Source organism: Saimiri boliviensis, chromosome 1 (assembly GCF_048565385.1).
Source record: "Saimiri boliviensis isolate mSaiBol1 chromosome 1, mSaiBol1.pri, whole genome shotgun sequence".
Taxonomy (NCBI): domain Eukaryota; kingdom Metazoa; phylum Chordata; class Mammalia; order Primates; family Cebidae; genus Saimiri; species Saimiri boliviensis.
In genome coordinates, this window is record NC_133449.1 from 262,049,097 (window position 1) to 262,121,185 (window position 72,089).

General features: G+C 38.3%; 1 protein-coding gene across 1 annotated transcript; it reads left to right on the top strand.

Moving 5' to 3' along the window:
- Positions 1-52,996: 52,996 nt before the first annotated feature.
- LOC101044255 (gamma-taxilin) lies at positions 52,997-54,727 on the top strand. The gene has a single exon (XM_039469332.2). The coding sequence runs from the start codon at positions 53,123-53,125 to the stop codon at positions 54,641-54,643; it is 1,521 nt and encodes a 506-aa protein (XP_039325266.2). The 5' UTR covers positions 52,997-53,122; the 3' UTR covers positions 54,644-54,727.
- Positions 54,728-72,089: the final 17,362 nt, after the last annotated feature.

The following is a 72,089-nucleotide window of genomic DNA, read 5'->3' on the forward strand; positions in this document are numbered from 1 at the left end:
CTGGCTGTTTTGTTGGTTAGTTGATGCTGATTCTTGATTGTGTTGATGCTCTTTTACCATTTGGTGTGTTTTTGGAGTGGCTGGTACTGGTTGTTCCTTTATATGTGTAGAGCCTCTTTCAGGAGTTCTTGTAGGGCAGGTTTGGTGGTGATGAAATCTCTGAGTGCTTGCTTGTTCACAAAGGATTTTATTTTTCCTTCACTTATGAAGCTTAGTTTGGCTGGATAGGAGATTCTGGGTTGAAAGTTCTTTTCTTTAAGGATGTTGAATATTGGCCCCCAATCTCTTCTGGCTTGTAGGGTTTCTGCTGAGAGATCTTCTGTGAGTCTAATGGGCTTCCCTTTGTGGGTAACCCGACCTTTCTTTCTGACTGCCCTTAGCATTTTCTCTTTCATTTCAACCCTGGTGAATCTGATGATTATGTGCCTTGGGGTTGCTCTTCTTGAGTAATATCTTTGTGGTGTTCTCTGTATTTCCTGGATTTGAATATTGGTCTGCCTTGCTAGGTTGGGGAAGTTTTCCTGGATAATATCCTGAAGAGTATTTTCCAGCTTGGATTCATTCTCTTCATCACATTCAGGTACACCTATCAGACGTAGATTAGGTCTTTTCACAGAGTCCCACATTTCTTGAAGATTTTGTTCATTCCTTTTTGCGCTTTTTTCTCTGTTCTTGCCTTCTCTTTTTATTTCATTGAGTTGATCTTTGACCTCTGATATCCTTTCTTCTGCTTGGTCAATTCGGCTGTTGAAGCTTGTGCATGCTTCACGAAGTTCTCGTGTTGCGTTTTTCAGCTCCATCAATTCACTTATACTCCTCTCTATGCTGTCCATTCTCGTCAGCAGTTCGTCCAATCTTTTTTCAAGATTCCTCTTTTCTTTGCGTTCGGTTAGAACATGTTCTTTTAGCTCACTGTAGTTTCTTACTACCCACCTTCTGAAGTCTGATTCTGTCATTTCATCATCCTCCTTCTCCATCCAGTCTGGTTCCCTTGCTGGTGAGGAATTGTGATCCCTTTTAGGAGGAGAGGTGTTCTGGTTTCGGGAGTTTTCATCCTTTTTGCGCTGGTTTCTTCCCATTTTTGTGGGTTTATCCACCTGTTGTCTGTCTCTGTCCCAGGGAGTTGGAGCTTTATGAGTTTCCGTTGCACTACTGCCTTTTTTGATTTTTCTTTCAGGTCGGACCCGCCCAGCTAGCAGCAGGCCTAGCCACTGCCTGCCCGCAGGGGCTTTGCTGAGCTGCTGTGGGCTCCGCCCAGCTGCCCTGAGCTCTTCCCTGTAGTCCTTTTTATATGGGCGTAGTTAGAACTGTCTCAGCAACTATGGCCCTGCCTCTGTTATGGCGGACTCTCTCTGTTGTGGCACGTTGCCTCGGCAATGGCGGGTTGCCTCGGCAACGGTGGCCTGCCTCCGTAGCGGTGGAGAGTCTCAGTAATGGCGGAAGCCCCTCCCCCACGGAGCAGGACCCTCCCGGTTCAGCTGTGCTTGGTTTGAAGGGCTCAACCCAGAGGGTTTCCAATTACTGTTTTTGTTTTCGTTGTTGTTGGGGGTGGAGGGGTGGGACCAACCGAGCCTGATCACCTGGCTCCCTGACTCAGAGTCTTTTCTTTTAAGTTGAAGGACCCCGCGTTCCTGTCGCTTGTTGAAAAGGCGCCGGGATCTCCCGTGCTGCGACTCACGGAGTTGGCTCGAACTGCGGCGCCAGCTCCTGGCGGATTTTTTGCCTAGGAATCTCCTGGCCTGACTCGCTATTTCAGATGAATGGGCAACTCTGCCATCTCAGGTCACCAGCTCACCAGCTAAGAGGGCTCCCAGACCAGTGGCTTTTGTAGGGAGAACCGCAGCAACAGGGCGTGGTCACAGCAGCCGCGCAGGCGGAATCAGCCCCGCGGGGGCCAAAACAGCCGCACCGGCTGGGACTGCGACGCTGGCGACCCCTCTGCCTGGGTATCTCCTGGTCTGTGGGCAATAAGAGGTCGTCTGGAAATGCGGCGTCCACTCACCCTCTGCACTTTCACTGGGAGCTGAAGTCCTGCACTGTTCTTAGGCGGCCATCTTCCCAGCATTCCTTTCTCACTGGTTTTAAAGAACATCTGTATTTCTGCCTTCATTTCTTTGTTTATGCAGTCAACATTCAAGAGCCAGTTGTTCAGTTTCCATGAAGTTGTGTGGTTCTGCATTAGTTTCTTAATCCTGAGTTCTAATTTGATTGCACTGTGGTCTCAGAGACTGTGTGCTATGATGTCTGTTCTTTTTCATTTGCTGATGAGTGATTTACTTCCAATTATGTGGTCAATTTTAAAGTAGATGTGATGTGGTGCTGAGAAGAATGTATATTCTTTGTATTTGGTATGGAGAGTTCTGTAACTGTCTAGTAGGTTTGCTTGGTCCAGGTCTGAGTTCAAGTCCTAGATATCCTTGTTAATTTTCTGTCTCATCAATCTGTCTAATATTGACAATGGGGTGGTAAAGTCTCCCAGTATTATTGTGTGGGAATCTCAGTGTCTTTGTAAGTCATTAAGAATTTGTCTTATGTATCTGGGTGCTCCTGTATTGGGTGCGTATATATTTAGGATCATTAGCTCTTCTTGTTGCATTGATCCCTTTACCATTATGTAATGTCCTTCTTTGTTTTGATCTTTGTTCGTTTAAAGTCTATTTTATGAACGATGAGAATTGCAACTCCTGCTTTTTTTTTGCTCTCCATTTGCTTCGTAACTCTTCCTCTATCCCTTTATTTTGAGCCTTTTTGTATCCTTTTATGCTAGATGGGTTTCCTGGATACAGCACACTGATGGGTTTTGGCTTTTTATCCAATTTGCCAGTCTGTGTCTTTTGATTGGGGCATTTAGCCCATTTCCATTTAGGGTTAATATTGTTATGTGTGAATTCGATCCTGCCATTTTGATGCTAGCTGGCTGTTTCACCCAGTAGTTGATGCAGTTTCTTCATTGTGTCAATGTTCTTTACCATTCAGTATGTTTTTGGAATGGTTGGTACTGGTTGTTTCTTTCAATGTTTACTGTTTCTTTCAAGAGCTCTTGTAAGGCAGGCCTGGTGGTGATGAAATTCTGGGTTGAAAGTTCTTTTCTTTAAGGATGTGGAATATTGGCCCCCACTCTCTTCTGGCTTGTAGGGTTTCTGCTGAGAGATCTGCTGTGAGTCTGATGTGCTTCCCTTTGTGGGTAACTCGACCTTTCTCTCTGACTGCCCTTAGCATTTTCTCCTTCCTTTCAACCCTGGTGAATCTGACAATTATGTGCCTTGGGATTGCTCTTCTTGAGGAATATCTTTGTGGTGTTCTCTGTATTTCCTGGACTTGAATATTGTCCTGCCTTGCTAGTTTGGGGAAGTTTTCCTGGATAATAACATGAAGAGTATTTTCCAGCCTAGATTCATTCTCTTTGTCACAGTCACATACACCTATTAAACGTAGATTAGGTGTTTTCACATAGTCCCGTATTTCTTGGAGACTTTGTTCATTCCTTTTTACCTTTTTTTCTGTAATCTAGCCTTCTTGTTTTATTTCATTGAGTTCATCTTCGACCTCTGATATCCTTTATTCTGCTTGATCAGTTCAGCTGTTGAAACTTGTGTGTGCTTTGCAAAATTCTCATATTGTGTTTTTCAGCTCTGTCAATTCACGTATATGCCTCTCTAAGCTGTTTATTCTCATTAGCATTTTGTCAAGTGCTTTTTCAAGGTTCTTAGTTTCTTTGCATTGTGTTAGAACATGTTCTTTTAGCTCAGAGAAGTTTCTTATTACCCACCTTCTGAACCCTTTTCTGTCAATTCATCACACTCATTCTCCATCCAGCTTTGTTCACTTGTTGCTGAGGAGTTGTGATCCCTTGTAGGAGGAGAGGCATTCTGGTTTCAAGTGTTTTCATACTTTTTGCACTGGTTTCTTCCCGTATTTGTGAATTTATCCACCTGTCATCTTTGTAGTTGTTGACTTTCAGATTGGGTCTCTGAGTGGACATCCAATTTGTTGATGATGAATTTATTTCTTTCTCTTTCTTAGTTTTCCTTCTAACAGTCAGACCACTCTGCTGTAGAACTGCTGAAGTTCTCTCTAGGCCCTGCTTGGCTGGGGATCACCTGCAGTGGCTACAGAACTGTAGGGGATGTTGCCAGTCTCTTCTTCTGCTATCTTTGTCCCAGAAGGATACCCACCAGATATCAGTCTGAGCTCTCCTTTATGAGGTAAATCTTTGGTTATACAGGGGTCAGAGAGCTGCTTGAAGAGACTGTCTGTCCTTTATAGGAGCTCAAGTGTTGAGCTGTAAGCTCCATTGTTCATTCAGAGCTGCTGGACACGTACGTTTAAGTCTGATGCAGCAGAACTCATAAACACCTTTTTTTTTTTTTTTTTTTTTTTTTCCTAGGTGCTCTGTCCCAGGGAATTAGGGCTTTATTTATAAGTTTCTGTCATGCTGCTACTTTTTCAGGGATTCTCTGCCTAGCGAGGAGGCAGCCTAGTCACTGTCTTCCTGCAGAGGCTTTGCTGAGCTGCTTTGGGCTCTGCCCAGCTGTCATGTGAACTTCCCTGCAGTCCTGTTTATACAGGTATAGTTAGACCTGCCTCGGCAATGGCAGCCTGCCTCTGTAATGGCAGACTCTCGCTGTAATGGCAGATTGCCTCAGCAATGGCGGGCTGCCTCAGCAATAGCAGACTACCTCCATAGTGGTGGAGTGCCTCGGTAATGGCAGATGCTCCTCCCCCACAGAGCTGGACCATCCTGGGTTCAGCTGTGCTTGCTGTGAAACTCTCAATCCAGAGCATTTCAGATTGCTGTTTTTTTGTGGGGGTGGGACCTGCCAAGCCTGATCACCTGGCTCCCTGACTCAGATCCCCCTTTCTTTTTTTCAGTTGAATGGGTGACTCTGTTTCCCAGTCATTCCAGTCACCTGTGGAAAAGGTGCTGGGATCTGTGTGATTTCCCCTGCGGCGACTCACTGTGCCAGCTGAAACAGCCATGAGGAGATTTGTGGTGCTTTTTTGCCCAAGAATCTCCTGGTCTGGCTCCTTGTTTCAGTCTCCTTTTTATTAGTTGAATGGTGACTCTGTCTCCCAGGAGCTCCAATCACCAGCTAAAACAGTGCCTGAACCTGTGTGTTTTGTGCAGAGACCCGCAGCTGCACTGGCAACCCATGGGGCTCCTCTGTCTGGGAATCTCTTGGTCTGTGGGCAATAAAAATCTTTCTGGAAATGCTGTGTCCACTCACCCTCTGTGCCTTTGCTGGGAGCTGCAATACTGAGCTGCTCCTAATCAGCCATCTTGGATCCATCATTCATAGATTGATTCTTGAAGGCCCCTTTGGGTCAAGTGAAGATGTCTGAATCTGGTTCTGCAAACTGGAGAGTTTTGCAGTCTGCAGAGTCTGGAGTCAAATCCTGAATTTGACACTTACTAGCTTCGGGACACTAGACTAGTAAACTCTGCCAGTCTCGTTGCCTTGTCTGTAAAATTGATGTGATAATATCTAACTTTTGAGATAGTCATTGGGATCAGAGATGAGGCACCTCTCTGGCCCATAGTAAGCCCTCAGCACATGGTAGTTATTCATCCTGACCTTGATCAGGCTGAAGCCTAATAAAAGTGGGCTTTTCTCAGTTGGCAGAAACAGATCAGATTAGTCATATAATTTTTTTCAACTTTATCTTTTTCTTCCAACAATTTCCTTTCAATATTTTAACACATGACCCATTTATCCATAAAATGAATGCTGAGAAATCAGGATGGATGAGGAAGGACTTACACATTTTATCAGATGTTCCTTCCAGGAGCACTCAGTCCAGAGTAGGGGGAATGCACATATAACATAATTTGCCATGAGGCCTCTTCCTTGGGTGATGGCACTATTTTGATATTCTAGTGACTTTCCTCTTGCAATCTGCCCTTGAGGCGGACTTATAACTCTCTCCTCATCTACTAATCAGTGGCAGCAGAGAGGAAAAATTAGTGTGTGGTATCAGTAATATTAGCTTCTGTGCCAAGGTGCTTGTTAACCTCAAACCTCTCATGATCTCTGAGTAGTGCCTGGATGGCAAAACTGAGTCATTCATAGAATCACTGATAACAGTCATGACATCTGTTTGGCAGCTTATCGTCTGGCCTTGTTGTTGCCCAACCACTGCAGATTTTTCACATTATTTCTTTATGATTATCATCATGCCCACAGAAGTTCAAAGGAAGGGGGAGCTCAGGGAAATTTCCTAGGGGTTTGGATCCCCATTTACATGATCAGCCTTCCTCTCAATATGCTGAATTGTACTGGCAGGTAAAGCCAGTAATACCAGACTGTGAGTGGGAGCTTCTGGTCTAAAAGATTATTATGTTTGCTACATGTTCACAGTGCCGGACTACTGACATATATGATCTAATGAAAGTCTCATATTGATGGCTTGTCTAATCACTAGAGTCATAACCCATGTAGTAAATGGCACAGGTAGAATTTTTAAGCAAGTCCTCCTACTTCACTTGTAGTTATCTTTCCACTTCAACACAAGCCGGTTGGGCTTTTCCCTCTGATTTTTGGTGATGCTGTGGTTTCTGGAGAAGATAGTTGTGAATATTGACTTCACAGGTACTGTAGTGTGGACACAACCATTGATTTGAATCACTTTCTGTTCCACTTAGTGTCACCGGGCATATCTCCTTTCAAATGCTGCTGCCCCAGTTTCTTCAGTTCTCCAGTGGTTACTTTATCAATCTATGTTCATTTTAATGGGGTTTTATTAAGTCCATCAGGTTGACAAGTTCATTTTGATTCTGTAGAAAAGAGTCTGGAAACCTGGGGCTTTAGAAACCACAGCTAGGTACTTATTGTCCCTGGAATCTAGAAAAATGTCTTTATCTTTGGGTATTAGTTTTCTCATCTACATGAAAAAAGGGGCCTTGCTCAATGATTTCCAGCATCTCATTTTTTAATCACAAGATTTTTTTTTTTTCCTCAAATGAAATCTGACATGTATCACACAGGTAAAATCAATTTTCTTTGGTTGAAACAGGGATGAAGCTCAGGGTCTTGCCTTTTGGCTTCCCTGTTTCCCTTCCCCTGGCTCCTGAGACTCATCTAGATGATGTAGATTGTTGTTAAGCATCTTAGACCTTTCTGTTGCTATAACAGAATGCCTGAGACTAGACAATTTATAAGGCACAGAGATTTATTTCTTAGAGTTCTGGAGGCTGGGAAGTCTAAAGTCAAGGGGTCTGCATCTGGTGAAGGCCTTTTTGCTGCATCACCTCATGGCAGAAGAGTTGGGTGAGAGAGCATTCAAAGGGTGGCAGAGTGGGTGGAACACATCCTTTTTCTCAAGAACCCACTCCAGCAATAACTAACCCATTCTTGTGATAGTGGCATTAATCTATTCAAGAGGGCAGAATCCTCATGACTTACCTCTTAAAGTTCTGCTTCTCAACACTGTTGCAGTGGATATTACATTTCCAACACATCAACGTAGGGGGACACATTCAAACTCTAACATTAAGGTACTGTTATGAGTTATTAGAGGACTTTTCTTGTTGTCCACCAAGCACCTGATGCTGAGGGATTCTGAGCTGTTCAGCATCTGCAGGAAGGATGAAGCTTGGTAGGGCAGAGCAGTTGAGAGGCGAAGCTTTAAAGCTGGAGTGCCTTGGCTTGAGTATCAATTCTACCTTTTTAATGGCCAAGTCATCTTGGGAAAATCACTTAATCTCTGTGCATCTGTTTCTGTGTCTTATAATAGGGATAATAATAGTATCTGGTTCAGAAGGTTGTTGTGAAGATTAAAATAGTTCACATATGCAAAGCCTTTAAAATAGTGTCTAGTACCATATAAATGTTTGCCATTATTCCTATCATCTTTAGGATCTAGCAGGGCTTTGTAGGAAGTAGAAGCTTAATTGTGACCATGAATTAACTCAGTTCTGCAGAACTGCAGACTGGGAAGAGCTTTCTGATGTCACGTGGTCAGTGTTTCCTAAACTCGCTTATACGAAGACTTTCCTAGGTCACTTGTTAAAATGTAAACTCCTGGATGCCACTGCTAAACTTACGGAACCAGCATCTCAAGGGAGCACTCTGAAAATCTGTATTTATAACAAACTTCTTACAATATGTTGATGAACAGGCAAGTTCAAGTTGGAAACTGTAGTATCTAACTATTAGCTTTCACAGAGAAAGCTGAGCACCTGGAAAAAGTGACTCACTCAATGTTAAAGTTGGTGGAACTGGGACCAGAACCCCGGTCCCTATATTTGATCCTGTGCTATTGTCATTGCATTTCTTTTCTCTGTGATGGCTCTGCTACTTCTGTCAAAGTGCCCGAGGTTGGCCAGATAAAAGAAATAGTTTCAGGATGACTTTACCAATGTATTATTTGGCTGTGGGCAGAAATTACCTGCCAGAGGAGTATAAGAGTTCTCTTCTTTAGATGGATTTTGAGCTCCCATATTTATTCTTTAATTTGTGCTTCTAGGATAATGATCTCTGGAAACCTGCATGTCCTGAGTGATCTCAAAGTCTAGTAACTGTTCTTTCTCTCCAGTTCGCACAGGAACAGCAATTCATTTCAAAGTACAGGCCAGTGCCAACAAGGGAGAGTGGGCAGAGAAATCAAATGAAAATGCCAAAACGCTGAGTACACAGCCAGTTTGCATCATGTGAACCACTTTGGAGCCTGAGGACAGAAACCAAAAATATGCTTCTGTTCAGAGGCAGCTAACAGCATCAATTACTAGTGTTATTACTGTTATCATCATCATTACCAACAACATTCTTCTCATAAATTTAAAGGTGGGTAGTTGGACTGTGTATTTTCCTAGGAGTTCTGCATGAAGTTAAGAGCTATGATGAATTTTAAACAAATAATTGTGGAGGCATGTGTGGCCCCATAACCCCTCAATTGGAACCACAGTTCTTAGCTGTCCTGCCTTCATTGTGCAGTTCAGCCTTGTTATCACTATGAGAACAGTTTCCCACACCCAGGGCTTGTTCTAACAGTAAAGAATCCAAGAAAAAAATGTGTAAAGTAAACTGATGTTTAAGAATTCTGTGGGAGGCCAAGGTGGGTGGGTGGATCACGAGGTCAAGGGATTGAGACCATCCTGGCCAACATGGTGAAACCTCGTCTCTACTAAGAAATAAAAAAATTAGCTGGGAGTGGTGGTGCGCACCTGTAGTCCCAGCTACTCAGGAGGCTGAGACAGGAGAATTGCTTGAACCCAGGAGGCAGAGGTTGCAGTGAGCCGAGATCGAGCCACTGCACTCCAGCCTGGCAACAGAGTGAGACTCCTTTTTTTTTTGTTTGTTTAAAAAAAAAGAAAAAGAAAAAGAAAAAGAAAAAGAATTCTGGAGGGAATTTTTCGGTGCAAAAGAGAGGATGGGAAGGCTGAAGCAAGGACAACATGAGGGGGAGGGAGGTGACCGGGAAGTACAGCCCTTTATTCCTGGAGAGGAGATGAAGTCCTTGAACTTGAAACAATTTAGAGATCAAAAGATAAGATGTAATTGGAGTCCAGGTCCTCAGGGGAAGTGCCAATTTAAACTCTGTGGGTGGGATTGGACCATACAGGTGGAAGAAGAAATTCAACTGAGTGTCTTAAAAACAAAAAAACACCACTTGTTTATATGTCCATTTCTTTATTCAATCAGCCTGGTTCTGCTGCTTTAGATAACAAACCCAGCTCCTCTTTTACAGGAGGAGGTGGTGAGCCACAGGTGGAAATTCATAATTTTCTTTTGAAGGCAAAGTCTTTGTTTCTAATCTGGGTCTTACAGAGCCAGAAGCTCCTTTTCCAAGGCAGAACTAAAAACATGGGAGTGACTCCCAAAAACGTAACAAAGAAGAGATTTCACCTGTTCTAGCTAGTCTTTTGTTCCTATCCAGCCAAAAATTTGTTTTAAGCTTCTTTAACAATTTACTTACATTCAACATGGCCCAAGTTATAAGGGAAATCAAATATAGGATATACAATTACATGTTTTTGGCTAAGCAGTCCTGTGCTAAGCAACATTTTCTCACATTTGCAATGCAGTTATTACTGATGTTCATGTTGGTGACCTTTAGGCACTAAAAGGTTCCAAAATGTTTTCTTATTTTTTAAGCAAACTCTAATGTTTTTGTGGATTAGTACATATTCAGAAATAAAATGCAAATCGCAGCTTCCATGATAGTCCCCTTTTAATTCAGATAAAGAATTGGAAATGTAGAGTAGTTAAATGACTTGCCCAAAGTCACACTATCTCGTGAGTAGCAGAGCAGGGATGTGATTTATCTATATATTCCAGTTGCTGAATTTGACCAGTTCATAGAGGTGTTTCTTCTCTAGCAGCTTGAATTTGTGATCTCTATGCTCAGCACTAACCTATATTCTAAGCTTGTGTGTGTGCAAGAGCAGAACAAATATAAAAAATGGTACCAGTTCTCCAAATACTCTCAAGCCCAGTCAAGGATATGGGATTTACACAGGTGAAACAATAGAGAATGGTATAATCCAGTGGTGCTTCCCATGCTTTCATGGGCATGAAAATCAGCTGGTTGTCTTGTTAAAACACACATTCTGGTTTAGGGGCTGAAGATTCTGTGTTTCTTGCAAAGTCTCAGTTGGAGCCTATGCAGTTAGGAGAGACATACTTTGAATTAATAAGGCAAGGCAGGAGATAATTAAGGGGTAAATTATGTAGTATAATTATAAAACATGAAGGAGTTCAGAGGAATAAAGTATAATCAGGGCAAGTTTCATGGAATACATGGAATTTGAGCTCATCTTGAATAATGGTCTGACTCCGGACTGGTAAACCAGAGAGGCCCAGGAATAAAGTGAGTTAAGAGTTATGACAGGGTCAGGAAATGTGCTTGTGAGATGGAGAGGGAATCAGACTGGTTGGATCAGATGATGTGCAGTGTGGTGATGGCCCCCATCCATGCCCCTCTTCCTAGTTTTTAACGCTCGTGTGCAATGCCCTCTTCCTGTGTGTGGCCCAGACCAAAGGACTGGCTTCTAAGGAAAAGCACACAGCAAATGTCATGAAATGCCATTTCCAAGATTAGCTTACAAAAGACTGTGACTTCCATCTTGCTCATTCTGTTTCATCATTCCTTTCTCTGAGAGAAGCTAGTTGATGTGTGATGAGCTGCCATGTGTCAAGGAACTGATGTCTCCAGCCAACAAGCAGCTAGAATTGAGGTGTTGAAACAGTCACATGAGTGAGCTTGGAAGTGTGTACTTAACTGCCCGAATCAAGCCTTGAGATGACTACAGCCCTTGCGAACATCGAGAGCCTGAGCCCGAGGATCCAGATAAGCCACTCCCAAATTTCTGACCCACAGAAATTGTGTGATAATATTAATACATGCTTATTGTTTTAAGCTGCTGAATTTGGGGATGGGTTGTCACATAGCCGTAGACAATTGATACAGTTCGAAATAATTTTGAAAGGAGAAAGGCATAGTATCAGATCTGATTCTGTAGTATGGAAGGGTTTGAAAGACTGGCAAAAAAATTTGGACATGGTACAGAAGCCATCAAAAGCTCTTTCTCTCTCATAGCTTTCTGGAGACATAATACACATACAATGTAATTGTCTTTTAAAATGTACAACTCATTGGTTTTTGATAAGTTAGCAGAGTTGTGAAATCATCACCACAATCTATTTTCATACACTTTGCTCTGCCCCCAAATCCCATACCCATTAGCAGTCATACCCCATTTTCTCCCAAGCCCTAGACACCTTCTCTACTTTTCCTGTCCAATGAATTTTCCTATTCTGGACATTTCAGACAGAGTAATAAAATATGTGGCTTTTGTGTCTGCTTCTTTTACTTAGTGTTTTAAGGTTTATCAGTGTTGTAGCATCTATCAGTATATTTGTTGCTTCTCATTGCCAAATAATATTCCTCTTTAAAAATAGTCCACATTTTGTTTATTTGTTGGTCACTTCATGGATGTTCATGTTATTTCCACCTTTTTGGCGATTAGAAATTATGCTGCTATAAGCATCCATCTACAATATTTTGTGTGACCTATCTTTTCATTTCTCTTGGGTATATGTTTAAAAGTAGAATTGCTGAGTTGTATCATAACTCTATAATTAATATTGTGAGGAGCTGTGAAACTAACTGTATTCAAAAGTGGTTGCACCATCTTATAGTCCCACCAGCAATGAATGAGGATTCCAAATTATCCACATTTTACTAATGCATGTTATTATCTGCTTTTAAATTATAGCCATCTTAGTGGGTATGAAGTAGTATGTCTGCATAATTTTGATTTGCATTTTCTTAATGACTAGTGATGTTAAGCATCTTTTTATGAGCTTATTTACTATTAGTATAGTTTCCTTAGAGAAATGCTATTCAAATCCTTTGTTGATTTTTAAATTGCATCATTCATCCTTTTAGTGTTGAGTAGTAAAAGTTCTTTATATATACTAGATACAAGTTTCTTGTTAGATACATGATTCGTAAATTTTTCCCCTATTTTGTGGATTGTCTTTTCACTTTCTTGAAGGTGTCCTTCAAAGTACAAACATTTTTAATTTTTTTTAATGTAAGAAAATTAATATTTATTTAGAATAAGGAAATAACAACAAAGTATAAACTTTAAAAAGCTGAAACACACACATCACAAACATTATAAAATCCAGAAAACATCATTTTTTGGTTGGTTGCTGGGAAGATTTCTATAACACATTTTCCTGTGTAATTTTACAGAAAAAAATTGAAAAACACTAAGCAAGTTTGTTTTAATTTTGAAGTTAATTAATCTTTCTTTAGTCGCTTATGCTTTTTGGTCCTGTTATCTAAGTAAGCTTTGCCTAACCCAGGATTACTAAGATTTATTCCTACATTTTTCTAAGATTTTTATTGTTTAACTCTTATATTTGGGTCCTATATTCATTTGGAGTTAATTTTTGTGTATGATGTAAAGAAAGGGTTAAATTTATTCTTTTTTTTTTTATTGAATTTTAGGTTTTGGGGTACATGTGATGAACATGCAAGATTGTTGCATAGGTACACACATGGCAGTGTGCTTTGCTGCCTTCCGTCCCCTCACCTGTATCTGTCATTTCTCCCCATGCTATCTCTTCCCACCTCCCCACCCCCCCGCCCCTCCCCCATTTCCCCCCAATGGACCCCAGTGTGTAGTGCTCCCCTCCCTGTGTCCATGTGTTCTCATTGTTCAACACCCGCCTATGAGCGAGAATATACGGTGTTTGATTTTCTGCTCTTGTGTCAGTTTGCTGAGAATGATGGTTTCCAGGTTCATCCATGTCCCTACAAAGGATGTGAACTCATCGTTTTTGATGGCTGCGTAATATTCCATGGTGTATATGTACCACATTTTCCCTATCCAGTCTATCATCATTGGGCATTTGGGTTGGTTCCAGGTCTTTGCTATTGTAAACAGTGCTGCAATGAACATTCGTGTGCATGTGTCCTTGTAGTAGAATGATTTATAATCCTTTGGATATATACCCAGTAATGGGATTGCTGGGTCAAATGGGATTTCTATTTTTAGGTCCTTGAGAAATCGCCACACTGTCTTCCACAATGGTTGAATTAATTTACATTCCCACCAACAGTGTAAAAGTGTTCCTATTTCTCCACATCCTCTCCAGCATCTGTTGTTTCCCGATTTTTTAATAATCGCCATTCTAACTGGTGTGAGATGGTATCTCAATGTGGTTTGATTTGCATTTCTCTGATGACCAGTGATGATGAGCATTTTTTCCTATGTTTGTTGGCCTCCTGTATGTCTTCTTTTGTAAAGTATCTGTTCATATCCTTTGCCCATTTTTGAATGGGCTTGTTTGTTTTTTTCTTGTAGATCTGCTTTAGTTCTTTGTAAATTCTGGATATCAGCCCCTTGTCAGATGGGTAGGCTGCAAAAACTTTTTCCCATTCTGTTGGTTGCCAATTCACTCTACTGACTGTTTCTTTTGCTGTGCAGAAGCTGTGGAGTTTGATTAGGTCCCATTTGTCTATTTTGGCTTTTGTTGCCATTGCTTTTGGCGTTTTGGTCATGAAGTCCTTGCCTACACCTATGTCCTGAATGGTTTTGCCTAGATTTTCTTCTAAGGTTTTTATGGTATTAGGTCTGATGTTTAAGTCTTTAATCCATCTGGAGTTAATTTTGGTGTAAGGTGTCAGGAAGGGGTCCTGTTTCTGCTTTCTGCACATGGCTAGCCAGTTTTCCCAACACCATTTATTAAACAGGGAGTCCTTTCCCCGTTGCTTGTTTTTGTCAGGTTTGTCAAAGATCAGATGGTTGTGGGTATGTTGTATTTCCTCTGAGACCTCTGTTCTGTTCCATTGGTCTATAGCTCTGTTTTGGTACCAGTACCATGCTGTTTTGATTACTGTAGCCTTGTAGTATAGTTTGAAGTCCTGTAGTGTGATGCCTCCTGCTTTGTTCTTTTTGCTTAGAATTGACTTGGCTATGCGGGCTCTCTTTTGGTTCCATATGAAGTTTAAGGTGTTTTTTTCCAGTTCTGTGAAGAATGTCATTGGTAGCTTGATGGGAATAGCCTTGAATCTGTAAATTACTTTGGGCGGTATGGCCATTTTCATGATGTTGATTCTTCCTAACCATGAACATGGAATGTTTCTCCATCTGTTTGTATCCTCTCTTATTTCGTTGAGCAATGGCTTGTAGTTCTCCTTGAAGAGGTCCTTTACGTTCCTTGTTAGTTGTATTCCTAGGTACTTTATTCTCTTTGTAGCAATTGTGAATGGCAGTTCGTTCTTGATTTGGCTCTCTTGAAGTCTATTACTGGTGTATAGGAATGCTTGTGATTTTTGCACGTTGATTTTGTATCCTGAGACTTTGCTGAAGTTGTTTATCAGTTTCAGGAGATTTTGGGCTGAGATGATGGTGTCTTCCAGATATACAATCATGTCATCTGCAAATAGAGACAATTTGATTTCCTCCTTTCCAATTTGGATACCCTTTATTTCTTTTTCTTGCCTGATTGCTCTGGCTAGAACTTCCAGTACTATATTGAATAGGAGTGGTGAGAGAGGGCATCCTTGTCTAGTGCCAGATTTCAAAGCGAATGCTTCCAGTTTTTGCCCATTCAGTATGATATTGGCTGTCGGTTTGTCGTAAATAGCTTTTATTGTTTTGAGATACGTTCCGTCAATACCTAGTTTATTGAGGGTTTTTAGCATAAAGGGTTGTTGAATTTTGTCAAAAGCCTTCTCTGCATCAATCGAGAAAATCATGTGGTTTTTGTCTTTGGTTCTGTTTATGTGGTGAATTACGTTTATGGACTTGCGTATGTTGAACCAGCCTTGCATCCCCGGGATGAATCCCACTTGATCATGGTGGATGAGCTTTTTCATATGCTGTTGCAATCGGTTTGCCAGTATTTTATTGAAGATTTTTGAATCTATGTTCATCATGGATATTGGCCTGAAATTTTCTTTTCTTGTTGAGACTCTGCCGGGTTTTGGTATCAGGATGATGTTTGTCTCGTAAAATGATTTGGGAAGAATTCCCTCTTTTTGGATTGTCTGGAATAGTTTCAGAAGGAATGGTATCAGCTCCTCTTTGTATGTTTGGTAGAATTCAGCTGTGAACCCATCTGGACCTGGGCTTTTTTTGGGTGGTAGGCTCTTTATTGCTGCCTCGACTTCAGACCATGTTATTGGTCTATTCAGGGTTTCGGCTTCTTCCAGGTTTAGGCTTGGGAGGATGCAGGTGTCCAGGAATTTAACCATTTCTTCCAGGTTTACTAGTTTATGTGCATAGAGTTGTTTGTAATAATCTCTGATGATGGTTTGGATTTCTGTGGAATCTGTGGTGATATCCCCTTTATCATTTTTTATTGCATACATTTGGTTATTCTCTCTTTTCTTTTTTATTAATCTGGCTAGTGGTCTGTCTATTTTGTTGATCTTTTCAAAGAACCAGCTCCTGGATTTATTGATTTTTTGAAGAGTTTTTTGTGTCTCTATTTCCTTCAGCTCTGCTCTGATCTTAGTTATTTCCGGTCTTCTGCTAGGTTTTAAGTTTTTTTGATCTTGCTCCTGTAGTTCTTTCAATTTTGATGATAGGGTGTCAATTTTAGATCTCTCCTTTCTTCTCATGTGGGCACTCATTGCTATATATTTTCCTCTAGAGACTGCTTTAAATGTGTCCCAGAGATTCTGGTATGTTGTGTCTTCGTTCTCATTGGTTTCGAAGAACATCTTTATTTCTGCCTTCATTTCATTGTTTATCCAGTCAACATTCAAGAGCAAGTTGTTCAGTTTCCATGAAGCTGTGCGGTTCTGAGTTAGTTTCTGCATTCTGAGTTCTAACTCGATTGCACTGTGGTCTGAGAGACTGTTTGTTATGATTTCTGTTCTTTTGCATTTGCTGAGGAGTGATTTATTGCCAATTATGTGGTCAATTTTAGAGTAGGTGTGATGTGGTGCTGAGAAGAATGTATATTCTGTGGATTTGGGGTGGAGAGTTCTGTAAATGTCTATTAGGTTTGCTTGTTCCAGGTCTGTATTCAGGTCCTGGATATCCTTGTTGATTTTCTGTCTGGTTGATCTGTCTAATATTGACAATGGGGTGTTAAAGTCTCCCAGTATTATTGTGTGGGAGTCTAAGTCTCTTTGTAAGTCATTAAGAACTTGCCTTATGTATCTGGGTGCTCCTGTATTGGGTGCGTATATATTTAGGATCGTTAGCTCTTCTTGTTGCAGTGATCCTTTTACCATTATGTAATGTCCTTCTTTGTCTCTTTTGATCTTTGTTGCTTTAAAGTCTATTTTATCAGAGATGAGAATTGCAACTCCTGCCTTTTTTTGCTCTCCATTTGCTTGGTAGATCTTCCTCCATCCCTTTATTTTGAGCCTTTGTGTATCCTTGCATGTAAGATGGTTTTCCTGGATACAGCACACTGATGGGTTTTGGCTTTTTATCCAATTTGCCAGTCTGTGTCTTTTGATTGGGGCATTTAGTCCATTGACATTTAGGGATAGTATTGTTATGTGTGAATTTGATGCTGTCATTTTGATGCTACCTGGCTGTTTTGTTGGTTAGTTGATGCAGATTCTTGATTGTGTTGATGCTCTTTTACCATTTGGTGTGTTTTTGGAGTGGCTGGTACTGGTTGTTCCTTTATATGTGTAGAGCCTCTTTCAGGAGTTCTTGTAGAGCAGGTTTGGCGGTGATGAAATCTCTGAGTGCTTGCTTGTTCACAAAGGATTTTATTTTTCCTTCACTTATGAAGCTTAGTTTGGCTGGATAGGAGATTCTGGGTTGAAAGTTCTTTTCTTTAAGGATGTTGAATATTGGCCCCCAATCTCTTCTGGCTTGTAGGGTTTCTGCTGAGAGATCTGCTGTGAGTCTAATGGGCTTCCCTTTGTGGGTAACCTGACCTTTCTCTCTGGCTGCCCTTAGCATTTTCTCTTTCTTTTCAACCCTGGTGAATCTGATGATTATGTGCCTTGGGGTTGCTCTTCTTGAGGAATATCTTTGTGGTGTTCTCTGTATTTCCTGGATTTGAATATTGGTCTGCCTTGCTAGGTTGGGGAAGTTTTCCTGGATAATATCCTGAAGAGTATTTTCCAGCTTGGATTCATTCTCTTCATCACATTCAGGTACACCTATCAGACGTAGATTAGGTCTTTTCACAGAGTCCCACATTTCTTGAAGATTTTGTTCATTCCTTTTTGCGCTTTTTTCTCTGTTCTTGCCTTCTCTTTTTATTTCATTGATTTGATCTTCGACCTCTGATATCCTCTCTTCTGCTTGGTCAATTCGGCTGTTGAAGCTTATGCATGCTTCACGAAGTTCTCGTGTTGCGTTTTTCAGCTCCATCAATTCACTTATACTCCTCTCTATGCTGTCTATTCTCGTCAGCAGTTCGTCCAATCTTTTTTCAAGGTTCCTATTTTTTTTGCGTTGGGTTAGAACATATTCTTTTAGCTCATTGTAGTTTCTTACTACCCACCTTCTGAAGTCTTATTCTGTCATTTCATCACCCTCCTTCTCCATCCGGTCTGGTTCCCTTGCTGGTGAGGAGTTGTGATCCCTTTTAGGAGGAGAGGTGTTCTGGTTTTGGGAGTTTTCATCCTTTTTGCGCTGGGTTCTTCCCATTTTTGTGGGTTTATCCACCTGTTGTCTGTCTCTGTCCCAGGGAGTTGGAGCTTTATGAGTTTCCGTTGCACTACTGCCTTTTTTGATTTTTCTTTCAGGTGGGACCCGCCCAGCTAGCAGCACGCCTAGCCTCTGCCTGCCTGCAGGGGCTTTGCTGAGCTGCTGTGGGCTCCGCCCAGCTGCCCTGAGCTCTTCCCTGTAGTCCTTTTTATATGGGCGTAGTTAGAACTGTCTAGGCAATGGTGGCCCCGCCTCTGTTATGGGGGACTCTCTCTGTTGTGGCAGGTTGCCTCGGCAGTGGCAGCCTGCCTCCATAGTGGTGGAAAGTCTCAGTAATGGCGGAAGCCCCTTCCCCACGGAGCAGGACCATCCGGGTTCAGCTGTGCTTGGTTTGAAGGGCTCAACCCAGAGGGTTTCCAATTACTGTTTTTGTTTTCGTTGTTGTTGGGGGTGGAGGGGTGGGACCAACCGAGCCTGATCACCTGGCTCCCTGACTCAGAGTCTTTTCTTTTAAGTTGAACGACCCCACGTTCCTGTCGCTTGTTGAAAATGCGTCGGGATCTTCCGTGCTGCGACTCACGGAGTCGGCTCGAACTGCGGCGCCAGCTCCTGGCGGATTTTTTGCCTAGGAATCTCCTGGCCTGACTCGCTATTTCAGATGAATCGGCAGCTCTGCTGTCTCAGGGCTCTGCTCGCCAGCTAAGAGGGCTCCCAGACCAGTGGCTTTTGTAGGGAGAATGGCAGCAACAGGGAGTGGTCACAGCAGCCATGCGGGCGGAATCAGCCCCGCGGGGGCCAAAACAGCTGCACCAGCTGGGACTGCGACGCTGGCGACCCCTCTGCCTGGGTATCTCCTGGTCTGTGGGCAATAAGAGTTTGTCTGGAAATGCGGCGTCCACTCACCCTCTGCACTTTCACTGGGAGCTGAAGTCCTGAGCTGTTCTTAGGTGGCCATCTTCCCAGCATTCCCCCAATTTATTCTTTACATGTAGATATACAGTTCTTCCAAAACCATTTGTTGAAATAACTGTTTTTCCTCATTAAATTGTCTTGGCACCTTGTTGAAAATCAACGTACCATAGATATAAAGGTTTATTGGTAGTAATTTTGTTAAAATTATTAAATTTAATAATTCATTGATTGTTTTTATTTTATTTTTTCTAATTTCATTTTATTGATCTGTGTGTTTATTCTTATGCCAGTACCATGCTACTCTAATTATTCCAGCTTTGTAGTATGTTTTGAAATTGGGAAGTGTGAGTCCTCCTGTTTTGTTCTTCAAATTTGTCTTGACTATACTGGACTCCTTGCATTTCCATATGAATCTGATTTTGTGCTTATATATTTCTGCAAAATGCCCAGCTGAGATTTTGACAGAGATTGCATTTATTTTGTAGATCATTTTGGGAAGTATTGCCATCTCAAAGATTATTAAGTCTTTCCATCCATTTATTTAGATCTTTTGAATTTCTTGAGATCCTTAAGCAGCACTGTTTATGATAGTAAAGACCTGGAACCAACCCAACTGCCTATAGATGATAGACTGGACAAAAAAAATGTGGCACATATACACCATGGAATACTATGCAGCCATAAAAAATGATGAATTCATGTCCTTTGTAGAGACATGGATGATCCTAGAAACCATCATTCTCAGCAAACTGACACAAGAACAGAAAACCAAACACTGCATGTTTTCACTCATAGGTGGGTAATGAACAATGAGAACATGGGCACAGGGAAGGGAACAACACTTACAGGACTAGGTGGGGGGTGAAGGTGAGGAGAGGGGAGGACAGTGGGAGGGGATGGGGAGGAGAGGGAGGGATAGTACTGGGGGAAATGCATGATGTAGGCATCATTGTGGGGGGCGATGGAGACAGCAAACCACCATGGCATTTATGTACTTATGCAACAATCCTGCAGATGCAGGACATGCATGTATACCCCAGAGCCCAAATACTATTAAAAAAATTAATAAAGATTTATTTCAATGATGTTTTGGGATTTTCAGAGTTCAAGTTTTAATCTTCTTTTGTTCATTTATCCTAATTTTTAAATCCTGTTTATTATTATTGTAGATGGAATTGTTTAACTTCATTTTTGATTGTTCATTGTTAACGTATAGAAATACACTGATTTTCGTATCTTGATCTCATACCATGGAGAATGATAGCTTATGCATTAGCTGTAATAGTTCTTTAACAGATTTTTTAGAATTTTCTTCATATAAGATGATTCCATCTTTGCCCTAGTTAAAACCTTCAGTACCGTGTGTGTGTGTGTGTGTGTGTGTGTGTGTGTGTGTGTGTTTTATTCATAGATGCCTTTTATGAGACTGAGGAATTTTTTTCTATTCAGTGTTTTGAGATTTTTAAAAGGGAAAGTAGGTTAAATTTTATCAAATGCTTTTTCTGCATTTACTAAGATGGTCATGGGTTTGTTCTTTATTTTACTGATAAAAAGTATGTTAAATCAACCTTGTTTTCTGGAGATAAATTCTCTTGATCATGGCATATAATCCTTTTTATATGCTGCTGGATTTGATATGTTAGCATTTTGTTGAAGATTTCTGAGTTTATTTACATAGGATATATTGACGTGTTTTTCTTTTCTTGTAATGTTTTTGTCTGGGTTTGTTATCAGGATAATACTGGACTTACAGTATTAGTTGGGAAATATTTCCTTTCCCTTTTAAAAAATAATTTGTAAAAAATTGATATTAATTCCTCTTTAAATATTAGAATTCACCAGTGAATCCATTTGTGTCTAGGTTTTCTTCATGGGAAGTTTAAAATTATTAATGCAATTTCCTTACTTTTTATAGGTCTATTCAGAATTTCCGTTTTTTCCTGAGACAGTTTTCTTTCTGAAATTGTGTCCATTTGATTTGAATTATTTAATTTGTTGTCATTACTCTAGAGTATTTCTTTATAATACTTTTAAATTTTGTGAGTTTGGCAACGATGTTTCCTCTTTCACTTCTGATTTTAGTAGTTTGAGTCTTCTCTCAGTTTTTCTTAGTATAGCTAAAAGTTTGTCAATATTTTCTAATTTTTTCAGAGGACTAAAGTTTTGGTTTTATTTATTTTCTCTTTTGCTTTTCTCTTCCCTATTTCATTAATTTCCAGTCTAAAGTTTATTATTTTCTTCCTTCTGCTTAATTGGGCTGAACTTGTTCTGTTCTCAGTGATTTAAGGTGGAGGCTTTGTTACTGATTTTGAGATTGCCCCTCTTTTTAAAGATAGCCATTTCACCTATACATTTTTTTCTAAGTCCTGCTTTAGCTGCATCCCATAAATTTTGATGTTATGCTTTTATTTTCATTCATCTCAAAAATTTAAAAATTTCTATTGTGATTTTCATCTTTGAGCCACTGACTATTCAGATTAATTTCCACATATTCACAAGTTTTCTAAATTTCTTTCTGTTATTGATTTCTAATCACATGCTATTGTGGTTGGTGTGTGCATTTTGCATAATTTCAATTCTTTTAAGTGTATCAAAGTTTGCTTTATCATCTAGCATACAGCAAATTCTGAAGAAATTTTTGTGTGTGCTTAGAAAACATGTATTCTGCTGCTGTTCTTTAGAGCATGCTATGGATGTCTGTTAGGTCTAGTTTCTTATACTGTTGAAATTTTCTATTTATTTTAAAATCTTCTCTCTAGTTTTTCTACTTTTCTGGAAAGAAATAGATATTATTGATGAATCACCTATCTTCTCCTTGATTTTCTCAGTTTTTGCTTTATATAATTTGAAGCTCTGTTGTTAAATGCCTGTATGTTTATCAATTTTATAACTTTCTCCTGGATGGACCGTTTTATCATTCTAAAATATCTGTCTTTATTTTGAGTAATTTTTATTTCAAAGTCTGTTTTGAATGATATTAGGATAACTACTTCAGCTTTCTTGTATTTGCTGTTTGCACAATATATATTTTTACATCTTTTTATGTCTAATATTGAATCTAGAGTGTGTCTTCTGTAGATAGCATGCAATTGGATCTTATTTTTTATATAGTCTAATCATCGTTGACATTTAGTTCTTGAATTCATTCACATTTAATGCTATTGTTGATGTAATTGGGTTTACATTTGCTATTTTATGTTTCATTTTCTTTGTCTCATGTCTCATGTTCCTCTGTTTCTGCTTTATACTTTCTTTTGCATTAAGTAGTTTCTAGAGTAACATCTTAATTCCTTTAATAACTTTTTTACTTCTTTTTAGTTATTTTGTGATAAAATAGAGAAAAAATTTCCTGTATTTTTTAGGGAAATAGTACTATTGATTGAGTCTATCAGTATTTATTAAGCATCAAGTGTGAGAAAGCATGAATAGGGGTGTGTGTGTGTGTGTGTGTGTGAGAGAGAGAGAGAGAGAGAGAGAGAGAGAGAGAGAGAGAGAGAGAGAAACATTTGAGACAGAGCAGGCAGACTTTTTACTTCTGTAGACACTTTTTTTTCTTCCAAGTACATGCCCATAGCACAGCCTCAGGAGGCTCTGAGAACATGTGCCAAAGGTGGTTGGGTCATAGATTGATAGCTTGATTTTAGACTTTTTAGAGGGGGCAGAAGTTACAGGCACACATCATCAATTCATGTAAGGTGTATATTGGTTCAGTCTGGAAAGGTGGGACATCCTGAAGCGGAGCTTTTCAGGTCATAGATGGATTCAAAGGTTTCCTGACTGGCAATTGGTTGAAAGAGTTAAGTTTTGCCTAAAGAGTTGAAATCTGTAGAAAAAAGTGCTTGGGATTAAGATAAGGGGAGTTGTGGAAGCCAAGATTCTTGTTATGTAGAGGAAGTTTCCGGAAACATTATTTCAAGGGCGTTTCCTCTTTTTGATGAGATAAGTACTACTGGAAGACCACAAAACTCATTCAAACAATAAACTGTAATTTTATGTTATATTATCAGGTAGGGACTGTCTTGGGAAGCTGACGTCTATATAGTATGGTAGTTTAGCAATTACAGGTAAGTAACGTTAACTAGACCAAGTGTACTTCTGGAAACTTTGGTAATTAAGAAGAAATAGCCTTTGTGTGTGCTGTGAGCTTTAAATTTTTCCCTTCACCTCAAGTAGGGTTGATTTTCGTCAAGATTACTTCCAATTGAATTCAGAAGTGTTTCCATGATGGAATCAGATATTGATCTACTGATAGCTACTTCATTTACAATTAGGGCTTTTTCCCTTTATGAAGACAACCCAGTCATGATTTTTCTCCACGATTTTCTTCAGGGAAAGAATCTGTGTTTATGTTAATGGCTTCAAAGTGGTCACAAGGTACCTGCCTGGTATTTGTAGCTATTTGTCCTTCACTCTAAGTTTCTCAAAAACAATTCTTGAAATATTCTAAAAGATGGAAGCCTTGATTTTCAAATCTAGGCAGCTACTAAGCTGTGAATCTGTGAACTCTACCATCACTCTAATTCAGGGTGCGGTATGAGGGGTAGTTAAGTTTTATATCTGAAGGGAAACTTATTGCTTGAAGTAGCTCATGGTTGACAATAGATTATTCATTTGAGCTTACAAATCTGGCTCCTGCAGCTATTTTGTTCTCTACATACTCTATTCTTTTTTCTTCATCTTCTCAAATTTAGCTTTGGTCTCCAATTAAGCTATTAAACAGAAGAGCATTATGCTTTTGTAGAAGTAAGAGCTTAAAGAAAATTATGCTATTTTTATTTTGAAATCTCATGCTTTAAGAATAGCAGTGACAAACCTTTGAAAATATTACTCATCACTGGATAAAACATCCCTGGGAATTGAGGCATTGTTTTATTATTTTCTTTGGGATGTTATTAGCTGGGGACAGTCAAAAGAATTCAAGGAAAGATTAGGTCACTTACATAACCCCAGGTGAAGAAGCCAGGGTTAAAACCTAAGTCCTTCCATCTTGATACTTGCTCTTTCTCTCTGAATCGTGCTTCTCTAAAACAACATTCTGTTTCCCAATATAATATCAGCATTTATCCTGAAATTTGCTTTCATGAGTTTCTATCTTTACTGAAACAAGAGGGAATAAGTTTTCCCTGTTTTCTGTAAGGTAGATTGATAATTGATTACAGAAATGGGAGGTGAAGTGGAAAAGGTAATTATTTGCTATAAGATGGAATCAGAAGAATACGTTATATTTCTGGCTTTTCTGTACTTGGCATTGTTCATATCATTTTATACCTTTATGCACCAATCTTCACATATGAGATGGAGCTCATCATAAACATATGGCTGTGTAGAGGTATTATCAGGGATTATTTGAAGTCTTTTATTTAAAGGGTGGAGGTGGGAATGAAGCCACAGTGTATGCTCATCAATCTTACCATGGACTATCCGGTGTACTCACAAATCACCACAAATATTTCCATATTATCTTTTTTATACCCTTGTACTTGATTATAAGGTACAATAAATTGTATTACTTATTGAATAATATCTTCAGAAGAAAAGTTTCTGTATCAAAGTAACATGCCTAATGAAAGAGTTATCCTGGTTTCAGAAACATTAAAATGGACAAATTGTATTTTAGAATCAAGGAAATGTGGTACTTGTTCAAAACTTCTTTATTTTTTCTTTTCAAATAAAATCTGACTCTTCAGGCACCTAAGAGATAAATATGAAGAAAGTTCTTGCCTTAGTTTGTATCTTCATCAGATTTTGTTTTTTAAATAAATTGCCCAGCTTCAGGTTGAAGCTGGGCAATTTATTTAAAAAACAAAACAGAACAAAACATTTCTTACAATTCTGGAGGCTTGGAAGTCCAAGGGTGAGACACTGCATCTTGTATGAGTCTTCTCATCAGTGAGCACACCACAGATGCTGCAGGTTATCACATGGCAATGGGCTGAACTTGCTATCTCAGACCCCTTTTCTGCTTATAAAGTCCCCAGTTCCTCTCCCATGCTTACCCATTAATCTTTTAAACCATCAATCCATTAAGTAATGAGTAGATTAATCCAGTCATCAGAGAAGAGCCTTCTCAACCCAGTCACCTCTTAAAGGTTCCACCTCCCTAAACTGCCACATTGGGGATTACATTTCAACATGAGTTTCAGAAGGAACAAATATTAAAACTATATAATTATTCTCCTGGATCCCCAAAACTTGTTTTTCTCACAAATATATTAAGTGTTAATTGTATCCTCATAGCTCCAAGGCTTTAAAAAATGACACATAATAATTGTACATATTTATGGTGTACATGTGATAATTTTGATACATGCATATAATGTGTAGTGATTAAATAAAGATAATTAAGATATTTATAACCTCAAACATTTATAAACATTTATAACTTCTTTGTATTGGGAACATTACAAACATTCTGTTCTGGTTAGTTTGAAATATACAGTAAATTATTGTTACTTATAGTCACCCAACTGTGCTATTGAACACTAGAACTTCTTTTTTCTATCAAACTGTGTTTTTGAGCCCATTAACCAACCTCACTTTATCCCTTCCACGAGCCTTCCCAGCCTCTGGTAGCTATCATTCCATTCTCTACCTCCACAAGATCAACTTTCTTTTACTTCCCACTTATGAGTGAAAACATGCAATATTTGACTTTCTTTGCTTGGCATATTTCACTTAAAAGAATAATTTTCAGTTCTATTCATTTTGTGTAAATGACAAAACTTTATTCTTTTTATCATTTAAAAACATTTCATCATGGATATATTTCACATTCATCAATTGATAAACATTGAGGTTGATTTTATGTCTTGGCTATTATGAATAGTGCTGCAATAAATATGGACATGGAAATATCTCTTCAACATAACAATATTCTTTATTTTGGACATATTCCAGCAGTGGGATTGCTGGATCATATAGTAGATATATTTTTAGCTTTTTTGAGAAACGTCTATATTGTTTTCCATAGTGCCTATACTAATTTACATTTCCATAAGCAGTGTATAAGTTTCCCTCTCTCTAAATCCTTGCTAGCATTTATTTGTTTTTATCTTTTTGATAATAGTCATTCTAACTGGAGTGAAGTGATATCTCATTGCAGTTTTTATTTGCATTTTTCTGATGATTAGTGATGTTGAGCATTTTTTTCATATGTTTGTTGGTTACTTTATGTCTGCTTTTGAAAAATCTCTAAGTCTTTTGCCCATTTTTAAATTGGATTATTTGTTCTTTTGATTTTGAGTTTTTTGAATTGTTAATATATTCTAGTTATTAATCTTTTGTTGGATGGATATTAATCTTGTTCAATAGTTTGCAAATACTTTTCTTCCATTTTGTAGGTTGTCTATCTACTTTGTTGATTGCTCCCCTTGCTGTACAGAAACTTTTTAGCTTGATGTAATCCTATTTGTCTATGTTTTATTTTGTTCTCTGTGCATTTTAGCTCTTACACAAGAAATCTTTGCCCAGTTTAATGTTCTGAAGTGTTTTCCCAATGTTTTCTTCCTGCACTTTTATAGCTTTGGGTCTTCAATGTAAGTCTTTAACCCGTTTTGATACGAGTTTTATATATGGTGAAGGATAGAGGTCCAGTTTCATTTTTTGGCATAAAGATATCCAGTTTTTCCAGTATCATTTATTGAATGGACTGTTCTTTCCCCACTGAATGTTCTTTGTGCCTCTGTCAAAGTTGAGTTGGCTGTACATACGTGGACTGATTTCTAGGTTTTCTATTGTGTTCCTTTGGTTTATGTGTCTATTTTTATGCTAGTACCATGCTGTTTTTGTTATTAAAGCTTTGCAGTATATTTTCAAGTTGGGTAGTGTGAGGCCTCCAGCTTTGTTCTTTTTGTTCACAATCCTTTGGTTATTCAGGGTCTTTTGTGGTTCTCTACAAATTTTAGGATTGTTTTATTCTATTTCTGTTTCATGGTTCTCTACAAATTTTAGGATTGTTTTATTCTATTTCTGTGAAGAATGTTATTGGTATTTTTATAAGCACTACATTGAATATATAGATTATTTGAATAGTATGGACTTTTAAAATTTCTTCTTTGTTTATCTGCCCTATCAATGAGTTTTACATTTTTGCATGTTTTCATAACTGTGATTATCACCATTTTGTTTCCAGATGCAGGACTCTTTTCACCATTTTTTTGGTAAAGTCAGTCTAGTGATAAATTTCTCATTTTTTGCTTGTCTGGGAATGGCTTTGTTTCTCCCTCAGTCTAAAGAATAGCTTTGTTCAGTATAGTATTCTTGACTATCAATTTTTTCTTTCAGAACATTGAATATATCATCTTATTCTCTCCTGACCTGTAAGGTTTCTAAGGAGAAACCTAATATTAATCTAATGGAATTCCATTATATGTGACTTGATGCTTTTCTCTTTTTGTTTTTAGAATTCTCTTTGTCTTTTACTTTTGACATTTTGACCATTCTTTAGAGAGTAATTTTCTGAGTAAAATACAATTTGGGATCTTTGAGTTTCCTTGTTTGCATGTTTATATCTTTCCCCAGATTTGGGGAATTTTCAGCTGTTATTTTATTAAATAGGTTTTCTATGCATTTTTTTTTCTATTCTGGAACTTGTATAATGGATATTTATCTACTTAGGGGTATTCCATAAGTTTTATAGTCTTTTAATAACTCTTTTTCATTCTTACTTTTTTCTAACCAAATAATTTCAAATGACCTGCTTTGAAATTCAGAGATTCTTTTGCTTGATCAAGTCTGCAGTTGAAGCTCTGTGTTGTTTTTTTATTTAATTAATTGAATTTTTTAGCTGCAGAATTTGTGGGCTTTTCCTTTTTTATCTCTGTCTATTTGTTGAATTTCTTGTGTATATCTTTTTTTCCTGATGTTGTTGAATTGTCTAGCTGTATTTTTTATACCTCACTGGGTTTCCTTAAGATCATATTTTTGAATTCCTTTTCTGGCTCTTCATTAATTTTTGTTTTATTGGGGTTTGTTACTAAAAAGTTTTCCTTTAGTAGAGTTACATTTCCTTGCTTTTTCCCATTTCTTATGTCCCTACATTGATGTCTGTGCATTTGGTGGAACAATTAACCTTTCTAAACGTTCTAAAGTTAGCTTCAAAGTCTTAACTACTTCTAGCCCCAACTCAAAAGTCCAAAATCCAGAATCTCATCTGTGAACCTGTGAAATCAAGACTAGTTATTAACTTCCAACATACAGTAGTGGTTCAGGCATAAGACAGACACTTCTATTTCAACAGGGAGAAATAGGCAAAAAGAATTGAGTAACAAGCTCAAGCATGTTAGAAACTGAGTAAGGCAGACATTAAATCTTTAAGCTGGGGAATGATTTTTTTGCCTCCATTTGCCACCTTCTGGACGTATTGCGGTGGGGACTCAGCCCCCAAGGCCTTAGGCTGCCCTATGGGCATTGCTTGGTGCAGGCTACTTGTGAATGCTTACACAGAATAAAGTCCTTTGTCTGAAGTTTTTTTTTGGTAGGTATTTTATGCTGCTGATGATTTCACAATTCAGAGGTCTCAGTGATAGTCCTGAGTTCATGAGGTATTATTCTAATAGGGACTCTTGGTGGCAGCTCCAACTCCACATTTCTGCTCTGCATTATTATAGTAGGAGATCTTTACAGTGTCTCCCCCACTGTGACAGGTCTCTGCCCGAGTCTCTAGGCTTTCAACAATCTTTTGAAATTTGAGTGGAAGTTGCCAATCTTCCACAGCTCTTGCTTTCTGCAAGTCTGCAGAATTAGTGCCACATGGATGTTGTCAACGTTTATAACTTGTACTTTCTGAAGCTGCAGCATGAGCTGTGCCTGAGGCTTCTTGAGCCATGGCTAAGGCAGCTGCAGAACTGCTGTGCTGGGTTGTGGGTAGCAGAGTCCCAAGATGGCCCTGCCCAGTGAATCTGTGTACACTGGGGCTGTTCTTTGAAACCATTTTGCTCTCCTAAGCCTGTCATGGGAGTGGGATCCTCAAACGCCTGAACAAAGTATTTATTCCACTGTCTTGACAAATAAGCACATGCCTGCCTTTCATCTCTGCTTAGCAAGTGGTCCATTGGCTACATTCAGTTTCTCTCTTGAAAACATATTTTTATTCTTTTTGTGGCAAAATGTTCTTTAGATTTTTCTGCTCTGCTTCCCTTTTAACCACAAATTCTGTCTTTAAATTGTTACTTTGTTCTTGAATCTCAGTGTAAATGGCCAAAAGTGTCTATGAATGCCTTCTATGCCTTGCTTAATTTTGTGTGTGTGTGTGTGTGTGTGTGTGTGTGTGTGTGTGTGTATGTGTGTGTGTCAGATATTCTGGTGCATCTTTCTCAGGTTTGGACTTCCACAAAGCCCTCAGGCACAGACAGAGTCCAGCCAAGTGCATTGCCAATTTGTAACAACAATGGCCTTTACCTGAGTTTCCAATACCTTTTTCCTCAATTTCTCCTGAAACTTCACAACATTTCTTGCTGACAATATTTCTATCCACATTCTGATCATGATCAATTGACCACTCTCTAAAGTGTTTAAAACTTTCCCTAGTCTTGTTTTCCAAGTCCTCACCAGAATCTGAGCTTTTACCAACCAGCTGCTTCAAATTCCAGCCTCTACACATTATCCAATTGCAAAGTGACATCCACATTTCCATGTGTTCATTATTAGCAATGTCCTACTCCCAGTATCAATTTTCTGTCTTTGATCATTTTTGGTTATAAGAGAATACTTGAAACTGGGTAATTTATTTAAAAAATATGTATTACATTTCTGGAGGCTGGAAAGTTCAAGATCAGGGGCCAACTTCTGGTCAGGTCCTTCTTGTAGTTAGGTACTCTCTCTAGAGCAGGTGTCCCCATACTTTTTACACAGGGGGACAGTTCACTGTCCCTCAGACTGTTGGAGGGCCGCCACATACTGTGCTCCTCTCACTGACCACCAGTGAAAGAGGTGCCCCTTCCTGAAGTGCAGCGGGGGGCCAGATAAATGGCCTCAGGGGGCCGTACGCAGCCCGCGGGCCGAGGTTGGGGACGCCTGCTGTAGAGTTTCTTTCTCTTATAACATTACCAGTCTCACTCCTATGATAATCCATTAATCTATTAACCTATTAGTCTGTTAAACATGAATGTATTAATCCATTCATGAGGACAGAGCCCTAGCAACCCAATCAGTTCTTAAAGGGCTCACCTTTCAATACTGCCACACTGGGGGTTATATTTTCACATAAGTCTCAGAGGGGACAAACATTCAAACCATTGTAGTTTATTTTCTGCAGCTATAATAGAATACCATAGATTGGGTAATTTATTTAAAAACAGATATATTTGGCTCACAGTTCTGAAAGCTGGGATGTCCAAGAGCATGGTACTAGCATCTGCTTGGCATATGCTGAGGACCTTTTTGCTGCATTAAAATATGGTGGAAGGGCAAGGAAGTGCATGTGAGTGGGAGCTCACTTTTATTTATTTATTTATTTTTCATTTAATATCTTCTTTTTAAAAAATTTTTAAATTTTTATTTTATTTTAGGTTCTGGGGTACATGTGCAGGTCATGTAGGGTTGTTGCATAGGCGCATACTACATCCGGCATTTCTCCCCATGTTATCCCTCCCCACCTTCCCCAACCCCTGCTGTCCCTCCCTGAGCCCTCACAACTGCCCCCAGTGTGTGATGCTCCTTCCCCTGAGTCCACGTGTTCTCATTGTTCAACTCCCGCCTATGAGTGAGAACATGCAATATTTAGTTTTCTGTTCTTGTGTCAGTTTGCTGAGAATGATAGTTTCTAGATTCATCCAAGTCCCTACAAAGGACACAAACTCATCATTTTTTATGGCTGCATAGTGTTCCATGGTGTATACGTGCCACAGTTTCTTTGTCCAGTCTATTATTGATGGGCATTTGGGTTGGTTCCAGATCTTTGCTATTGTGAACGGTGCTGCTATGAACGCATATGTGCATGTGTCTTTATATTAGAATGATTTATAGTTCTTTGGGTATATACCTAGTAATGGGATTGCTGGGTCAAAGGGAATTTCTATTTCTAGATCCTTGAGAAGTCACCATACTGTCTTCCATAATGGCTGAACTAATTTATCCTCCCATCAACTGTGTAAGAGTTTTCCTATTTCTCCACATCCTCTCCAGCATCTACTGTCTCCAGATTTTTTTTTTTTTTTTTTTTTTTTTTTTTTTTTTGAGACGGAGTTTCGCTCTTGTTACCCAGGCTGGAGTGCAATGGCGCGATCTCAGCTCACCGCAACCTCCGCCTCCTGGGTTCAGGCAATTCTCCTGCCTCAGCCTCCTGAGTAGCTGGGATTACAGGCACGAGCCACCATGCCCAGCTAATTTTTTGTATTTTTAGTAGAGACGGGGTTTCACCATGTTGACCAGGATGGTCTCGATCTCTTGGCCTTGTGATCCACCCGCCTCGGCCTCCCAAAGTGCTGGGATTACAGGCTCCAGCCACCGCGCCTGGCCTTGTCTCCAGATTTTTTAATGATCACCATTCTAACTGGCATGAGATCATATCTCAGTGAGGTTTTGATTTGCATTTCTCTAATGACCAGTGATAATGAGCATTTTTTCGTATGTTTGCTGGCCTCATATGTGTCTTCCTTTGAAAAGCCATCTGTTCATATCCTTCATCCACTTTTGAATGGGGTTGTTTGTTTTTTTCTTGTAGATCTGTTTTAGTTCTTTGTAAATTCTGGATATCAAATGGGTAGATTGCAAAAATGTTTGCCCATTCTGTTGGTTGCCAGTTTGCTCTAATCCTGGTTTCTTTTGCTGTACAGAAGCTCTGAATTTTAATTAGATCCCATTTGTTTATCTTGGCTTTTGTTGCCATTGCTTTTGGTGTTTTAGTCATGAAGTCCTTGCCTATGCCTATGTCCTGGATGGTTTTGCCTACGTTTTCTTCTAGTGTTTTTATGGTGTTAGGTTTTATGTTTAAAAGGGAGCTCACTTTTAGAACAAAGCCACTCCCATGATAACTCACCCTGTCCCATGATAATGGCATTAATATATTCATGAAAATGGATGCCACAATGACCTAATTACTTCTTAAAAGCTCAACCACATAATGCTTTTCAGTGACAATTAAATTTCATCATGAAATTTGGAGGAGACATTCAAACTGTAGCAGTCCTGTTTCTTTGGTCTCTAGTATCAACCAGGGCCATTTCTTGGCTGTGCTGGTGGTCACCAACTCAAGATGTGGTTCTTTCTGGGTATCTAGGCACAATATGTGCCTTGTTGTAATTTTGTATTTTCCTCCATTAGTAAATATACTTCAGCCCGGAAAATTCTGAGCTCATAACAATAGCCAAAGATAAAAACAAGCTCTAAATTCTTTACTAAAACATATAATTAATAAAATATCCATTCATTAAATAGTAAGATGAGCTCATCTGTTTTGTCTATTACTATCTGATGACCTTTCAATCTAAAGATCAATTTTTCTTTCCACTTACTAAATCTTTAAAGGAATATAGTAATACCAAACGATAATGCAAGAATCTATGCCACAGAAGGTTACCATAGGCTTTAAACCTGTGATGTTTCTGTATTTTTTTTGACACCTGGTTTTATTATGTTTCCATGTGTCACATTAATTAATATCAGTTGCTTGCTTCTGGTGGATATATTTGTTTCTTTGCAGCAATTTAAAATAAAACTCAAGTCATGTGTTTTGTGAGAATAGCCAGATGTGGGGAAGAGACCTATTCTGTGCGTTTATCAGGCACTTTGGGCTAGGAAAATATATTGGTCCTGCAGTGTGTCATTGATTAAAGATCCCACGATGTGGTCTTCCAGAGCCTTTCTGCTATAGTTCTCTTCTGAAGCAGGGTGCATGTAGAGCCTTTTCCAATTAGGCATATTATATTCCTTTCCAAAGATTCTGGCACATTGGTCTGGGAAGGATATTTTAGACACCAAAGGCAAGCACAAGTCATATGAAACAGCTCTGTGAGTAACTTTTTAAAAATTCCTTTAATTAGTCTTAATTGAAAACTAACAGTGAGTTGTAAAATGCAATTTTCACAGTGAGATTTCTTGGTATTAAATGAAAAGGTGTTTTGTGATATCTTACATGCTGAGAATTAGAGTCCATTTCAAGTTGTATTTATTTGTTTTTATCTCATAATCCTCAGTCATTTCCATTATAGTCCTTTGTTATGTATTGACCCTATAGCTTGGTATTTTCTTTTGCTGGAATAAAGCCTGTTTCTTCTAGGCAATTTCATCATACTCCCTTATGCACTAGATCCATGCCTGTCTGGTTTTACTAATTCCACTTCCTTCTTTGGAATATGTTCTAAGATTTCTAAATTTCTTTTTTAAAATTATTTTGTAAAGGCCAGCTCTTGTCTGACCTCTTCCCTGAAACCTATCTCAATTTATTTTACTCATAGTGGTGTCTCTTTGTTCTGAATTCTCAGGAATGTATTGTTTTTATCTCACATTTAACATTTGATTATACTAGTTTGTGTTGTTTTCCAGCTACTCCCTGTGTTTGTTCTGTACTTTCAACAATCTGTTAAGCTCCTAGAGAGCAGATAAAATATTGCTTTCATAAACTCAATAGCACTTAACATATTATGTAACACATAGAAATATCCCAATATTAGATAAATTGAATTGAGCTTTTCTTTCAGGTTTTGAATTTACAAAAATGCTCTCATTGAAATTGTCTAACCAGTAACTGAAAAAGCATTGCAGTAAAAAAATAGATGAATACCAATACATGGCATTACTATATTGTTATGTCTCATTGAATAATGTTAGGTGCCTGGATATGCGTGGGATCAGAGTAGGCACAAATTATTTGAAAGACAGAATTTCTACTCTCTAGAAACTTTTATTTATATTGACACAGCACCTAATGAGCATAAGTCACTTTTAGAAGGGCCAAGATTCACAATAAATTGTGTTAATTTTCTGTATAACATTTGCAGAAAGCCGTGAAATGACATGGCTGGGCAAGTGTAGTAAACATATTCATGCAATCATTGGTGATATACTGTCTATGCATATATTTTAGGAAATGCATGCTGAAAAACCTTAATTGAAACACTGATTTATGAAAGTATGTATAGAATGAAGAAATAGAGCAGAGGAAAAGTTTTGGAACAAACATTAAGGCTGGTTTGTAATATATTCAGAATTTTATCATTGCAAGATCAAATGTATTGATTGGAAAATCAATGTTTTTCTTTCTTTTACTGTAAGAATGACAAGTTTTAGTGTTAAATTTATAACAATATTACTTCATTACAGTATCAATTGCTTGCATATGATTAGTATTCACACTGCCTTTTCTGGGTTGTACTTCAAATATTCAATTTGTATTTAGATGTTTGAGAACACAAGGGATGATGAGAATACAGTTATTGTTTTTAATACAGTCCCTAAGAAAATTAAATTGTAAAAGACAACTTCATCTTATTTCATTCCTACATTTGTCTCTAGGCACAATCATACAAAGGTTGGTCTTAGAAAAACAGATTATTGTCTGTTTCAATGGTTTACGATATAGTAAGCTTTCCAGTATGTCTCCTTAGTATTTTCAGAAAAGGGAGGCTGTTTTATCTCAATATTGAAATGTGTTTTTCAATAGTGACAGGTAAAAAAAGGTGCAAGTGATTTAGTGGAATAACTTACCATGACTTCCTTGAGAAAACTCGTCAGCTGTTTACATTTGTCTCACTGTACTTTGAGACATGGTTTTCCTAATTAGATCTCAGAATGGTCCCAACTGCCTCAATCACTTAAGGTAGATAAATTCCTTAACTGTAATGGTATATTTCCGCCTTCATGTTCATTTTTTTCCTTATGCATTGGCAATGATTTTAAGCTTCTGTTTTGTTCCCTTTTTCCTCTCAGTACTTTTATTCCCAACTTATTTTCTTACTTAGTGTATCCATGTCTCTTTAGTCTTTGGAGAGCTAATCAAGAATTAATAAATCTTTTCCACAGAGTCAGACTTAATTACTTTACTCTTTTTTTTGTGTGTCTTGTGCAAAGAGTATGAATAATATTTTCTAGGAAAGCTTTAAGACTGTATTTCTTAACTATTTTGGGTTGAAGGACCTCTCTGAGAATAAAAAAGATTGCTGTAGCTTCCATCTATTTTCAAGGTGCACAGAAAAATTTTGACATACATTTCACATGCTACATAGACTCCTCACCCTTCCCAGCTCTGTCACAGGCACCAGATTAGGAAGGCCCAAGTGATATGAACCCACCACTGGGAATGTATCCGAAGAAAATGAAATCAGTGTGTTAAAGAGCTGTCTGCATTTTCATATTCATTGTCTTCAGTGTTATTTACAACAGCCAAGACATGGAGTCAACCTAAATGTCCAATGGATGAATGGATAAAGAAAATATGGTATATATACACAATAGAACACTATTCATCATTTAAAAAGAAAAATATCCTGCCATTTGCAACAACTACGGTGAAACTGGAGAATATAATATATAAACATTATATTAAGTGAAATAAGCCAGCCACAGAAAGGCAAATACTGCATGATCTCACTTACATGTGGCATCTAAAAAACTTGAACTAATGGAACTAGAGAGAAAAATGGTTATCAGGGGTAGATGGGGAGGGGGGTCAGTGAGATGTTGGTAACAAGATACAAAATTTCAGTTAGATAAGAGAGGTAAGTTCAAGAAATCCATTGTACAACATGGTGACTATAATAACAATGTATTATATTCTTAAAAATTGCTAAAAGAGTATATTTTAAGGTTATCATCATAAAAAATAAGTACGACATTGGTGCAGGGGTAAAATGGCTGACTAAAATCCGTGTCAATTGGAGGCTTCCATCGAAAAGAACCATAGTAGCATGTGAATCCTGCAGAAGCAACTGAGGTATCCAGGTTCTCTCATCAGAACTGACAAGGTGGCTGCTGTGACCACAAAAAGGAAGGAAGAGTGATGTGGTGCAGCAGCCCATCTGAGAGGCACACAGGGCAAGGAAGCCCCCAATCTCTGGCCAAGGGAGGGGATGAATGAGTGTGCTACCCAGCTGGGGGAACTGTGCTTTTTCCATGGAACTGTGCAACCCATGGATTGGAAGATACCACTCATGAACCCATGCCACCGGCCCTAGGGTCCCAACCCCAGAGGAATGCATATTCTCATCAGCATCTCAGCTAGAATCTGCTTATGCCTGCTGAGTTGTCAGGGGAAGGGATGATGAGCACCACAGCTGTGGCTACCTGCTGTCTATGCCATTTTAGCTCCTTGGGGAAGGGGACAGCACCCAGCACTGGGACTGGATAGCTGCCTAATACACTATGCTCCTTGGGTGGGGAAAGGCAGCAGCCATCTCTATAGCTTTAGGCCACACTTTTTCCTTGCTGGAGCTGGAGTCAGAAAGACTGGATGGTTTGGTCCCAAGAGGTGTTCCACATAGCCCAATACACTGTCTATGACAGACTGCGGCCAGTGTACCTCTTCAGGCCTGACCCTGACCCATCCTTCCTCTTTGCAAGAGCCACTAAAGGAAGCACTAATATGGAAAGGAAAAGCTAGTACCAGCCACTGTGAAAACAAACCAAAATATGAAGACTAATGACACTATGAAGTTATTGCATCAACTAGTGTGCAAAATAACCAGATAGCATCATGATGACAGAATCAAATTCACACATAATAATATGAACCTTAAATGCAAATGGGCCAAATGCCCCAATTAAAAGACACAGATTGGCAAACTGAATAAGGAGTCAAGACCCATTGGTATGCTGTATTCAGGAGACTCGTCTCACATGCAAAGACACACATAGGCTCAAAACAAAGGGATGGGGGGAAATTTACCAAGCAAATAGAAAGCAAATAAGGCAAGGGTTGCAATCCTAGTCTCTGACAAAAGGCTTTAAACCAACAAAGATTTAAAAAGACAAAGAAGGGCATTACATAACGGTAAAGGGATAAATTCAACAAGAAGAGCAAATTATCCTAAATATATACGCACTCAGTACAGGAGCACCCAGATTCATGAAACAAATTCTTAGAGACCTACAAAGAGACTTAGACTCCCACACAATAATATTAGGAAGCTTTAACACCTCACTGTCAATATTAGACAGATCAACGAGACATAAAATTAACAAGGATATTCAGGACTTAAACTCAGCTCTGGATCAAGTGGACCTAATAGACATCTATGGAACTCTCCACCCCAAATCCACAGAATATACATTCTTCTCAGTAACATATGGCACTTACTCTAAAATCAACCACATAATTGGAAGTAAAACACTCCTCAGCAAATGGAAAAGAACAGCAATCATAACAAACAGTCTCTCAGACCAGAGTGCAATCAAATTAGAACTCAGGGTAAGAAACCACTTAAAACCACACAATTACATGGAAATTGAACAACCTGCTCCTGAATGACACCTGGGTAAATAATGAAATGAAGGCAGAAATCAAGAAGTTCTTTGAAACCAATGAGAACAAAGAGACAATGTACCAGAATCTCTGGGCCACAGCTAAAGCAGTGTTAAACAGGAAATTTAAAATACTAAATGTCCTGGTTGAAAAGCTAGAGGTCTCAAATTGACACTCTAGTTTTACAACTAAAAGAACTAGAGAACCAAGAGCAAACAAATCCAAAATCTAGCAGATGACAAGAAATAACTAAGATAAGAGAAGAATTGAAGGAAATAGAAACACATCCTTCCAACCCCCTACCAAATCAATAAATCCAGGAGCTGTTTTTTTTTTTTTTTAAATAACAAAATAGATAGACTGCTAGCTAAACTAATAAAGAAAAACAGAGAGAAGAATGAAATAGATGAAATAATAATAAAAAGGATATCACCATGAACCCTACAGAAATAGAAACTACCATCAGAGAATACTATAAACACCTCTATGCAAATAAACTAGAAAATCTAGAAGAAATGGATAAATTCCTGGACACATACACCTTCCTAAGACTAAACCAGGAAGAAGTCAGATCCCTGAATAGACCAATAGCAAGTTCTGAAATTGAGACAGTAATTAATAGCCTACCAACCAAAAAAAGCCCAGGACCAGATGGATTTACAGCCAAGTTCTACCAGAGTTACAAAGAGGAGCTGGTACCATTCCTTCTGAAACTATTCCAAACAATTGAAGAGGAAGGACTCCTCCCCAAGCCATTTTATGAGGCCAGAATCATCCTGATTCCAAAACCTGGCAGAGACACAACAGAAAAAGAAAACTTTAGGCCAACATTGATGTGAAAATCCCCAATAAAATACTGGCAAACTGAATCCAGCAGCTCATACAAAAACTTATCCACTAGGATCAAGTCGGCTTCATCCCTGGCATGCAAAGCTGGTTCAATATATGCAAATCAATAAATATAATTCATCACATAAACAGAACCAAAGATGAAAACCATGTGATTATCTCAATAGATGCAGAAAAGGCCTTTGATAAAATTCAACATTCTTTTATGTTAAAAACTTTCAATAAACAGTTTGGTATTGATGGAAAATATCTCAAAATAATAAGAGCTATTTATGACAAACCCATAGCCAATATCATACTGAAAAGACAAAAGCTGGAAGGATTCCCTCTGAAAGCTGATACAAGAATGCCCTCTCTCACCACTCCTATTCGACATAGTATTGGAAGTTCTGACCAGGGCCATTAGGCAAAATAAAGTAATAAAATATATTCGAATAGGAAGAGGAGATGTCAAATTGTTTCTGTTTGCAGGCAACATGATTCTTTATTTAGAAAATCCATCATCGCAGCTCAAAAACTCCTTAAACTGATAAGCAACTTCAGCAAAGTCTCAGGATACAAAATCAATGTGCAAAAATCACAAACATTCCTATATAGCAGCAATAGACAAGCAGAGAGCCAAATCACAAATGAACTCCCATTCATAGTTCCTACAGAGAATAAAATACCTAGGAATACAGTTAACAAGGTAGGTGAAGGACTTCTTCAGTGAGAACTACAAATCACTGCTCAAAGAAATAAGAGAGGACACAAATGAATGGAAAAACATTCCAACCTCATGGATAGGAAAAAACAATATCATAAAAATGGCCATACTGCCCTAAGTAATTTATAGATTCAATGCTATTCCCATCAAACTGCCAATGACATTCTTCACAGAAGTAGAAAAACTATGTTAAATTTCATATGGAACCAAAGAAGAGCCTGTATAGCCAAGACAATCTTAAGCAAAAAGAACAAAGCCAGAGGCATTACATGACCTGACTTCAAAATAAACTACAAGGCTACAGTAACAAAAACAGCATGGTCCTGGTACAAAAACAGATATATAGACCAATGGAACAGAACAGAGACCTCAGAAATAATACCACACTTCTACAAGCAACTAATCTTCAACAAACCTGACAAAAACAAGCAGTGTTGAAAGGATTTCCTGTTCAATAATGGTGCTGGGAAAACTGGCTAGCCATATGCAGAAAACAGAAACTGGACTCCTCCCTTATACCTTATACAAAAATTAACTCAAGATAAATTAAAGACTTAAAGGGAAAAAACAAAACCTTTATAAAAACACTAGAAGAAAACCTAGGCAATACCATTTAGGATATAGGCATGGGCAAAGACTTCATAACGAAAATATCAAAAGCAATTGCAACAAAAGCCAAAATTGACAAATGGGATCTAATTAAAGATCTTCTGCACAGCAAAAGAAACTTATTATCAGAGTGAACAGGCAACCTACAGAATGGGAGAAAATTTTTTGTGATCTACCTATCTGACAAAGGTCTAATATCCAGAATCTGCAAGGAACTTAAACAAATTTACAAGAAAAAAATAATCCCATGGAAAACTTAGCAAAGGATATAAAAAGACGCTTTTCAAAAGAAGACATTTATGCAGCCAACAAACATGAAAAAAAGCTCAACATCACTAGTCATTAGAGAAATGCAAATCAAAACCACAATGAGATACCATCTCATGTCAGTCAGAATGGTGATTATGGAGATAATTAAAAAGTCAGGAAAACAATAGATGCTGGAGAGGCTGTGGAGAAATAAGAACACTTTTATACTGTTTGTGGGAATATAGATTAGTTCAACCACTGTGGAAGACAGTGTGACAATTCCTCAAGGATCTAGAACCAGAAATACCATTTGACCCAGCAATACCACTACTAAGTATATTTCCAAAAGAATATAAATCATTCTACCAAAAAACATACATGCACATATGTGTTTATTGCAGCACTGTTCACAATAGCAAAGACATGAAACCAACCCAAATGCCCATCAATGATAGACTGAATAAAGAAAATGTGGTACATATACACCATGAATTACTATGCAGCCATAAAAAGGAATAAGATAATGTCCTTTTCAGGGACATGGATGAAGCTGGAAGCCATCATCCTCAGCAAACTAACACTGGAACAGAAAGTCAAACACCATATATCTTAGAGATTAAGTCTCCCTTTGTCTTTGTATTCTACTTTTTGATTTATACCATATCAATTCAGCACCAGGCTTTATTTCCTTCAGAGAATCAAGCATTACTCTCACAGATTGGCAATCAAGATAAAGAATTAAGTTAGCATTTTGTAGAAAATGCCACAGAATCTATTGTTGACTATAACCTAGGTAATCTGCTAGTACAAACCCCAAAATTGCCTGCATACTCTGAATTGAGATAATAGAAAGAGGAGTTGCAAGGAGAAGTTTTCACAGACAGCAGAGAACTTGGTAGGTTTCTAAAGTTTGTTCAGTTTTAAACTTTTTTAAAAGGTTTATTGAGATGTAATTCAAGTATCATGTAATTTATCAATTGAAAGTATACAATTAAATGATTTTCTGTGTATTCAAAGACATATGTAACCATCAGCACAGTAAGTTATAAAAAATTTTCATCACTTCCCAAAAAAACACCTCTTTGATCTTGCAGAAATCACCTCCTAATCCTCCCATCCTTCCATATGCTCAGCCTTAAGTAACCATGGTTAGTAAAACACTAACCATGTGTTAGTGCTTTACCTTCTTATTGCTGAATAATATTTCAGTGTATGGACATAGCACATTCATTTATCCTTTCATTAGTTGGTAAACATGTGCATTATTTTCACTTATTGGCTCTTAAGAATGATGCTTACATAAACATCAATGTCCAAGTTTTTGTGTGGACACACACTTTTATTTCTCTTGAGTATATATCTACAAGTGAAATTCTGGGTTATAAGGTAATTCTGTTTAGCTACTTGAGGAACTTTCAAACTGTTTTCCAAAGTGGTTGTACCAATTTATGTTCCCACATTCTCATACATGTATGAAGGTTTTTATTTCTCCATATCTTTGCCAACACTTGCTCTTAACCAGACTTGGTCATTCTAGCCATCCTGGTAGGTGTAAAGTGGTAACTCATTGTGATTTTGATTTATATTTCTATGATAACCAATGATATTGATAATTTTTCATGTGCTTATTGGCCATTTATATAACTTTTTTGCTAAAATACATATTCATGGCCTATACCCATTTTAAAATTGGGTAATTTGCCTTTTATTCTCAAGTTGTAAAAATTCTTTATGTATTATAGATATAAATCTCTTGTATGTAATTTTTGAAAATTTTTTCCCATTCTGTGAGTTATCTTTTTATGTTCTTGATAGTGTCCTGATCTTGCTCCTGATCTTAAGGGAAAAGCAACAAGTCTTTCACCATTAATTATGATGCTAGCTGTGGGTTCCTCTAGACACCCTTTATTTGGTTGAGGAAGTTCCTTTATTTGCCTAGTTTGTTGGGTGTTTTTATTATTAGAGGGTATTAGATTTTGTCATATACTATTATGCATCTATTAAAAAAATTGCCATTTTAATTTTTTATTCCATTTATATTTTATTGATATGCCATATTACATTACTTGATTTTCAGATGTTAATTCAACCTTGAATTCCTGGGATAAATTTCACAAGGTCATGATATACTTTTTGTTATATACTGCTGGATTTAGTTTACAATTTTGTAAATTGTAAACTAAATTTTTTCATATAGACCAATAAGAAATATTGGTCTATAGTTTTCTTTTCTTGCCTGGCTTTGGCATCAGGGTTATACTTTCCTTAACAAAAAAAAAAAGTTATGAAGTGTTTTCTTCTCATCTATTTTTTGAAGAGTTTGTAAAGAATTGGTATTAATGCATGATTAAATGTTTGGCAGAACTTATCAGTAAAGCCATCTGAGCCTGGAGTTCTGTTGTGTAAATAGCTTTTTATTATAAATTCAATCTCTTTACTTGTTATAGATGTATTCAGAATGTATATTTCTTCTTGAGTTCATTTTGGTAGTCTGTGCTTTTCTAGGAACTTGTCCATTTTATCTAGATAATCTAATTTATTGGTATACAATTATTCACAGTATTCATTATTTTTATTTCTACAAATTTATTTTTAATTTCTATTTTTCATTTCTGATTCTGGTAATTTGAAGGTTTATTATTATATAATTTTTAGTTGGTCAATCTAGTTAAAGGTTTGTCAATTTTTGTTGATTTTCATTATTTGTTTTATTAGTTTTCTCTATTTTTAATTCTCTATGTTATTTATTTTCATGCTTATCTTTAGTTTCCCCTTCCTTCTTCTTGCTTTAGATTTAGTTTTCTCTTACTTTTCTACTGTCTTAGGGTTGTTTGAAGATTAGGTTATTTATTTGAGATCTTTATTCTATTTTAATATAGATATTTATATCTGTAGGTATTTCTCTAAGAACTTATTCAGCTAAATTCTATGTGGTTGGTATGTTGTATTTTCATTGTTGCTCATCTTAAAATATTTTCTAATTTTCTCTTTGATTTTTTTCTTTAACCCATTTAACCCATTGTTTGTTGAGAAGCATGTTGTTAAATTTCCACATTTTGGTGAGAAATTAAATTTCCAAAATTTCTGTCTGTTATTGATTCCTAATTTCATTCCATTGTGGTCAGAGACTATACCTTGATTTCAGTCCTTTAAAATGTAGCAAGATTTGCTTTATGGCCTAGCGTTTGTTCTCTTCTGAAGAATATTTCATTTGTACATTAGAGGAATACATATTCTGCCTAATGGTGGAGTGTTTTATAGAGAGATGTCTGTTATGTCTTGTTAGTTTGTAGTGGTTATTGAAGTTTTCCATTTCTTTGTTGATCCTCTACCTATTTGTTCTATCTATTATTGAAAGTGGAATATGGAAATCTCCAACTATTCTTGTTGTGGTATTTAATTTTTAATTTGGAAGACAAGTTCAAGCTTTCATTTAGGCTACTTTTCACTTTCAAAGCACATTTGTAACTCTAACCATCATGATAAAGTAAACGATACAAGGCTTATTGTAAACATGTGCATAGAATTCATGCATATTAAGCAGGATTTTTTTCTCATAGAAAGATCATTTTCATCAGAAATATAGGAAGCATCTTTACCAAGAAAAATGGTTAAGTGGATCAGAAAACGGTCCTCACCAAGGGTGACAATAGATATATCATCTCTTTGATATTGAAATAATGATCATCCAAAAAGAAAGCTTCAGTCAATGAAATTTATAAAATTTGAAAATATTGATTACCCTATTTCTCTCCTGCCTCTTATTAGTAGGAGCAAAGTATAACAGAAGCCAATGTCTATATTGTGTTTTGAGTTAGAGCATTTTCCTCACTTCTGTTATTTTTTTAACAGGGACAAGTCAGAGTATTTTAGGTCCTCTCTTTTAATTCGTAAGATCAGTTTGTACCTAAGTGTGTGTGTCTGGGGACACTCGTATTCCTCATCCTTTGAAGACATTTTCCCTGTTTATTAAGAAAGAGATGCAGGGAGTTAGAGATGGGAGTTAAATATGAAATGAATCTATCACCTTTTGACTACACGTAAGGAAGCTCGTTGATGTTTTAGGTCATAGAATTAATAGAATTGATTATCTTCTTGAGTTTTAAAAATGTAGATGTTTAAAAACTTAAAATATTCTTATAGTAGATGAGATGTGAATATAAAAAATAAACATAAAACATAACCAGATTTCTGGATTCAAATGAACATCATGTTTCCTAAACAGTAACCTTGACACATGGTGCAAATGCTACAGTTGCTAAGGTCTGGAATTCCTGTTTTAGTAGTGTTTTCTGAACTAAATTGCTGGAGAAATCACTCATATTCTGAAGATTACCTTGCTCTTGAACCCAAACCAAATCACTCAGGTTAATTCATTCATTAGACCTAAGTCCGAAGAACTTTGGATATTTCCAAAACAAAATACATGTCCCATGTCCACATCAGATTAAAGACATATTAATTATCCTTTATCATAGTTTATACTGAATTAATATACTGAGCCTGAATGAATGAAGGTTCATTTCAATATTCCAAGGAGCAATTGCAAGCAGGGGCATATGCAGAGTTGAATCATTATACAGAATTTTAAAAACAATACTCTTTCCAACTACATTTATTATGAAAGTTTAGCATGGCAGCTACCCTGGACATCCTGAAACCTAACCACCATTCACAGTACTGTTTCTGCTGCAATTTGTATCCAAGTTTAAAACGCCAGTCTACATAGTTTTAAAACACAATTAGCTCAAATGCTTGAGGCCGCTGGACTTTGAGTTCCTGCCAGATTAAATGTTTAACTTTTGTGGCCCCAAATATCATAAAACAACAAGGCTTTCTTGAAGCCCTTTCATACTTGATATTACTATGCATACAATGTATTTTCAAAACAGTTCAGTTGTTAGAGATGAAGTGAGCAACACCACAGGGAAGGAGAATTCACGTTATGATAGTAAACAAATATTAGTACATTTTAATCATGTGATGCCGTGGGCTTCTCAGACTGCAGCTAGTATTTGATGTCCTATTACTTTATGCTGTTCCTTGGGGATACCAAAGATTGGGGCAGAGTTTCTCTCCCAAGGATTAAAGCTGGGTGAACTTATTTTGGGAACTAATACTTTGATAAAAAAGGAGACGTCATACTGACTGGTTAGTGATTATTGCATTCAGCATAGACTATAGATTTAGATTATGACAGTTGACATTTTATCAACAATAAAACTCATTTATATTTTATGTCCAATTTATGGGGCTTTTATAATCATAGCAACCCTTAGACAGACAGGGTTGGGCATAAAGTACCTGAAAGGGGGTGTGGGAGGAGGCAGCAGTGACATGTACAGTGTATTCTACTAGTGCAGACTTCCTTGTCTGGCTCTGCCTCCCAGTCTGTTCTTGTTATATTACCCTTATGTTTCCAGGATCTCCTTGGTGATAGCAAGCATGGCTGGATGTGAATTGAGGGGGCAGCAGGTTTTTTTTTTTCTCTCTAACGTTTGCAAGATATAGTTTAGTGACAAAGGCAGAGGAAATTTGTTCTCTAGAAGGAGGTAGCTGGTTGGAAATATGTGGGATGGGTGTTAACAACATCTAGTTTCTTTCCTGCCAGTTGCCCCACCTCTTTCTCATAAGCTTTTCTAAGACATTGTTGTGCTGCTATTAATACATTTTCCATTTTTGAGCATTAAGGGAACTTAAAAATCAGCTAAACTGTGCAAACAAAAGTTAGCTCTATGATCAAGTCCTAAAGACAGAGCAGTGAGGAGAACCCAGGTAGCCACCGTCCAACCTGTCCTTCCAGTAGCCCCCGGTAGCCCAATTTGTCCCACTTTTCTGGCATCTACACTCTGTTTTGTAAGGCTAGGAGGTTCCATGATGATTAAAAATATGTTCTGAGAGATTCTCCTTTTTTAATTTTAAACACACACACACTTTTTTTAGCCACTGAAATGCTTTTTTTTCTCGGAGACTCATATTTTCTGGACTCCTCCTGACTTTTTGAATGTCTTCCCTCAAATCCTCCTTTTCTTGATGCCATGGCCTTTCTCCCTTTCAGCTGGATTCCAGCCTCTCATCCGTAATACATATTAGACAGTGCTGTGCAAGTGGGACAATGAATTCAGGTGACATGGAATCTGATTTTGTAGACTTCACATTCTGTTGTTTGTCCACAGAAAAAGTCAGTGCCAAGAGACGTGTGATGTACCGTCCTGTTGCACATTGAATAGCTTCCTGGGATTCTCACACCTGTCTGCATTGAAGCTGACAGCCCCAGGAATGTGGTTTCTCCTGGAAAGTCAAAGAAAATGTAGTGTGTTTCCCAGATCTTGTCCACTCACCCCTTAACTTTCAGTGGACATCTAGGTTTGTTGTAATCTTACTTGAAATATTGATCACTGGAAATTCCTAACTTGATGTCGTGCGTTACTCTGTCTAAGGATCCAAGTAAACATTATTTTAAGACACATTATCATTGAGAATGAACCTTATGTTGACAAAGTTAGAGCAACTTGTTGAGAGGGTTGATAATCACAATGACGTTTTCAGTTCTCCCCTTGAGGTCACCAACTGATAAAAAAAACGAAAAGCAGCTAGTTTCTGTGACTAATTTTTGTCTGGAATGCTTTCAGACAAGGCAGAAAAAGAAAATTTAGGAATTAAACATAATTTACAAGCAATAAGAAAATTCCTACTGATAATCTCCCTAGACATACTCAGGGAGCCCGGGTAAACAGAAAACAATGTTTTCAAAAGTTAATTTCAAAAGGATTTAATCAGAGTGAAGTCCCAGAATGGCATAGCAAGGGAGAAGGATGTTATATAAAAGAATAATATTCTTTTATAAAAGAGTCTTAGGGAATATAAGAATAGGTAGCAATAAGGCTCTGATAGACTTAAAGAAGTTATGTGGCTTTTAGTTTTATACTGTTAGCTTATGCTGACCGCTGCTAGGAGACTGAATTATTGGAGTCAGGTGATGCCTATGCTGTCTAATACGGTAGCCACTTGTCACATGTGGCTATTAGAGTACTTGATGTGAGGCTAGTCTAAATTGAGATGTACTGTAAGTGGGAAACGGTCACTGTATTTTAATATGAAAATTTATTGTGAAAAAAGATTTAGTATAAGAAAGAGTGCAACAAACTGATAATTTTAAAAAATTGACTACATTTTGTAATGATAATATTTTGAACATATTAGGTTAATTAAAATATATTATCGAAGTTAATTTCACTTCTTTCTCACTTTTTTAACTAGAAAATTAAAAATTATACACAAAAATTAAAAATTTTACACAAAAATTAAAAATTATACTTGTGGCCCACATTGTATTTTTTTCTTGCTTGGTGCTGATTTGGGCACTGCAGAGCTGGGGCTTTTTGGGAAGATTAGTTGGCTGTCTGGGCTTCAGCCTGCATGTCTCTCAAAGGTAGGAGATAAAAGTGATGACCTGCACCTGCTTTTTGTAGACTTGGATTTCGTTTTCTTAATTTCTGAATCTGAGTCTTTTCTCCAATAGACATTTAAGTCTTTTTATTATTTAATAATAATAAATACTATTTATTATGAACAGCTATTTAGGTTTCCACAATAATAGCCAATTTGCAAATAATGTCTAAGTATAGCTCCTTCCTTATGACAAGTAAATAGAAAAATGTACCTGAATATGTTGGGGAACCTACAGGTGGAGAGTACAGGACAGCAGTCAGAGAGTGAGTGAGGGCCAGGACTGGCATTAGCATATCTGTGACTCATGGTTGCATTCTAACCACTAGATAATTTTCATCTTGAGAAATACTGAGGGTGGTGGCCCTTTCACACCAGGAAATACTGAAAATTGCTGAATCGGTGTTTGGCAAGCTGATAATTTGATTGATAAAAGCTAGGTGGGTGCAGGGAAATGGTGGGTTCTAGCCTGTAGCATTGTGCTATCTGTGTGTGAGCTACCATAGGGCTACATCACGGGTTTGACTCAAGAAAGAGCATAAGGGGAACCTGCTGATATTCCTTTTTTAGTGAAACTTGAAGGAAATCCCACTGCAGAAGTGAAAATGTTACTTCCTGCTTTTACCAATAATTTCAAATATAAACATTTAATTTAGAGAAATACTAAGAATAAGCCTATGATAACTTCTACAAGGCTGAAGCCTAGGACAATTGGGTGAAAGTTAGTAGAATTTGCATAGATTCATTGGCATGCCAGAGGGTATTTGTGCAGGTGTGTTGTCACCTGACCAATGTTTCCACACCTGTGCTGTAGGCATATTTAAGATTTTGAAGATTTTATTTGACAGGATTTAGCTTTGTTCTCATAATTCTTTATACATGATTTTTTTTTTTTTTTTTTTTTTTTTGTGGTGATGACCACAGGGTTTTACAATTGTATGTCAACATTTGTGTCTCCATAGATGTTGACTCTGAACTTCTCAAGATAAGGGACTGCATGTTTTTCCTTAGGTTTTGCTGATACTGAACAGTATCTGCTATACAGACAGTGGTTAATAAAGGTTTGATGAATTGAGTAGGTCTCTTTCATTTAGTTATATGAGACAGAAAGAGGAAAAGAGAACTCGTGATGCACAGGAGCTTCTCCTTAAAGGGACTAGTGAATAGGGAATCTAACAATCTGTCATTTCAAAATATCTGCCTATTCTTTGAGCTCAAAAAAGTGGAAAGGAGGAGGCCTTTAAACTTTTGGATATAGAAATCTCAGTGTGGAATAAAGCTAGAGGTAGACGGCTGAGAACTAAAATGTTATAGGTAAGATATTAACAGGACTGATGTATGACAGGCTGCAGCTAGGAACCAGAGGAAAGCAACCAGAGGGGCGGAGGAGGTGGTATGTGGCTGATGAGTGGGGAACAAACCAGTGAGAAGTTATTCATGGCAGGAAATGGCTAGTACTTTTTCAAACAGTGAGTCTAAGGTTTGAAGTTTTTGTATTGCTTCTATTATAATCTTAAAAAAAAATCCTTCAAAGTGCTTAAATTTCCAGTCGAGAAAGGAGCCTGTGTGTGTGTGTGTGTGTTTGTGTGCGTGCACATGTGTGTTGTGGGGTAGCAGGTAAGGGTGGAAAATAAGAAGTGGTTTTTATCCCACAAATTACACTTTTTTATTAGGGAAAAGGAATAAATAATGAAAGTTTTCCTTTGGGTTATATCTAAGAACTGGATAAAGCTCTGAGGCTTTTCTAAGGAATCATTTCTTGTGTAATTTTTCAAAAAAAGTTAGCTTTAACTGGTCTGCTGATTTTTGGGGGAACAACAGTACAGTTCACAATTTGATGCCTGTGTATATAGGGGAGTCCTGTGCTCTCAATCTCGAGGTTTAACCCATATTCACATCGTGCTCCACATAAGCTGGCTCTCCACTGAGGGCTGCCACCCCACTGACCAGTCACGGAGGACAGAGGTTCTGCTGGTATCAGAAACTCTTATCTCCAGAGAATGACCTGCTGGAGATTAAGGATGTTGACCTAATTGGAATGAACAAAAGCAAATTAGTTGTCGTTGAAATAAGAAGTGGTGCTGGACAATACATAATTATGCACAGTTTTCAAAAGTTAGGGTGCTTCAAAAATGTCTCACTCTGCAGCTGCATGTTTCTTTATAGATAATTGTGGGATTTAAAAAAATTCTTGTTTTTTTAATTTAATCTAGTTCCAAAGAAAACTAAGTCATTTCAGACAAAGATAATTATGTTTTATTTTAAATATAATGATGACAATTATATAGGTGTGTTTCTACTTTCCTTCACTCTCTGTTTATTTAGAATTAGGTTTACATTAGGAATTACGTAAAACTCAACTACCAGTGGCTTACATAAATAGGAATTTATTTGCGTTATAAACACACACACACACGCACACACACAGAGAAATCTGTGGGTAGGTAATTCAGGGATGCCATTAGGAACTCAGGGTGATTCTGTCTTTCTATTCCCATCTTCAAAATGTAAGATTTGGACCTCTTGTTTGCCACCTCATGGTCACAGCTAGCTGCTGCACCCCCAGACTCTTGTACATGATTGGGGCATTTGAAAATGGATAAAGTATAAAGGGCCAAAGAGGAATGCTGCTTAAATCTCTATCCTAAGAGACTTTTCCTAAAGCTCCTCTCAACAACGTCTGTTAATATTTCATTATTAGGTGTTAAATGCCGACCTCTAGCACGTGCGTATTGTTGTCCCAAATAAAACTGGGCCTCTCTGACCAAGGAATAAGGAGACTTTGCCTTGGTCACCAGCAGCGTTTGCTATTCTTCCATGCTTCCTCCTCAAACATCAAATATTTATAGATCAGTAGGATATTTATAGTTATAAAAACCCTAGTGATAACACTGACCAACACCGCCTTCTTATTTTACAAATAAAGGCAGTGAAGACCAGAAATATTAGTTGAATTTTCCACTTAAGAAAGAGAGGAATGGAAAGCTCAATTCTTACATCACTCATCATGGGTATTAAATTCAGTGGTTTATTGTATATGCTAGAGTGTAAATTACTTGAATTACTTAAATGTATATTGCATTTATTTCTTGAATGTATTACATTTTGCATTTTTAAATTTTGTGTCTTGTATTTCTCACTTGAATTTATTGTATATGGTATTTGTATATTTACTTATTTATTATGCTTATTGTTTTGTATTTATTATAAATTTTGTAGCATATTTCTTACTTGAATTTATTGTTTATTGTGTTATTTGTATATTTACTTATTTATTATGCTTATTGTTTTGTATTTCTTTATTATAAATTTTGTAGCATATTTCTTACTTGAATTTATTGTTTATTGTGTTTGTGTATTCACTTATTTATTATGCTTACTGTTTTGTATTTATTATATATGTATTGCATTATTTATTACAATTGTATTTACTGCTTAAGTTGGTTGCATTTTATACAAATCTTATGTGCTTTTCATTTGTTGTATATTAATAAATACTTTTTACTTGAATTTACTGTACAATGTTTTATTTTATATTAGCGTGTAAAGAACTGCAAAATTTATATTTGTTTCTCCCTCAGTAAATACCAAAAAAATCCACTGTAAAGAGTTCTGTAAATATTATTTGAATTCATTATATCATAAATATTGTCAAATAAAGAAGGAAGAAAACTTACAGATAAAAGGAATCAATTTGAAATGTAGAAAAAGCACTGTAATGCCCAAAACAGTAAGCAATCAGAAAACACACTTTGATGTATAGGAGTGTATCAATGATGGAACCAAATTTTAACTTATACTACAAAGTGCTTCGTAAAAACTGTGAAGAATGGAGGGCAGAATGAAGAGGAGTGATGTGACATGTGAATTCCTCTGTGACGTCTTTGTTGCTGGTGACAGCTGGTTGGGTGGCACCATGGTGGTAGATGTGTATGTTGAACCAACTTCTTCAAGGCTTTGTATGCTGTTTACTCTCCAAATGTCTTAATCCTATTAGTGGGCCATTGCTGTAGGGAGTCCCAGAGTTTTGTTTCTTTTCTCTATAACTTTCACAGTAAGGGGGATGACTAGAAATTCCCCACACAGCAAGAGTTGTTCTAGCTTTCCTTTCAGAAAATAAGTTTGAAAAGGTCTGATTAGGCAGAGTGTGCCCTAGTCTTTACTCTTTGTGTCTGTTTTCCTAGGAGTACTTTCTGACATGCATCATGGGAACTAAAGTTCATAGCTTAGACTCCCTAAAAAGATCTCTTTCTTTGATTTTCCAATTTTTCTACAACTCATTTTGCACAGGCTCAGGGGTCACACATTCTAAATATTTCTTAGAACACAGTTTTTGCACAGGCTCAGGGGTCACACATTCTAAATATTTCTTAGAACACAGTTTTTGAATACATATTTTAGATTTTTAGCATTGATTTCATGGTACCTGCACCTATGGCTTCCTGTCTAGACCAAGGTGTGCTTTTTAATCACTTAATTATGTCACATTGAAAGGCATCTTTCAATGAAATAATGAAATTTCCTTCTTCCTTTAGGGGAAGAGACTGTGTCTCTCTTAACACATTACCAAATATTTTACTATCTCAACATTACAGAAATAAGAGTTTGGTAAACTACTTCCTTGAAAATTGCTAAAAGCTGAGTTACCGAAAGAGAATTTGGGGAAATTGACAGTTACCACCCTGGCTCAGGCTGGGCTTAATTAACTTGGTTTAGGTGATGTAAATTACTCCAATTCTTGAGTGAGCTGAGTTGGAAATCACCAGTAGTGGAAAAAAGAGACAGCCTAAAAGAGAAGGTAGCCTTCAAAATAGGAAGAGACTTGGTGAGTAGACAGACTTTGGGCAGGGTGGCATCTGCTATTAAGGGTAAATGGCAGTAGACAAAATAACTTTCCAAGTCAACATCTGCTCTGGTACTTATCTCAGGAAATAAGCACGACAAGGTACTGCAGGGGTCCAGTAATAGTGATCTTCAAGGGAGAGAAAAGGAGTAATTCTATGGTATTCACAGTTCAGAGACAGGATTTGCAGAGGGCAAAGTAGTTCAGAGTCAGAAATGATGGCCTTGGTGGTTAAATTAGGAAACAGAATTAAGGAGGCATTGAGGCCCCAACTGGATCCTGAAAAATGACTTTCTTCAGTTTATAGACCAATTAGATTTCATACTGGGTCTCTTATTGTATCCCTGTACTTTATTCTCTACCTCTTCTGCTTCACACTTCATTTATTATGAAGATTTCCTTTAGAATCTTAATTTAGAAAAAAATCAAGATGTATATATATTGGGGATGATACCTGGAGAAGGTTGCCTGGGCTTATGTTTATGAATTTAAGTTTGGAAATGGAGGTGGAGAAATGTCAGTGGACAAGAAAGAAAAGTAATGCAAGAGCATAAAACAACAGGAAATACAGGAAAAAGAGATAATCATGTGTTTCAAAAAATTACATTCCAGACCGCGTGGGCGGGCAGACGAGCAGGTGAACATACTGAAACGTTCAACTTGTTGGATGTCTTGCTTGATCACCGAGGGCTATTTAATATTACTTAATTATGTATTTGAACACTTTTAAAAATAACTCCTATATGAAATTACGAAATATTTTTCTAATGCAGTTCATAAACTTCAAAAGGGAGAACAAAGGTCCAGTTTACATCTGAGCAGAGTGTTAAGAATTAGCTTTTGGGAGCCTGTTTCTACGGATCTCTCAAGGGCTGCAGTAACCTGAAGGCCCGACTGGGAAGGATCCACTTTGGAGCTCACTCTTTTGGCTGTTGGCAAGATTCAGTTCCTCATGGGCTGTTGGACTGAGGCCTCAGTTCCTCATGAGCAGTTGGCCGGAGGCCTTCCTTGGTTCCTTGCCACATGGGTCTTCCTGTAAGCGTCTCACAAGATGGCAGCTGCTTCATCCGGTTTGAAATTGGCACAATGGAAGAAGCTGGAATTTGTGGGCTAGGGGTAAAGGCAGATATGTTGTGTAACTCTCAATCAAATGATATTCTTCAACATCAAGACTCAAATTGTGGCGGCACAATTAACAAGCATTCATTGGAAGAGGATGAAGGCAGTGACTTTATAACAGAGAACAGGAATTTGGTGAGCCCAGCGTACTGCAAAGAAGAGTCGAGAGAGGAAATCCCTGGTGGAGAAGCTCGAACAGATCCCCCTGATGGTCAGCAAGATTCGGAGTGCAACAGGAACAAAGAAAAAACCTTAGGAAAAGAAGTTTTATTACTGATGCAAGCCCTAAACACCCTTTCAACCCCAGAGGAGAAGCTGGCAGCTCTCTGTAAGAAATATGCTGATCTTCTGGAGGAGAGCAGAAATGTTCAGAAGCAGATGAAGATTCTGCAGAAGAAGCAAGCCCAGATTGTGAAAGAGAAAGTTCACTTGCAGAGTGAACACAGCAAGGCTATCTTGGCAAGAAGCAAGCTAGAGTCTCTTTGCAGAGAACTTCAGCGTCACAATAAGACGTTAAAGGAGGAAAATATGCAGCAGGCACGAGAGGAAGAAGAGCGACGTAAAGAAGCAACTGCACATTTCCAGATTACCTTAAATGAAATTCAAGCCCAGCTGGAGCAGCATGACATCCACAATGCCAAACTCCGGCAGGAGAACATCGAGCTGCGGGAGAAGCTGAAGAAGCTCATCGAACAGTATGCACTGAGGGAAGAGCATATTGATAAGGTGTTCAAACATAAGGAACTGCAACAACAGCTCGTGGACGCCAAACTGCAGCAAACGACACAACTGATAAAAGAAGCTGATGAAAAACATCAGAGAGAGAGAGAGTTTTTATTAAAAGAAGCGACAGAATCGAGGCACAACTATGAACAAATGAAACAGCAAGAAGTACAACTAAAACAGCAGCTTTCTCTTTATATGGATAAGTTTGAAGAATTCCAGACTACCATGGCAAAAAGCAATGAACTGTTTACAACCTTCAGACAGGAAATGGAAAAGATGACAAAGAAAATTAAAAAACTGGAAAAAGAAACAATAATATGGCGTACCAAATGGGAAAACAATAATAAAGCACTTCTGCAAATGGCTGAAGAGAAAACAGTCCGTGATAAAGAGTACAAGGCCCTTCAAATAAAACTGGAACGGTTAGAGAAGCTGTGCAGGGCTCTTCAAACAGAAAGGAATGAGCTCAACGAGAAGGTGGAAGTCCTGAAAGAGCAGGTCCCCGTCAAAGCGGCTGACAGGGATTTAGCAACACCTGTGATGCAGCCCTGTGCTGCCCTGGATTCTCACAAGGAGCTGAACACTTCCTCGAAAAGAGCCCTGGGAGCGCACCTGGAGGCTGAGCCCAAGAGCCAGAGAAGCGCCGTGCAAAAGCCCCTGTCCACAGGCTCTGCCCCGACCATCGAGTCAGTTGACTAAGATGAGGTGTGGAATTTGGACCACGAGGGGCTCCTGTAGAGGATGGCGGTTTGTGTTTGATTCTGATTCAGGATTTGAGTACATATTCTCCACTTCCCATAGAAGGCCTCACTTATTCTTTGAAAACTGGTGTTCATGTTTGCCATCACTGTTAAGTCCCTTGTCAAAGACAATGATGGTCAATTCATGTGTAGCTTTCACTAGGCATAAGTTCCTCCAATACCTTCTGGCTACTTGAAAGTTACTACAAAAGTTCCACCAGCAACATACTCCAGGTTTTTCAAAAGGGAATTTTCATTTTGGATCAGTAGCAACTGAAATTGATTTCATTTGCGAAACAAACACTGGCACCAACATTTTTACTTTGGGAAGGCTTGGCAGAGTGTCAAGAGTAGTCAGGATCTATTACTTATGCATTCAGTCTGTTTCTAACCCCCTTCTTAGTTACCATCTTTTTTAACAAAAAAACAAAAACAAAACCCCACAGTATTATCAAAGTCTCTGCACTTGGAATCGGTGGGGGGGGGTGGGGGGTGGGGGGTGGAAGGATTTGAAATTAAGCACATAACTTTTGAATTAATTGTTTTGATGTTGAATGTGGCTCAGTTATGCAAATGATTAATCAGGCTGCACTGATTAAAGTTTTGACTTTGTCCCCGGTATAATTTGCATTGAAATGCTTTATGAAATAAAAGGTTCTACTAGAACTGATGTTAGCACATTCCACTGAGCAAAACTATCAAACTGACACTTGTTAAATTGCTTACTGGACTGAATAAACTGTTTTGTCCAGTTAAAAAGGTTTTCTCTTTGTTACAAGTTTTATTTGTAAAGTCCTGTCACAATCATGGTCTAAACTGGGTTGAAAGAATTGAAAATTGTCCAACAGATAGGGAACCGCCTTGAGTGGAGAATAGTTATCTAAGCCTCCACCATCAGTCATGTTAATTCAAGGAGCCAGACAGTGGAGGAAAAGAAATCCAAAGTATATTATCTAATCTAATCACTGTCAAAATGAGTCAGAAGCAGAAATGATACCCTCCAACAGCCTCCTTTGAGTACACCCCCTTCTGCTAGTAAAGAAATACTGGACTCATTTCCCTGGGGCGGGGGCAGGGGAAAATGCAGGTATAGATCAGAAATATAATCTACCTTAAAATTAGTACTAATGATCACATTTCGCAAGAACTCTGCTGGATGTACAGCTCTTAACATTTTATTAAGCCATTTGTGTAGCCCGCCACGTTTCTTTGTGGTGCTTGTCCTGTGTGGAAGATTGAAAATCTTGGACCTGTTGCATACTTTCAAGGGCTTTAAAGCAATGTGATTAACAGTACTTTGCCTACTGCTTTCAGCTTACTACGTATTTTTGGCTAGATGCTATTATAGTGTTGAAGGATATGGATTCTGTCTGGGATGCATTTACTGTCCTTTCAGAACCCTTCCTCCCATCACCCTGTGAATAAAATACAAATGGGACCCTCTGAGAAGGACGTCTTCCTACAGTGATCACCTCACCAGCCCAGTGTTGTGGCTTTGTAGCACACCCTTTACCATATTCTAGAACACTGTAATGCTACTAGGCTGGCCCAGAAAAGGTTTAAATGTTGAATTCACTTAAATTGCATTTGTTGCACCATCATGGAATCGTGATGTGTATTATTTATAGTGGCAGTAGACTCCAAGGTGTAGAGAAAACTTGGGTCTTGGGTAATATGGACCATTTCATCCTCAGACTTGTTAGGAGTACATTTCTTGGTCTTGAGACCAGTATTTTTCAGTTATGTATGCAACTGCCTTTATTACACCTGGTTATCACAATTCAATTCTCAGGTGTTGCAGAAAAATCTACCTCTTTCAGACTGTAGATGGAAATAACTGTGAAAAAAATGATGCAGATATCTTCTAGTTTGTGCTAAACACACTGCTTTATTTTTACAGCCCACGTCTTTCATGAGGATACGAATTGTTAAGAGGCAGTCTTGTTTTGCTTTTCAAAGACATTTTGTAGAGATTTTTCACTAATGTGAATCTGATTTTATCTACTTGATTCTGTATAGATTAAGTAAATATGTATGATAAACTGAAAAAAAAAATTACATTCCATTGTTAAACAACTCTGATGGTGAGAATGATTCTCAGGTTGTCTTCACTCATTAAGTTTTGCCACCAGGAGCAATAAAAATCAATCAAATTATCTCCAGAACAACTTCTGAAACTCAAAGCTAAGATTCTATTTGTCAGAATTCTAAGGGAACATACAATGTGTTCCCAATACAAATAAACATATAGTAAAAATTATTGATGATAGTAAGCATACACTTAATAGTTTTGTTAATCAAATCACATACTGTAAACATTTCCAAGCAATGCCTTTTAATAATTTTAGCAATAAGTAATTAGCAATAGTACATTCATAAACAGTTGTTAGTCCTGCTGAATGTCTTTTTTTTTTCTGGGTTTGAAACTCAAAGGATGAAGCAGGTTGAAATGGAAGCCTCTGCAATTCTAAGTGCTAGAGTCTCTTGGACCTGTATCTAACTTCAAGAATTTAGCCTTATTTCAGGCATCCTCTTCCAAGAAGAACTCTTCTACCACGGAGTGGAGTGGAGATTGGAAGTTAAACTCAGCCAATATGGGAACAAACCAACAAACCACAATAAAACTCAGAAGAAAATATTTACTTCTGAGCAGTGAAAACACACACACAGCATGCATGCATGTACACACCCACGATTGCTCTGACTTCACTCCCTAGTAGCAAGAAGACCTTACATATGTACTTTTGTAGGCTCTGCTCCCTAGGCTAAGGCAGAAATCTCTGAGCTTTCACCTTACCTTCCTTCATGTCTGCCAACCGAATGAAGAAGAAAGTTAAGTCACTTTGAAAATAATTCTTGTTAACATCTAGCTATGATGCAGGTAGTTTAATTTTAAATATTGCATCCTGGAACAATGTGATATTATATAAATTCTAGTTAGCTTGTGCTTTGACTCTTAAAACTGTCAGGTGCCCTAATGGGGAATTTACACCCCCGAGGTGGACTGCAGGCATTATATCAGAAAAGCCATCTTCCCCAGTTGGCTTCCACGAGCATTTCAGCTATCCATACCTGGATCAATACCAGACGGTTGGTCAGCATAATGAATATCATGTATATTTCTTTAATTTGTGACATTTGTGGCTTGTTAGTATGGTGAATACTAGAAACCAGCTCACATTGATAACATCAAAGTTATTCAAGACATGTAGATTGCCTAATTTTTTAAAAGACATTTATCCTTTTGCATAAATTCTAACAAATAATAAATTCTATAACCTGTTCTTTAAGAATGTTGCTTGAAGCTTAATTCCTAAATAATACTGTGTCTATCCATTAAGTAGGAAGATTTCAAGTAGGTTAACATTAATGTCACGGTACCTGGATCCTACCTTCTGGAAATGGTGTTCACCTCACAGAAACCTTTCACAGAAGATGATCATTTGACACCAAAAAGGAGAGCTAGGACTTCATGGAGTTCACAGAAAGAGGTCGCATTAACAGTTTTGTTCTTCCTTCCTAATGAAGCTAGTCAGTCAACATGTATGGCAGAATAGGGCATGGGACTTGTTTTCACTATCATCTTGTACACAGACTGTGAAAGAATAGCTAATAGATGTGGACTCCAAACCTTTAACGCATTTAATGTCATCCACCAAATAGAAGCTCAGAGTTGTGTGTGATCAGAATGGCTTGGGTCAATGTGCCATCCACCCCAGGGGATTTTGTTTTCAACTCCCTATTCACTGTAGCACCTTATTTTAAACATCTTCAGCTGATTGAGATAGCACAAACAGCTTGTCATCATCACTTTGAGATTCTCTGAAAACTCAGGTTGCTGTGAAAAACCAGAGGAAGAAGGGTTGAGAGGCTAAAGAGAAAGTACATTGGGTCAACTGGGGCTGTTCTCTGCCTAGCTGATGTGATGATCTTTCCCAAAGGGACAGTGGGGACACGGGAGGCCAGTGTTCCTGCTTATCTCCAGGGAGGGTTGCACCATGTCATACAAGTCTGAAATGAGGGATTTTTGTGTCCCTTTGAATTCGCTGCAGGGGCAAGGGCAACAGTAAAGCCTACATCATTTCCCTGCCCCTTTCCCTAGGCAAGGCAATATGTGTGGTCCTCTGGGCAGAGCAGAGATGGCAGAATAATTTGTCCCAGATGGAGATGTTCCGGGACAAATCAATGACTGTGGGTGACTATGCTTTTTGTTACCCCTTTGTGCCAGGCTGCTTTGTTAGGAGAACTTTGAGATAATCATATTGCTGATATAAACTGAGTAAATACAAAAGGTTTTGTCCTCATTTGAGTCTGCTTTATGTTCAGTTATTGGTGATGTCATCCGACAAGTCATTTCCCATTTGCCTTTTGGGCTTTTGTCTCAGAAAGAAGAATTAGTAGCTCATAGTGATGAGATGAGAAGCTGTAGCTTTAGGAGAATCCAGGTGAAAGATGATGGTAACAGGTCTTCGTGTGTCCTGGTTTTACCTCTCATCCTTCATCAGTTGGAGTTTTCTTGGCAGCCACAACTGGAGTCACTGGGTGGAAGTAGGAAGAGAGTCATAGCCAATGCCATCAGGAAGCAGATACATCACCCTGGGCATGGGAAGTGCTAGTCATGTAATTGTCTGAACCAGGGGACCTGCAAAGAGAGAGAGGCACTAAGTTTTCTAGAAAAAGCCCATGTTGCCTGGGAAACTGGAACTGAGACACTTTAAGAATTTTATCTTTACAACAATCTCTACTTTATAATTTCCAGTTCAGTTTATGTGGGTAATACAAGTTTCTTTGAAGATAAAATCAGGGTTTGGTATATACAGTTATCAGTGACTGTTTTAGCATGTTCAGGCAAGGCGTGGGTCTGTAGGTTCTTGAAACTACCACATTCTCTTTACCTGCCGGTCTAGTCATGAGTGGTTCTATCGATTGCATCTGTGACTTTTTCCGAAGTTGCACTAGATTTGAAGACAAATAGGTGCAGCTTGGTAAAAATTATTTCTCTAATGGCAGTGACCTTTTCATTTTATCTGTTGCAGAATCACAGTTCTTATATTTCAGTTGTAAAATAACATATGGGATTGTGATATATTTTCTGTTTTCTCCTTCTACTTAACCCCGGTGCCCTGGGTGGGTGTTCTTTAACAGGTTTTCACTGCATGTCTAACCGTGTGTTTGTGTGTTTGGTAACTGGATGTAACTGCAGTGTAGCTCTTTCAGCATTTCAACTCTGTAGTGCTTTGGCTGTGAAAAAGATGTTGAAATTTGAGGTTATTTATTATCACTTGGATGGGCCTGAAGGAAGAATGACGTTTTCCAAGTGCTGACGATAACAGACAAAGGAAGGAGCCAAATAACCAAGAGCAGAAGAGAACGGTTTGATTTTTACCTTCTCGTTCTTTGGCATGGAGTTAGATAACTGACCACGGGTGTTTTGAGATGTGCAAGGGGATACAAGGGCAAAGTGAATTTTTTCTCCAGATGATCAGCTAAGATGTATTCTATACATATCTGGGTCTCTAATGAGTCAAACATTCCACAGATATTTATTTAGTGTCAGCTGATATTTATTAGGGCCTAAGGTTACTGTAGTAAAAGGATCCAGGGCTAGACCTCATGGAGTGTGATGGAGGGAGAGAAAAACCAGGAAACAGGTGAACATAAAATACAATTTCAGATAAAGTGAAAGATATGAGAAAAAGAGATTAAGTAGAAACCTGCATTAAGTTCAAGTGGTAACCTGAGAAAGACCTGGGACAGGAGGAGAGTGTGGAGGAAATGAAACAAGAGAGTATCTGGGGGCTGGATGGTGGTAGGGGGTTCAATCTCTGCTGGCTGGGGAGCCTTGTGAAGATTCCAACATGCAACTAATGCTACCTGATTTATGGCTTTACAAGCTCACTCTGGTGCATCAACTGTTTTGTACTTTACTGGCTATGTATTAGTGCTAGCAGAAAAATCAATGTATTCTCAAAACAATTATTGAGTGGCCTCATGATACTTTTCATAGGATCCCAGAACTAGAAGTTTGTAATACTTTTTGATTGAGGCTTTGATTCAAAACAAAGAATTGGGGCTTTCTGTGAAGTTGTATATTAATTCATTAGTTTATAACTCAAAGGGAAACAAGGTATAATTTTTTTAAAATGCCAGGAAAATAATTATTTTTAATTGATTTGCTTATTACATACCTGCTTTCTGTGGTCAGGCCTTGCACTAGTGTCTGGAATTTGTTGGTTATTCAGCTGTTTATCACTTATCCGAGACAGTCTAATGTGGTGTGTCAAAGGAGGTCCCAGAGGACAACTGACTGCATTTGAAATTCATCTTGGACAGTCCTAAGAGCTGCTTAACTACACTAGGTTTGTCAATAATTGCAAAGTAGAGCATAATATGAGTGTCGCCCTTGTGGAGTTTTGTGAGGATAAAATGAGATATTATACACAGGAACTGGTCCTGATATAACTTAAGTAGTCAGTGAAAGTTAGCTAGCTACCATTACCATTTTTGCTAAGGAAATTCCAACCATAGAAGATTTTTAAATTCACACATGATAAATCAGGCACTAAGTTATTTTACATAATTTGGAAGCCTGAATGGACAGAAGTATGTCTGGAATACAGTATTTTCAGAGGTAACACTCAATATTGTGGTAATATTATGTAAGTGGTAGACAATAGGCTTGATGGGGCTGGCATCATTCAAGGAGAGGCCCAAGCCTGGGTAGGTTTATAGTCTGAGGTTGCCAACAAGGATTGATAGCAGCAGATGCAGGTTAGAGGTGTGAGGCTTGCAAAACGGAGCTGAAGTGAGAAACGTTGCTCATGAAATGAATAGGTTGAGATGGGTTGGGGGAAAGCTATGGTGACCAGTAGGTATGTTTCGGGTTTGGACTCTGATTTTTAGATGCTATCACCTCAATCTCTCTTTAGCATTATTTTCAGCTGAATTCTCTGAAGGACATTTTTAAATGTGAAATTTTATGTAAGCTTTAAAAATATGGCTGAGTGAGGTGGCTTACACCTATAATCCCAGCACTTGGGGAGGCTGAGAGGGAGCATCACTTGAGCCTAGGGGTTTGAGACCAGACTAGGCAACATAGTGGGATCCTGTCTTGACAAAAAAAAATTTAAAAACTGGAAAAATAATTAGCCAGGTGTAGTGGCACACACCTGTAGTCCTAGCTACTTGGGAGGCTGAGGTGGGAGGATCACTTGAACCCAGAAGTTCAAGACTACAGTGAGCCACGACGGCACTACTGCACTCCAGCTTGGGTGACACAGGGAGACCTTGCCTCTAACATATATATATCTCCCTGGGAAAATAGAATTGCCCTACAATATTTTGTTTTATGCTCAAATTTGCTTTATTTGTTTCATGAACACATACATAGATACCTGTGGGGGCGTCAAAATCTATGGATTTAATCAACTGTGGATTCAACCAACCGAGGATTGAAAATATTAGAAATGAAAATTGTATTTGTACTAAACATGTACAGACTATTCTTTGTCACGATGTCCTTAAAAATGCAGTATAACAACTATTTACATAGCATTTACATTGTTTTAGATGTTATAAGTGATCTAGAGATGATTTAAAGTGGGAGGATATACATAGGTTATATGCAAATACTATACCATTTTATATCAGGGACTTGAGCATTCTCAGATTTTGGTATTTGTTGAATTGGGTGGGAGTCAGGGTGTCCTAAAACCAATCCCTTGCAGAAACCGATGGACAAGTGTATGTGTATTTCAATATAGTGCTTGATTTTGAAAATGACTGTGATTTAAATAGCTGTTTTAAAATAGATTTTAGTTGACATTCACCATTGGTCTCAGCCAGTAGCATAATACTATCATTTTGTTCAGTGGCTATCATTTCTATTCTATATCCAAGTTATTTAACATTTGAAATAATCCAATTTATGAATAGAAACAATAACCCTGAATGCATCCCTCATAGAAAGTAATAAAACCTTTTTTGTGGGTTCCTGATCAATTTCCCCAGCATGTGCCATCTCTCTGAAGTTATGCTTAGATCAGAAAAAGTAGATCTGTTTATTATTGTAAATCTCTTAATCCTTTTATCATGGGTCAGGGAAAAGCACCATTTGTGGACGGAATTCAAAATCTCATTTTCTTTTCTTATATTTCCCTTTTCTTTTACTCGTCTTTTTAAAAAAAATTTTTTTACTGCATTTTAGGTTTGGGGGTACATGTGAAGATTGTTGTACATGCAAGATTGTTGCATAGGTACACACATGGCAGTGTGATTTGCTGCCTTCGTCCTCATCACCTATATCTGGCATTTCTCCCCATGCTATCTCTCCCCAACTCCCCACTCCCCACTGTCCCTCCCCTATTTCCTCCCAACAGACTCAGCATGTGATGCTTCCCTCCCTGTGTCCATGTGTTCTCATTGTTCAACACCCGCCTATGAGTGAGAACATGTGGTGTTTGATTTTCTGCTCTTGTGTCAGTTTGCTGAGAATGATGGTTTCCAGGTTCATCCATGTCTCTACAAAAAGCAAGAACTCATCGTTTTTGGTGGCTGCATAATATTCCATGGTGTATATGTGCCACATTTTCCCTGTGCAGTCTATCATCGATGGGCATTTGGGTTGGTTCCAGGTCTTTGCTATTGTAAACTGTGCTGCAATGAACATTCATGTGCATGTGCCCTTATAGCAGAACAATTTATAATTCTTTGGATATGTACCCAGTAATGAGATTGCTGGATCAAATGGAATTTCTATTTCTAGGTCATTGAGGAATCACCACACTGTTTTCCACAATGGTTCAACTAATTTACACTTCCACCAACAGTGTAAAAGTGTTCCTATTTCTCCACATCCTTTCCAGCATCTGTTGTCTCCAGATTTTGTAATAATCACCATTCTAACTGGAGTGAGATGGTATCTCAATGTAGTTTTGATTTGCATTTCTCTAATGACCAGTGATGTTGAGCATTTTTTCAAGTTTGTTGGCCTCATGTATATCTTCTTTTGTAAAGTGTCTGTTCATATCCTTTGCCCACTATTGAATGGGTTTGTTTGCTTTTTTCTTGTAAAACATCTGTTTTACTTCTTTGTAGATTCTAGATATCAGCCCTTTGTAATATGGGTAGACTGAAAAAAATTTTTCCCATTCTGTTGGTTGCCAATTCACTCTACTGACTGTTTCTTCTGCTGTGCAGAAGCTGTGGAGTTTGATGAGGTCCCATTTGTCTATTTTGACTTTTGTTGCCAATGCTTTTGGTGTTTTGGTCATGAAGTCCTTGCCTACGCCTATGTCCTGAATGGTTTTGCCTAAATTTTCTTCTAGGGTTTTTATGGTGTTAGGTCCTATGTTGAAGTCTTTAATCCATCTGGAGTTAATTTTAGTGTAAGGTGTCAGGAAGGGGTCCAGTTTCTGCTTTCTGCACATGGCTAGCCAGTTTTCCCAACACCATTTATTAAATAGGGAATGCTTTTCCTATTTGTTTTTGTCAGGTTTGTCAAAGATTGGATTGTTGTAAATGTGTTGTGTTGCCTCTGAGGCCTCTGTTCTGTTCCATTGGTGTATATCTCTGTTTTGGCACCAGTACCATACTGTTTTGATTACTGTAGCCTTGTAGTATAGTTCAAAGTCTGGTAGTGTGATACCTCCTGCTTTTTCTTTTTTCTTAGAATTGACTTGGCTATTCAGGGTCTCTTTTGGTTCCATATGATGTTTAAGGTGTTTTTTTCCAGTTCTGTGAAGAAGGTCATTGGTAGTTTGATGGGAATAGTGTTGAATCTGTAAATTGTTTTGGGCAATATGGCCATTTTCATGATATTGATTCTTCCTAACCATGAACATGGAATGTTTTTCCATCTGTTTGTGTTCTCTTTTATGACGTTGAGCAGTGTTTTGCAGCTCTCCTTGAAGAGGTCCTTTATGTGCTTTGTTAGTTGTATTCCTAGGTATTTTATTCTCTTAGTAGCAATTGTGAATAGCAGTTCGTTCTTGATTTGGCTCTCTTTAAGTCTGTTATTGGTGTATAGGAATGCTTGTGATTTTTGCACATTGATTTTGTATCCTGAGACTTTGCTGAATTTGCTTATCTGCTTCAGGAGATTTTGGGCTGAGATGATGGGGTCTTCTAGATATACAATCATGTCATCTGCAGATATAGACAATTTTACTTCCTGCTCTCCTATTCGAATACCCTTTATTTCTTTTTCTTGTCTGATTGCTCTGGCTAGAACTTCCAGTACTATATTGAATAGGAGTGGTGAGAGAGGGCATCCTTGTCTAGTGCCAGATTTCAAAAGGAATGCTTCCGGTTTTTGCACATTCAGTATGATATTGGCTGTTGGTTTGTCATAAATAGCTTTTATTATTTTGAGATATGTTCCTTCAATACCTAGTTTATTGAGGGTTTTTAGCATAAAGGGGCTGTTGAATTTTGTCAAAAGCCTTCTCTGCATCAATTGAGATAATCATGTGGTTTTTGTCTTTGGTTCTGTTTATGTGGTGAATTACGATTGTAGACATGCATATGTTGAACCAGCCTTGCATCCCTGGGATGAAGCCTACTTGAACATGATGGATAAGCTTTTGGATGTGCTGTTGCAATTGGCTTGTTAGTATTTTATGGAAGATTTTTGCATCTATGTTTATCATGGATATTGGCCTGAAGTTTTCTTTTCTTGTTGCGCCTCTGCTGGGTTTTGGTATCAGGATGATGTTGGTCTCCTAAAATGATTTGGGAAGGATTCCTCTTTTTGGATTGTTTGGAATAGTTTCAGATGGAGTGGTAGCAACTCCTTTTTGTATGTCTGGTAGAATTCAGCTGTGAACCAATCTGAACCTGGGCTCTTTTTTTGTGGGTAGGCTCTTAATTGCTGCCTCAACTTCTGACCTTGTTATTGGTCTATTCAGGATTTCAACTTCTTCCTGGTTTAGGCTTGGGAGGAGGCAAGTGTCCAGGAATTTATCCATTTCTTCCAGGTTTACTTGTTTATGTGCGTAAAGTTGTTTGTAATAATCTCTGATGATGGTTTGAATTTCTGTGGAATCTGTGATGATATTCCCTTTATCATTTTTTATTGCATCTATTTGATTATTCTCTCTTTTCTTTTTTATTAATCTGGCTAGTGGTCTGTCTATTTTGTTCATACTTTTGAAACATCAGCTCCTGGATTTATTGATTTTTTTGAAGGGTTTTTTGTGTCTCCATCTCCTTCAGTTCTGCTCTGATTTTAGTTATTTCTTATCTTCTGCTAGGTTTTGAGGTTTTTCATCTTGCTTCTCTAGCTTTTCAATTTTGACAATAGGGTGTCGATTTTAGATCTCTCCTTGATTCTCATGTGGGCATTTATTGCTATATATTTTCCTCTAGAGGTTGCTTTAAATGTGTCCCAGAGATTCTGGTATGTTATGTCTTCATTCTCATTGGTTTCGAAGAACATATTTATTTCTGCCTTCATTTCATTGTTTATCGAGTCAACATTCAAGAGCCAGTTGTTCAGTTTCCATGAAGCTGTGCGGTTCTGAGTTAGTTTCTGAATTCTGAGTTCTAACTTAATTGCACTGTGGTCTGAGGGACTGCTATGATTTCCATTCTTTTGCATTTGCTGAGGAGTGATTTACTTCCAATTATGTGGTCAGTTTTAGAGCAGGTGCAATGTGGTGCTGAGAAGAATGTATATTCTGTCTATTTTGGGTGGAGAGTTCTGTAAATGTCTATTAGGTTTGCTTGTTCCAGGTCTGAGTTCAAGTCCTGGATATCCTTGTTAATTTTCTGTCTGGTTGATCTGTCTAATATTGACAATGGGGTGTTAAAGTCTCCCAGTATTATTGTGTGGGAGTCTAAGTCTCTTTGTAAGTCATTAAGAACTTGCCTTATGTATCTGGGCGCTCCTGTATTGGGTGCATATATATTTAGGATCGTTAGCTCTTCTTGTTGCATTGATCCTTCTACCATTATGTAATGTCCTTCTTTGTCTCTTTAGATCTTTGTTGGTTTAAAGTCTATTTTATCAGAGACAAGAATTGCAACTCTTGCTTTTTTTTTGCTCTACATTTACTTGGTAAGTCTTTCTCCATCCCTTTATTTTGAGCCTTTGTGTATCCTTACATGTGAGATGGGTTTCCTGGATACAGCACACTGATGGGCTTTGGCTTTTTATCCAATTTGCCAGTCTGTGTCTTTTGGTTGAGGCATTTAGCCCATTTATATTTAGGGTTAATATTGTTGTGTGAATTTGATCCTGCAATTTTGATGCTAGCTTACTGTTTTGCCCATTAGTTGATGCAGTTTCTTCATTGTGTTGATGCTCTTAACCTTTTGCATGTTTTTGGAGTGGCTGGAACTGGTTGTTCCTTTCTATGCGTAGAGCCTCTTTCAGGAGCTCTTGTAAAGCAGGCCTGGTGATGACGAAATCTCTGAATACTTGCTTGTTTGCAAAGGATTTTATTTTTCCTTCACTTATGAAGCTTAGTTTGGCTGGATATGAGAATCTGGGTTGAAAGCTTTTTTCGTTAAGGATGCTGAATGTTGGCCCCAACTCTCTTCTGGCTTGTAGGGTTTCTGTTGAGGGATCTACTGTGAGTCTGATGGGCTTTCCTTTGTGGGTAACATGACCATTGTCTCTGGCTGCCCTTAGCATTTTCTCCTTCATTTCAGCCCTGGTGAATCTGATGATTATGTGCCTTGGGGTTGCTCTTCTTGAATAATATCCTTGTGCTGCTCTCTGTATTTCCTAGACTTGAATATTGGCCTGCCTTGCTAGGTTGGGGAAGTTTTCCTGGATAATATCCTGAAGAGTATTTTCCAGCTTGGATTCATTCTCTCTGTCACATTCAGGTACACCTATCAGATGTAGATTAGGTCTTTTCACATAGTCATATTTCTTGGAGACTTTGTTCATTTTTTCTTACCCTTTTTTTCTCTAATCTTGCCTTCTTGTTTTATTTCATTGAGATGATCTTCGACTTGTGATCTTTCTTCTGCTTGGTCAATTTGGCGTTGAAACTTATGTATGCTTTGTGAAGTTCTCATGTTGTGTTTTTCAGCTCCATCAATTCACTTATATTCCTCTCTAAGTTGTTTGTTCTCATTAGCCTCTTGTCAAATCTTTTTTCAACGTTCTTAGTTTCTTTGCATTGGGTTAGAACATGTTCTTTTAGCTCAGAGAAGTTTCTTATTACCCACTTTCTGAAGCCTGATTCTATGTATTCATCCCATTCATTCTACATCCAGCCTTGTTCCCTTGCTGATGAGGAGTTGTGATCCCATGTAGGGTGAGAGGAGTTCTGGTTTCAGGTGTTTTCATCCTTTTTGCACTGGTTTCTTCCCATCTTTGTGGATTTATTCACATGTCATCTTTGTAGTTGTTGACTTTCGGATTGGGTCTCTGAGTGGACATCTAGTTTGTTGATGCTGAAGTTCTTTCTTTCTTTTTCTTAGTTTTCCTTCTAACAGTCTGACCCCTCTGCTGTAGGACTGCTGAGGTCCACTCCAGGCTCTGCTTGCCTGGGGATCACTGCAGTGGCTGCAGAACACTAAGGGTTGCTCCCAGTTTCTTCTTCTGCTATCTTTGTCCCAGAAGGATACCTGCCAGATGTCAGTCTGAGCTCTCCTTTATGAGGTAAATCTTTGGATATATGGGGGTTAGGGAGCTACTTGAGGAGACAGTCTGTCTTTTATAGGTGCTCAGGTGCTGTGCTGGGAGCTCTGTGGTTCATTCAGAGCTGCTGGACAAGTACATTTAAGTCTCCTGCAGCAGAACTCATACCCCGCCCCCACTTTTTTTCCCAGGTGCTCTATCCCAGGGCATTAGGGCTTTATTTATAAGTTTCTGTTGTGCTGCTGCCTTTTTTTCAGGGCTGCCCTGTGCAGTAAGGAGGCAGCCTAGTCACTCTCTTCCTGCAGAGGCTTTGCTGACCTGCTGTGGGCTCCGCTCAGCTGCGGTGTGAACTTCTCTGCAGTCCTATTTATATGGTTGTAGTTAGAACTGCCTCGGCAATGGTGGCCCACCTCTATAATAGTGGACTCTCTCTGTAATGGAGGGCTGCCTTGGCAATGGCGGGCTGCCTCAGCAATGGCAAACTACCTCTGTAGTGGTGGACTGCCTCGGTAATGGGGGACACCCCTCTCCCACAGAGCTGGACATCCTGGGTTCAGCTCTGCTTGCTGTGAAACTCTCAATCCAGAGCATTTCAGATTGCTGTCTTTTTGTGGGAGTGGGACCAGCAGAGCCTGATCACCTGGTTCCTTGCCTCAGAACCTTTTTTTTTTTTTTTAGTTGAACGGTTGACTGTCTCCCAGGTGTTCCAGTCACCTGTTGAAAAGGCACTGGGATCTGTGTGATTTCCCATGTGGCAACCCACTGCTCCAGCTGAAACAGCGGCTTTGAGATTTATGGCGCTTTTTGGCCCAGGAATCTCCCGGCCTGGCTCCCTGTTTCAGTCCCTTTTTTAATCAGATGAATGGGCGACTCTGCCTTCCCAGAGCTCCAATCACCAGCAAAAACCGGATCCAGATCCATGTATTTTGTACTGAGAACAACTGTGCCGAGGCGCCAGCAAAACAGTGGCACTGGCCAAAACAGATGCCTCAGCCAAAACAGCTGTGCCAGCCAAACCAGCCACACTGGTGACCTGTGGGGCTCCTCTGCCTGGGAATCTCCTGGTCTGTGGGCAATAAAAATCCATCTGGAAATGCAGCATCCACTCACCCTCCTTGCTTTCACTGGGAGCTGCAATCCTGAGCTGCTCCTTACTGGCTATCTTGGATCACTTGTCTACTCTTCTTTTAAATAACCTTTTATTTTCTCCCTCCTTCCCTCCTACCTTCTCTCCCTTTCTCTCTTCCTTCCTCCCTCCCTCCCCCTTTCCTTCCCTCCTTTCCTCCCTCCTTCCCTCACTCCTTCCTTCCTTCCACCCTTCTGGTTTGTTTTTCATTTTTTTTTGACTGATTATTACTCTGTTACCCAGGCTGGAGTGCAGTGGTATGATCTTAGCACACTGCAACCTCTGCCTCCTGGGTTCAAGAGATTTTCCTGCCTCAGTCTCCTGAGTAGCTGGGACTACAGATGCACACCACCATGCTGGCTATTTTTTGTATTTTTAGTAGAGACAGGATTTTCACTCTATTGATCAGGCTAGTCTTGAACTCCTGACCTCATGATCTGCCCACCTCAGCCTTGCAAAGTGCTGGGATTACAGACATGAGCCACTGCTGTGCCGGCCCCTTCCTTCCTTCCTTCCTTTTTTTTTTTTTTTTTCTGTGACTGCAGAAGGAGGAACTCACTGTACAGAGGGAGTCATGCTGTGGTGTGATGATGTGAGCTCAAGCCACTTTGTGGTGCTCTAAATCACATGGGCCCTTCTTAGACGCCTGCATTGTTTCTTATTTTTGAGGAGCAAATGACCCTAATTGATACTGACTTTCAATGGCAAATAATATTTTACACAGAAACTGAAATGAATGCGGAAAGAAGGGTGTTACAGGAGGAGAGAGAAACAATACAGTCTAAAATAGACTCAACTTCCTGTCTATGCTTTAATTGCTTTTAAAAAAAAAGCAATCTAAGCAGTCAAGAATTCTACTCTGCATCAAGTCTAGGAAGGAGGTAGAGGGTAGGAAAAATATCAGAAAGGTAAAGCAGGGAATTTGGGATGATTTTCCATTGAATAGCTATAACATTAAGAGTTAATCATTGCATAGTTTATAATGGGAAAATAATGATTCTGTATCATTTTTGAGACTTAGCAAAAGATCCCATAAGCTAATTGCAACAATAAATTTATCTTCTGCTCAGTGTTTATCCATTATTCACTCTGTGCTTAGTACTATAACAAGGACTATCAGGAATATAGACAGTCATCATAATCTCTGACTCAATTCTAAGACAGGAGACTAAAAACATTAATAAAGTTAGAAAAATCAAAATATATCTAAAAGTCCCCTTGAGACTATTGCAGTAGGACCAGAAAGCAAATCAAACACAGGTGAACTATATCAAAACTCACATCCTATGACTTAGCATTTGAGAAAGACAGATTTGGAAAGATTATAAATAAATATGTCTTTTGAAAATGAAGGAATTAGAGAAGAAGAAAGAGTTTGGCATTTCCTTTTGAACTTTGTTTTTGCCAGCTGTAGTCTTAGCCTGGTTAGGATAGTATAGTTATCACTAAGGAGTATGTATTATATTTCAGATTTAAGTGACAGGGCAGGTAAAAATATAATTTGTGTGATGAATATTTTAGAAGCATTTAATTGCATTATGGGGCCAGGATGTCAGATAAATTGCTCACCACCTCCACATTTTCTTTGATATGAAGATCTGTGGGTGGAGAAGGGAAGGAGAGAGGGCCATCAGCAACCTTGGGTAGGCCATATATGGCAAATCTTTCAGACTGCATTGTTGGCACTTCCCTCTGAAGTCTATAACTTAATTTCAATAAAGGAAAATAAATGTAAGCAGACCTTCAGGCAAATGAATATATTGTCAGTGACAGTATGGGGTGGGGCAGATAAAATAGAATTTGGAATGCTGACAGCTCTAGGTTTGAATCTGACCTCATCACTGATGAGCTCTATGAGACCAAATAAGTTACAGTTCTTGATAAGTTGGCTTCCTCATTACATTACAAGTCCCTTGAAGGTGAAGATGTTGTCGTGTAAAAAATAATTTTCTTTTATGATTACAAAGGTAATCAATATTCATGTAGAAAAATGGAAGAACAAGAGAGAAAATAAAAGTTATCCATAGCTCGTAACATTTTGTGACACAGATTTTTCCAGATTTTTCACTTTATGAATACATATTTAATCAAAATTGTTATTATTTAGTGACCATGACTTATTTGTTCTTTTTATGTACCCAGTGCCTGGTACATAGAAATATTTAATATATGTATGTTGAATGAATAAGTAACCTTGAACTTCTTGGTCCTCAAATAGTTTCCAGAAAAAAATGAGTAACAGCAGATTTAGACACCATGATGTTAAGGATCTCAAGCCTTTCTTTTTTGTACATCTTTTTCCACAGACCTGTTGTGGACCTGTATTATGTAGGTGGAGGTAAGGCATTGAAAATGCCTTGAATGGAGCGACCAGCAAAGATTCTCCAGGGTTCTTGAACCTCCTTTCTTAGGAGTGCTCCCAAGATTGCCTGTAGAATGTTGTAGAGGAAGATGGACCTCAGAAATCACCCAACCAAGTAACTTTGTTTTACACACAGGGAACTAAGGCCAAAGAGCCCATGAACGTCTCCAGGTTACGCAGATAACTGGTGGCAAAATCAGGCTTAGAACTAAAGCTGAATCCATCTTCAGAGTTAACAAGAATTCCAGACAGAAATATAGTCATAAATAAAGATTAATCAGACTGTACTTTGGTCCACTTCCTTATAACTAAAAGTCACA

Bases quoted from the DNA above. Each gene is read 5' to 3' on its own strand.
- LOC101044255 (XM_039469332.2), top strand. From the start codon at position 53,123: ATGGGTCTTCCTGTAAGCGTCTCACAAGATGGCAGCTGCTTCATCCGG.